The sequence below is a fragment of the Vanessa atalanta genome, chromosome 1 (genome assembly GCF_905147765.1).
Source record: "Vanessa atalanta chromosome 1, ilVanAtal1.2, whole genome shotgun sequence".
NCBI lineage: Eukaryota > Metazoa > Arthropoda > Insecta > Lepidoptera > Nymphalidae > Vanessa > Vanessa atalanta.
Window position 1 is genome coordinate 12362298 of NC_061871.1, and position 72089 is coordinate 12434386.

Here is a 72089-nt window from a genome sequence, read left to right on the forward strand (position 1 = left end):
AGCGCTCGCTGATAGAGCAAACGAGTTGTTAAGTAAAGACCGCGAACAGCCAAACGCAATCGGCGTGCTCAACATGATAGACTGACGAATCAAAATCTAAGGGGATACACATATGTACATATAAAATCGTTGCGTTGCGAAGCGTATTTCATATGCGTTGCTGGATATAGTAATGACATATCTGATTTGGATTGTGATTTTTATTGCTCATTCATTATTATTAATAAGACGTTATGATATTAAGTATAATAAGACAAGGATGTGGTTGCATGAAATCAGTAAGATTTCAAACCCTGACGACAACTTACTTTCGCGAAAATAAAAGTCATATAAATACAATATATATTTATTAAGATATTTTTTTTAAATATTTAAATATGATAATACCTTACGTAGAGTATAAATTATCATTTCCTTTATGATAATTTATACTCTACGTATATATAAGATATACGTTAGCTATCTAAAAATGCTCGTGATTATACGTTTATGTCTGCCATTTCAAACAGTTACTTATTGCGTTCATAATTAAAAACTAAGATAATGGACAGCAAGTGTGACGTTACATTTCTGGAGTGAGCGGTGCAGTGTACGAAGCAAGGTTCTGGGCTGCGACTGTCGGCGTGACGCTTCAACAAAATTCCCACAAAGCGACTGTCGGCGTGGCGTTGTCATGCCGCATCACGTTAATGTGTATAAGCCCTAAATATAATGGTTGCTGTTTGAATAGTGTGAAAGGCTGCGTACAGACCGTCATTATAACAATTGAGACATAATAATGCACAAGCTTATATTTACTTAAATTTGGAAAATAGGCTGTCCTAAATTCTAGCTAACATATTTTCCAAAATTCCAACTAGTCATTTAAACGCAAAATTAAGACTCATTATACGTAAATCAATTACTATGTTTATTTTTATTTTTGTTTATAGACAGTATATAAAATGTTGATGTTATAATATTTAAGTATTTTTATATTGTAAAAAAAATATATAACAAAAAAGAAAAATAGATTTAGTACGTACTACGCACCGTTGGCTTTCAAATAAAAAATAAGTTATTTAACTCAGCTACATAGAGCTAGCTCCTTTTTGCTTCGCAGCATTATACGTGAACTTTTAAATTGACCATATTTGTTTAGTAGTTTATGTGGCAGTAAAAAAGTTTATTTATTTCAAAATAAATCTTTCACCTATCTTATCAGACAATATCCGAAAAAATATACACAGTGAAAATTATATGTTTAAAATAAATAGCAAGAAGAATAAACACAATTAATTTCATTGAAGGAACTATTGAATCAATAATCAACTAAAATCTATTAAAAAATCAATCGATAAATCAACAAAACTTTCACAAACATTTTCATATAATAAACAATTTACTAATGTATTTTTGTTAATATACCTTATTGTACACCAAAAATAGAAATAATACTAACAATATAAACAAATATTTGATGCGTTGTTCAACGGGTGGCTCATTAGCCATCTCTTTCAGATAAACCAATTTTTACAATAGAAAATAGAAAATAAAAAGAGACAGAGATAGAAGGACTTTTCCCTGGCTTGGCTTTATGTTTGCGTAACGACGATTCACTCTAAAATAACTTAATTCCAAATATATATATATAACCAGAGTGTTCCCTAAACATGTTCAAAACATAACATTTGTGAATACCTCCTCATCAAAATTATACAGAATAAATTTTAATTAAAATACACTGCTTCATTTAAACTCCTGCAAGTACCTTTGTTTCGTTATTTTGACTTGACGTATATTTTAGACAATTAAATATTACCGAGAAGAAGCGAGAATCTTAACAGTAATTAGATCCTATTTAGTCTATATTATTTTTTACGATTTGCTCTTGTTCTTTAGTACTTACCATAAAAAAGTTAAACCAATTTCTTAGAGTGTATTATTGTTGATTATTATGTATTGTATTAAAAACTGTATTGGATTTATATTGAAAGGATTATAATTTGAATATTGATGATTAATACCGATGCTATAAATAACATAACTATCTAAACTCAGTATCTGAGCTAAACCTACTTGATTTCATTATGTATTAAGATCAAATAAACAATTCAATTAATTAGAACGTAATAAATACACATTATATATTTTTTAATTTTAAATGATTGATAAACTCTGCTTATAGAAATTCACACCGTAAGAAATATTAACCATCCTAAGGACGTTCGTCATATACATTTGAGCGCGATCGAGGATGATGACCAATTACTAAACCAATAGCCAATAGCAAGTCTGCCTGCCTACAATAAAAAAAAGAACTGTGTTTTTTCAACCAATCATATTATCTAAAGATAAGTACTAACAATTTTACAATCCAATTTCAATCTTCAGTTGCAATCCCGTGCTCGTACCGAACCATATCTGTAATATAAATAATTGTAAGACACAACTTCCTCTATCTAAAATAACATTTTTATAAAAGTTAAAACAAAAAAAAACGTGACTATTATGGGAAGATATCTCTATATATCAATTTAACTCGGAACAAACAAACAAAATTTTGTTAGTGTTTATTTATCTACGCTATTTCGTTGCCGTTCAACAAGTGGGTAAAATAAACAAACGTCCGAAATAGGGTCGGCGCATACTTGATTTCTGATATTTTTATTTTATTTTAATTCGTCAAGAACCGCGATACGTTTTGTATTTATATTTAATAAAACTATTTGTCATAGAAACTTTTTCTTTATTTTAAAGAATATTATAAATTTAATTATTTAATTTTCTGTTTTTTTTTTTTTTAATGCTAAACGTTATTAATATCATATTAGTTGTCGCCCGTGGCTTTGCTCGCGATTCAGGTTTTAAGGTATCAGGCATAAAAAGAACCCTATGTCCTTATTTGGAGTTCAATCTTGTTTCAAATCAAATTTCATCAAATTTGGTTCAGCCGTGAAAGGGCAACAGACGGACTGACAAAATTCCTTTCGCATTTATAATATCAGAGTAGATTTGATTCCAAAATATAATATGTAAAACTCTAAAAGTAATCTCTACCAGTCTAACTATGGATGTACAGAAACGTAATAGTTATTGTTGTTCTCAATTTTATTTTTGCTTTTTAACTTGATGTTAGAGCTTAATGCAACGCCGTCTACCCTACCCAGGTACCACTCACTCATCATATATTCTACCGACAAACAGCAATACTTAGTATTATTGTAGTTAGAAGGTTGATTTAGCCAGTGTAACTACAGGCAGTTCCCAAGGTTAGTAGCCGTCTGGGTAAGTACCACCCACTCATCAGATATTCTACCGCCAAATAGCAGTACTCAGTATTGTTGTGTTTTGGTTGAAGGGTGAGTGAACCACCGTAACTACGGGCGCAACGGACATAACATCTTAGTTCCCCAAGGTTGGTGGCGCATTGGTGTTGTTAGGAGTGTTTAATATTTCTCACAGCACCATTGTCTGTCGGCGCTGGTGACCACTTACCATCGGGCCCATATAGTCATTCTGCATAACTATATCAAAAAAGAATAATAATAGAGGAATAAAGAGGAAAGTAATTAAATAATAAGATATATAAAGGTACCACAGTTTCTGAAAGTGGATTCTAAGAAGAAAGCGGCATGCAGACTATTATAATATATTAAGACTTTTAGTTATATTTTTGTACATATGATTTAAATATAAAGCTAAGTAATTAAAAAAATATATTCTATGGATATAAAACAGATGTCTGTTGTCTGTGTGTGAATACAAACTGTTTGTATTAATAATAATTAAGGAATGTTTATGTAAACAAATTATTCGAACACATTTTGCTCTGATTGTATAAGCGATGACAGATTATGGGAACACCTCGCAACCGTCAATTCCACGAAAAAAATAATTTTATAAATATGATGATATTTTATATGCTTATTTTTAATTTAATATAAATGTTCTTATTTAATAGTTATTACCTCCTCTCTTATATTTTAATCCACTTACCTATTCTCTTACAGAAAATTCTTGTTTAAATACTGATTGTTGCGCACCAGTTGTTTATTGTTTCTTGTTACTCTTATATTATCTGTATCGGGCAATAAAGTATTTAAATCGAAATAAATGTTATTATTTTTTTTTATTACAGTTTTCAAATTTAATTTTCTTTAAATATTTTCTTTAAAACATTATTAATAGTTAAGCTATTTATGTATAAAAAGTAACTATTAATAATGTTTTAAATAAAACATAAATTAAAACGTAAATTACCCAATTCGAAGAAGCAATAAAACTTAATAAAAAAAATTAAAATTGCTTAAAATGAATACCATGAACAGATAACACATCTTGTAAGTTAATATTAAAGTTACAGTAACAAAAACGAAAGAAACATTTTCTTTAAAAGCCCTTCATGTCTTTTAGAGTCCTTATCGTAAAAGGGGTACTAAACAAGTCCCGTCGTGAACATTATTTTAAAAAAGGAAACCACGGAAACTTGACTTGTTTCAAAAAGGCGGGTCCTTGTGGAATCAGATAACGGTAGATTTGCGGCCACTCCATTAACAAATTACCTCCTTTATTTCTAACGAAAATGTATATTTATTGAGTGTGTCAATTTTACACATTTTCATAATAAATTATTTGTTATTATTTTCGTATTCTAATTTCACGATTGTATATTGTTTAAATTTCGAATGCCAGTAGCGACATCTGTCGAAAAAGCAGAGCATTAAGTTAAAGCAGGGTTCGAATTTGAAGCCGGGTTAGCAAAAAGTTTATATATAATATTATGTTGAGAATATATTGTGAAACTGCTTTTTTACATTTAAGAATACTAGTACGATATTTATACGTTATTTGTTTAGTATTAGTTAATAAAAAACGAAATGATTTATTTATCTAATAAAATAAAATTTATTATTTCTGTAGAATTATATATTATTTTTATAAAATAATATATGATTAATAAAAAAATCTTAACCTCAATTACTATATCAATGTACTGAAATACTACAAATCAACATACAAAATGTTACAGTTACATAAAAAAAGGAATCAAACATTGTTAGGTCTCTAAAATTTCAACAGAAAATATCGTGATTACTTTTGTCATATCTACATCAAAAATTAATCGACAAATTTAGTTTACTATAACTGCCATATAATTTGAAATCCTGTCTCAATAAATAAAATATTACTTTTTGTATTTTCTGTATAAGCATATTTATTTCATTTCGCAACTTAGATGATATTGCGAAATATTTGAAAGTAACTTTAAGGAAATAAATAGCACAGCACGGGGGCTGATCTGAGTGTTTGTTTTATTTTTTAAAAAATATATAAAAGGCTTAAATAATATTATCCGCTCGAAGCTAATATATGATTAATAAAAAAATATTAAAAAATTCAAAATTATTAAAAACCTCTATACGAAGTATTAATGTGTTAAAGTATATAATAACAAAAAGAAAAGCATTTATATGTATAGTATGATTCCAGTATATCTAACAATTCGTACAATATATCTACACCTAGGTAGGTGTTCTTACCCATTCAAGTCAAACTTATTATGAGAAAAAACAGACCATGCTTTTACTGGCTTAAAAACATTAATAGTTAATTACCAATTAATATATTTATAAAAAAATAATATGTTGAACTAATTATGCAATGAAAGAAAGCTACATTACTCCTAAGTGATATAGCGTATGAATCATATCATATATATTTTTTTATTAATAAGTTACGCCCGTGCGCAGCCGGGATGGGTCGCTGATATATTATATTTAAACAGTATTATGTATATAATTGTATGTATATAAGGTATGGTAAATATCTAACTGTTGGGCTAGGCCCTCTTATCCTTTTTAGAACACGCGCGACTCCAATTCGTGTTCGGATACTCATGTGGCACACGCAAGCTTCCTCAAGATGTTTCCCACCAATACAGTTTCATTCAGCAAGATATGAATAATTATTATAAGCCCAAATTAAACACATTAAATTTATTTCATTAAAATTAATTCAGTGGTGCATACCGGGCTTAATCCTTTAATGCGCTTAATTTATGCTTACAATGAATTGCGTGTTTGAAGGTCAAACATAATATCTTATGATGCCTCATATGTCCACAAACCAGCAATGTAATAGCACAGCGGAATAAGTTTGACTATTTTTGTTTCGTGTATTTTATTATACGACACTGGCGTATATGCAGTCGAATGCAGTTACACAATTATGTATATGTAACGTATGTTTCGCTTTATTTATCACAAGCAAAGCGTTCCGACTTTCGTATTTTATCTAAAACGATTCAAATGTTTTTAAGTAAACAACTTAAAAATTATCGAAAGTCAATCGTTCTTGAATAGTAGTTAAATAAATATTTTGATACCAGAAATATTATGAGTGAGATCAGTTTTTGGTAACTGCTCATTAATAGACAATCAAATCAAATTCCTTTATTCAATATAAAAGCGGCGAAACAAATCACGGCGACTCTTTGACATTGACAGGTTCCAAAGAGACAAAACCACGGCGAAAGAAACTTGGCGGTGATATGAATTTTGTTTTTAGTTTTACGAGGAGGAAATGCATTTATGCATGCCGCCCGGTCGGGAGACCGGGTGTGGAACTCAATCGGGGCCTAATGCCCCGTGCCAGGACCTAATTCCTGGCCTACCCACTAAAACATCCTGAAGTTTCCACCATGCCGCCGCTTGGTGAGGCTACGGGAACACTCGTGGCTTGCAATCGCTGAGTGATAAGACGGCTGAATACATGAAAGCGCTCCTAGGGTGCACCTGCCTCTTCTGCCTGTCACATGTCAAAATGTGACGAACTCCCCCGAGTCCGCCTCTGGAGGCCGGGCTTCAACGGCTAACGCCCTGCAGCGGATAAGATGATTGGCTCCGCCGCTGACCACCGATATTAAACATCTGGGAGGCTCGAATAGCGAGCCCTCTCCTCTTCTAGCCAACAAGGCCACTCACACGGTCTACTCTTCTCCTCAGTGACATACCAGGAGCGGCCCCGTGGCATCCCTCTGCACCAGTATTAGCCTTGGCCGACGAGCAAGCTCAAGCCGGCCCCGTAGCCCAGGGTGCCCCACGAGGAGGTGACTGACATGCACCCCATCATATCACCTAACCTTACTCTCCCTGCAAATCGGAACACAACAATACAAAGTATTGCTTATTTGCGGTAGAAAATAGTAAGTTGGTCGTATCAAGACCCACCACATTATTTAATATATTAAGCGTTACTTTTAGTAAACAAACGGTTTGAGATAATAGAAAAAACTTTAATATAATAAAACAGACAAATATAAATTTTCTTACAGAGAAGTTTTTTATATTATTTATATCAATTCATTCATTTTCATTTCTGTTTAATTTGTTCCTAGAAGGTATAAGATAGTAACGAGTATATGAGATTATTTGTGAGTAACCTTCAAAGAACATAATTTACCATCGAATAAAGTAAACGCCGTTAAAACTAACGAGTTTGCAATTAACGGAAATCCGTAAACAGAGCGTTGAATTTTAAATATAACAGACCAATTCCAGTGAAATATAAACTAAACTTATGTAACTACACAATACAATATTGAAATTTTATGAGTTTTATTGTAAATTACACAGACTACGGAATAATTCACTACCTTTTTATCTCAACTTAAAATATTCCAGTGATATATAATTTTTTTAAGCTTACACGTTAACATTTTAATTATTCTAATTTTAAATAAAGTGTTGTTAAGTCGAGCGTGACGCAACATGACGTCACATCCGCACGCGGGGCGCAGGCGCAGCGAAGCCGGAAGCCGGACGTTGCGGTGTAGCACAATCTGGAGTTGGACGGCGGGAAACAGTGAATCAAGTGCAGGCTGAGCTTTCTCTGTTTTATGTATGGCACTGTAAAAGATAAATGGGTACGTTTTCGTTTAGCATCCTTTGCCGTTGTGGTTGCCAGGGCTAATCCTTAATGTACGTGTTAGTGGGATGTTGTCTACGGTCTGGGAGATCTCGCTCGCATTACGCTCTTTAATATTGATACTAGGAGTCATGCCGTTCCGGAACAGGGATTGTGAAATGTTTCAAACAATTATTTTAGATGTAAACTTTTCGAAATGAAATGGTTCATAGTATTCTAATTTTGAACACCGTACAGTTTAATTAAATATATACTAATTGAAACGGAAAATGGAAATTCAAAAAAAATATATAAAATAAATATATATAAAATGCTTACATTTTATAAATTCCAGCGTTAATCAATTAATTTAAAAAAAATAGCAGTATAATTTAATTTGTTAAACAGGGGTTAAAACTTGTAAACGTGCACACCCCGAGATTCTTGGCTCCTAATAAAAAAAGACTTGGAAATAAATCGGAAAGAATATATTATTAAATTAATATTTAATTTTGAATATAATAATCAACTATGTGTCTGAGACATCTCTCTACATCAGACCTTATCCATCTTATTGTACCTCATTACACAAACGTCTTCTAATAGGCATTTCTTAAGCGCAACAATTCATCGAGGTCCTAATTACTAAGCTCAGATTTGGTGTCACTTGTGTAACAGCCCGATATCGAGCGACAAATCTACCATATGTCTATTATTTATTTGGAGAAGATCCAAATCTTCTCCAAAAGAGAAGAAGCCTTTGCCAAGAATTTTACAAAATCTTTACTTTGCTCTATTTTGAAATAAAATTCAAAATTATCTGTGTACAAAAATGGTCACTATCTCTTTTGACTTTTTGTTCGGCATTAAAATAATAACTCATAATTCATAAAATGTCTTTGTCATGTGATAATCATTTAAAATCCAATGATCTTATCACTTAAAATATTAATAAAGTAATAATGTATCACGTGTTTTATATTATATTAGTAATATTTTAAAACACTATTGTGAATTACGCATACTTTCAAAATAGAATATAACAAAATAAAAATGTACCGAAACTATACAATTTATATGTGGAGCACTAGTCTTGTGAGACATGTGTCGAAACTTCCTCTTGAAAACTCCATCCGAACGAAGAGTAAAGCCTTGTTCCTTGTAACCTGCTCTAGGTTTATACCCAACTGTTACGAACTGGAAGTAATGAGATTGGTTTGGGTAACTGTTCTACACAACTAAATATGCAAGCAACTTAAGGAGTTCTCGGTATAGATTCTGTGTATTTAATTTGTACGTTTTATAATTTATTGAATTCAAGTTCTTATTATGCGAGACCGAATTATTCCTAGAATATGACTTTTAGGTATTCGTCGATCAATTATCTAATACCATTGAATTTTATATAATTTATACTTAAGAAACCTGTTAAAGCAAGGTAACTTTAATTGATTTCTTAGAATGCAAAGCGCCTTAATGAAAATATATATATGAAAACGTAATAGATCGATCCATCGGTTAGATTCATTTGCAATGTACAAACTTTTATTCATTTTTAATTTTTATTAACATTGCTAGTTGCTGTTTTGGTCAAATATTTCAACTTATTTTTACACCAGTTTCATTACAAAAATTCAAACCCTTTTGATACTGGTAGCTTTACCCAGTACAAAATTTAATCCTTAATTACAATAATAATAAATAAATATTAAATTTACATTACATTAGCAGCCTGTACTGCTGGGCTAAGGCCTCCTTTCCCTTTGAGGAGAAGGTTTGCATGCATGAATGCGGGTTGGTGGAATACACATAAGGCAGAATTTAGTTGAAATTAGACACATGCAGGTTTGCTCACGATGTTTTCCTTCACCGCCGAACACGAGATGAATTATAAACACAAATTAAGCACATGAAAATTCAGTGGTTATCATTATTTAAGATGCACGCGTTCTAACCACTAGGCCATCTCGGCTCATGATGACATTATTGATTATTATATATTATATATAAATAGTATATAATAGTATATAAATTCAATAATATATAAATGTTCGTAATAAAAAAGAGTGGAACCAAAGTTACCTCACGATGTTTTGCGGATAATTTCTAAAAAATAATTAATTATATTAAAATTCAGTGGTAGGTTATAGTCAGATAACAATCATGTAGTTACAGTGGTTCACTCACACTTCAAATCAGAACACAACAATACTGGGTACTGCTTTTTAGCGGTAGAATTGGTCGTAAGGGTTTGTGGAAGGCCGTCTGGGTAGGTTATATTAAAAAAAGGAATATCTGATGAGTGGGTGGTACCTACTCAGATGGTCTAGCACAAAGCCCTACCACCAAGTACGTACGTCTGACGGCGATAATTAAAACGAATCGTCTCTTGAATAAAATTACTACACATTTAAAAATCACATTCATTGTCTAAAGATGTTTGTAAAGTGCTCAGTTTATATTTAATGCAATAACATAAACGACTTAATAACAAATTTATTTTATGGATTTCAATTTACGTTCATTAAACTTTTGCACAAACAAAATCGCTTGCTTAAACATTTTGCTTGCGCAAACACAAAGTTGTATTTTGTTTTTGGTTTAACCTAAAGTACGCGTATTTACAATACTGTTAATACCCCGATGTTTAAGAGTTTAAATGCTTCGTATGTTCTTGTTGTTGTAAAATTTTATGTTTTTTTTAATTATTATCGAATATGTAAAGTATAATATATCAATACATAAATATTTTATTTTTGTAATGATTAATTTTTATGTGTTTGATCGATTGCGCTCGCTCGGGGTAATATCAACTTGCCGTGACGGTTAACGGGATACGCTCTCTTATCCCGTCATCCTTCGTTTCTGCTTTCTACTCCCATATGTTCGTGTGTGTGTATATTTATAGTATATTAATATTATACGATTATAATAATATGAAAAATAAAAATATTGAAGTTTGTTAATATAAAAATGTCATGGAGAATACTCAAAAATAAAAAATCCAGCGGTAGTTACTCAGTCTCTTTGGGGTGTCCTTCTCAACCCTAAGAATGGACATAAACTTCTTTTTTACGCCTAACGTGATAAGGTACCACCAACGTGTATAAAGCCGTGATTTACAAATAGTACATAGAAAATATTTTAGACTCAGAATTCTGCGGCAACAGGCTTACTCTGTTTAATAAGAAAAAAATAAACAACAATTAAATTATCTTATGTCATTACATCAAATCAAATTAATTTAAAAATGTTTTCATACAAATATTAAATAATATTAGTTTCGAGATGATACGGATATACTATTTTTGAAAGCATTGAATTAAAAAAAAAATAATTTTCTAAAAAAATAAATTATGTTAATTATAAGTAGGGATACATTTAAAAGTAGATTAGATTTTTTGGTGGAAGGGTTTTGTGCAAGCAAATCTGGTTGGGTATCACCCACTCATCGGATATTGAGTGACCCATCATCTTAGCTCCGAAGGTTGGTTGCGATGTTATGTCCCTTTTGCCTGTAGTTACACTGTTTCACTCACCCTTCAAATACAACAATGTTAAGTATTGCTGCATGGCGGTAAATTATATAATGAGCGGGTGGTACCTACCCAGATGACCTTGCACAAATCCCTACCATCAATAAATTTCTATTGATAGTAATTAAACAATTAGTCATTTAATTGAATTTTACTGCTTAACTAGGAATAAAATACGACATTACAACAATGGACTAAAATCTTTTGTTAGTCGTATTACACATACAATTAGATAACCTCCATTTTCAACATGGCTGACCAGATGACGCTCCTTTCAAACGTCTCTCAATTAATAACTTTGGAAATTAGCGGGAAGTGCTAATTATTCTATCTTCATTTCGAGATAGAAAGCTTTAAAGTAAATCGGATTCGGGTTAAAAGTAAAAAGGAATTGATTTTTTAAAACGTATCAAGATTTTATATTTTTTTTGTTTATATCTTCTTTCTCTAAATTAATTTAATTAAAATTATATAATATTTTTATGATTTGCGACAATCTAAACTAAATATTTAATAACATAGCAATAAATAAAGTATAATATTGAATTAGTGTGAATCTTTTTTAAGGCTTATATTATTAATATATATTTTTTCCCGAAAATATTACGATAGGACAATTTATTCATTTTTTTAAAAAAAAATTTTTTCATTTTTTTGCCGAAAAACTAAAACTGATTTTGTTTATGGATTATTTTGAAACCGCAAGACGATTTGTATAATAAATGTAACACAAAATAAATAAGCAACAATAACATTAAATGTACTCGGAAAATCATTTGGTATTGACGATCAGCTTAAGCACCGCGCGCGCTCATTGGTCAATTCCAATAACGAGCGCGTCGCCGACTTCCCGTTACAAACTTCCGTCCCTTTTTACGAAATCACTCCCATAGATTACGGGAAACCTAGAGGAAAGATGTTTCAAATCAAAAAATCTAAATTATTTTGGTTCAATTATTTATATTTTTAATATATTACGTAGTAGATACTTAAGCTGGCATTCTAATAGACCATACCATGTATGTTAATTTTGTTAATAATAAGAATCTACCGGAGTTCTAAATTATCAATATTTTATGTATAAAGAAATAAATGTACAAAAAACTTGTCTGTTATTTATTCTGTTATTCATTGTGTTTCAATTTTGGGGTAAATGAGCCAGCGTAGATAAAAGAGATTTAACCTCTTCGGCGGCGCTTTTAACGTTTAATGTATTTTATTTCTTACAATTATTATTTTAGGCGGAAATGAGTACTGATCATCCTGTGACTTATTTGCCAATTAAACATATGACAATCATTGTTTTCTAGTACTTAACACTTCTGTCATGTTTAGTGATATTTTCAATATATTTTATTTTTTATTTCGTACATAATATATTTTTTTATCTGATTATATTATTTTTATTAGTCAGCTAGCCACTAGCTACAAATAATTAACTTTATACTTAAACATTCAAGGCATTGTATTCTCAAGTATCAGTATCACAAAGTACTTATTTATAAAAATTTAGGATGTTCCACCCCAAACTAATTAACTTCATTGACATATCTACTGTTATATAAAATACCACCGTCTTTCACTTCACCGTGACCCATGTAAAGGCCGGTGTATTTAAAAGATACAGCCCGTAGACGTAGCAAGAGCTTCCATCACGTTCCAGAATCACTGAATGAACGAAAAGGAACGATTGTGAATATGTCTTCTATCACTCGACCAGAAGTCTTGCATTTTATAAGTGACTGTAAAATAATAAAAAAAAAAACAAAAGGACATATTTTACTCTTTCTTTAATCTCTACCTCCGAACATACAATTAGTCGCGCATCTTGAATAATACACCCCTTTCAAAGTCTATGAAACGATTTATCATTTTGAATGATTTGTTTTAATGTTAAGATAACACAATTTGGGTAAGTATTCTACTTAGAAAAATATATAAGAAACTCAATTGTCGCTCTTTTTCTCAAATTAATTTAAAAAATATATATATATAATAAAATTTTTGTATACTGTAACGAACTCTTCGTTTTTATCATCTATATATATTTTTGTATTGTGTAATAATTATTTCCAATGAATGTCAGTAAACATAGCATACTAAGTGGCTATGTTATATATTATAGGTTTTTTTTTTATAAAAAACCTATATATTTTACATGCTATAAGATACTTAACTCCTCATGTTTGTACAAAGATTGTCAAACTAATAAAATATTTTATTTAAGTCAATTAATTAAGTATAAAAATAAGTCGTCTTATCTGCTCCATTATGTCAGCTATATTTTTAGGTTTAATGTCTCTGTAATATAAATAAATAAAATAAATTGATTTAACAAACAAAACACAAACATAAAGTTTAAACAATATTTACCTTAACTGCAACAACAGTAACTGCAATTTAATTTTTAGTCTCCGAATTTAATAACTTACATTAGTTTTTATATATTTCCAAACACAGTAAAATAATAACGACAGCAGTTTTAAATAAAACGATCGCTAAAAACATACGAATAGATCGTACATTATTACAAGCTGTTGGGGATGTGAAAAATGTCGACACATTTTCATTTGCCAAGCAAAGTGGCCAATGTAACGTTAAAGGCAAGTCGAAATCTATCGGTTCATATCTTACATCACGCGGACATCTGCGTAAGAATAACGGGAGAGCCGAGATTTCAATGAGCAAACCGCCAGTGTGTGGCGCGCACTCGTCTGTACCGATCGCACGCCACCCGGACCGGTTACGCCACGTGATAAACTTTATACGCAACCGAGTGTTAAGATTGAAATAAAATAGTAACAATAAACATATCTGAAGTTTCTAGTCTTATTTAGGTAAGTTTCTGACCGGTTCTTAAGCGCTTTCGTGTGTTTCGTTTCGAGTAATGTGTTCGTTTATTTTTCATGCTGTAAAAGTTTTTAAGTTATGAATTTGTGTTCAGCTGTCTTCGGTTTCCTCTTTTGGGATTTTGTTTATTCTTTTTTCTTTTTTCAAAGTTATTCGTGGATTGTATTTTACTAATAATATTTTATATTTATACAACATTGATATACATTTAATTTGCTCTGAATATTTAAAATAAAATATTATTAACGATTTCAATACTTGCTTTATTAATAATGAATAAAGAATTTCAGTCTAGATTTATAACTTCCTAATTTAAAATATAATAATAAAACAGTTTAGAAAATTAAAAATATATTAACTATTTTTAAATAATTATAAATTATTATAATGATATAATTTTAATAAACTTAATTTATTAAATATATATATTTTAAATAATTTATTAATATAATTGTTCAAAATCATATATATATATGATTTTGAACAATTATATTAATAAATTATTTGCGCTTAAACATTTGTTCTTGTTTAAGTAAATAATGGGCAAGGATTATTCGATACAAAATTAAATATAACGTAAATAAGGGCATGTAATTCTTTTTCGTTAATTTAAATACAGTATATATTAAAATTTCGTATATCTACAGAACTAACTGCTTAGTTTTTTGGCAATCCGTCTCAGTAAATTTCACATTCCAGTAGGAATTTGATATTAAATAATCACGAAATACTTTTAAAACAAATTATCATTATTTTGCGTGCGATATGGGTATTTAACTTGGTAGTACGACTTTGTGCAAAACCATCTGAGTACGCTACGCACTCATCAGATATTCTATCGCCAAGCAGCAGTACTTTGCATTGTTGTTTACTGGCTTAAAGTGTGAGTTAGCCAGTGTAACCATAGCCATAAGGGACATAACTTAGTCAAGGCACATTGGATATGAAAAAATTGTTTAATTTTTTTTTACAAAGACAATAATAAAATAGACAAAGGCACTGTAAGAAATATTAACCATTCCTTACATCACCTATGCGCCACCAACCTTGGGAACTAAGATGTTATGTCCCTTGTGCCTGTGATTACACTGGCTCACTCACCATTCTAACCGGAACACAACAATACAGTGTACTGTTATTTGGCGGTAGAATATCTGATGAGTGGGTGGTACCTACCCAGACGGGCTTGCACAAAGCCCTACCAACCAACAAACTTCTTTAAAAAGAAAGACAAATATAATTGATATTTTAATGTAACGAATATTAATAAAAATAAAATATGTAACAAATAGTTTTTCTTAATAATTATAGTAATAATATATTATTCCATATATTTGAATTAAAAAAATAATATAGAACTTACATAAATAACTTGTTCTAATTCGTTGCTTCGCTTGCGTTTTAGGAGTTTATCGTTAGGTATCAGGTAAAAAAGTAGCCTTTGTCCTTCCTTTGAATTCAAGCTCATAACAAATTTCATCTTATTCAGTTCAGTGGTTTGGTTGGGCAACAGACAGACGAACAAACAGAGCAATTTTCGCATCTATAATATTCGTAAAGATTAAAATCTATCACAATCACCCATGTGTTCGAAATGTGCATAAATGCAATTCAAATTTTTCAATATGTTTTTATTTTGGAGTGAACCGAAATGGTCGAGCGGTCAGAACAAGTGAGCCTTTACCTAAGCTCGTAGGTTTAAAGCCGTGTGAGGACCACTGAGTTTTTATTTGCTTAATTTGTTTTTTTAATTCATTTCTTATCCGCTACGCAGTGCGGCGCTTTGGTGAAGGAAAATTTTACAATGAAACTTCCATGTGTCGAATGAATTCTGTTTCATTGAATCCATTCGCTTCAAAAGGACAGAAAGAATAAGTTCAATAATGAATAATTTTCTTGCTAACACTTCAGTCAGTTTTAATTTGTATATTGATTTAAAAACTGCCGTGGTCGACTTCATATTATAGTTTTCATTTTCCCATTATCTAATCCATTTTTATTTTACTGTCAAACAACAATACTCATCAGTTTTATAATTTGGTTTGAACGCTGGCGTCGTTAATCTTAGCCGATGTTTCTGAATTCAAACACGTCTGAATTTTCTTGCACGGTGGCGAAAGAAAACATGGTGGGAAAAACCGGGTATGACAATCAACCCGCGTTGGAAGGACCCGCAAGGAAAGAGAGGAGGCATTAGCCCAACAGTGGAACATTTACAGGCTTTTTCTTTAATTCATAGTTAATAGCGGGACGTGTAAGAAATGAATCCATTTCCTTCATTAATTCATTCGTTCATAAAGGCTAGTGATGTTACCCATAAATAAATACCCATATTATTTGAAAGTTCAGTCGAAAAAATGTAAATGAAATAGTAATAAACATCTAAAATCTTTGTTATTTTTCAAAATAAAATATTTAAAAAAATGACAGTACTATTTAAACTTAAATTTTTTATCGTTGTTTTTTTCGAAAAAACAAAAACCACCTAAAAAGTTCAATATTACATTTAACCTGGCTTAGACAGTTATAAAAGAACAAACCCATTGATTCAGGTTAAATACTGTACAATCATTAGGATTGTTTGAGGGACTAATTTTCGATTTAAGCCGAAACAATACGTACAGACGAAATAGACCGCTAGGCGCGTCTTAAGTAATTAGCATCGAACGTGTTGAATTCCATTTAACTTTCTTATTCAAATATCCTCTGGCTTCAGTTGAGTCGAAAACTGGTTTTTAAGTACATTATACAAAATAAAACAAACGCGAAAAGCATTACGTTCCGATTTGTTGATTTTCGTATAGGACATAAAAATTTATTATATATCGTTAACTGAGATTATTTATTTCACCTGAGAAAAGTAAGCACTGAGCCAGTTTGTTGCAGTATAATCTTCACTTCGAATTTTAAATAACTTTACTGGTAGTAAATATAAAAGAAATGATATCTTTTAAAATGATGATTCAATGAAGTAATTCTTCGAGCCTATAATAATAAAGTTCTTTTTCATTTGATTAGGTTTGAAAAATGTGGCTTTTTTTATTGTTTTACGAGTACCTATTCAATTATCAAAACTGATTGAATATAATAACGCATATCCTAAGTCAGTTATTCAAGAAGCTTTAAAGCTTATACAGGGGCTTTTTTGTTTTACATATGAGTGATCACTATAGAAATTAAAATTTTAGAAACCAAAGATAATAATAATAATAAAAGGGTTATATTAAAGATTAATATGAACATTGTTATTTAGGCTCCATGAAAATAATTTTGTTCAGTTTTTTGGAATTGGGAAGCAAATTAAGATTTTATAGACCATTATTTTTTTATAGAAAGTAAACGTTTTAATATTATTTAATGTATTAATATATTCGGTAGTACGATGCTCATTTCAGCCTTTTTTTGTTTATGCCGAACTAAAACGTGGTCGCTCCCGAAAGATTTAGAATTTAGAAGATAAAGACAGAGACAGACCAGATAACCAAAAATTCTAACATTTTAGAAAAGTTGGATCGTTACGAGATGTTGCCGATTCAACTCCCATTGGACGTACGAATAACGACGAGCATAAAAATAGTCGAAATGAAATTTACAACATGGCTTCCTCGACAAAAGTCCAAAATAATATAATTAAAAAATACATTACAAAAATTATTCACAGTTGCGACCTAAATTTTGCTCTCAAATATTGGATAATTAATATTCGCCCATATATATCATTGATTTTAACATTTCGCGTTCATTTGCGGTTATGAACCGATGCAATAACATAACATGAGCCTTTCGCACGTGTAATGTCATTATCACGATGGAATAATGGCAATTATGAAATATATTTCGTGTAAACAATGAAACTTGCTTCATTGGAATTCGGCAGTTGTAAAATATGAATTAAATTATGTTTTTGTTTTTTATCCCACAACTAAACGGCACATCTTTTGGTGAGTGCTACGTCTATACGTATTAGAATTTTCACGTTCACTCAAGATAAAACACAAGTTTTATACGCAAAGGCGTAGTATCTTCTACGCATGTAATTATTTATTTCGAGCTTTGAACTAAAACAAATTAAAGATTTTTTCTATACTTCATGGAACTCTGCCATATATGTTCCCATAGCACGAACTACGTTTCGTAGTCGATAAGCTCCAAATTTTCTTATTAAGAGGAGAATTATGCCCATTGGTAAGATACTAACAGGCTGTCAACTCTACTTTGCTTGAGAGATATTGAAAGAAATATAAACACGTTAGTGCAGTCAATGCGTCAATTATGAGAGTTCAATTTTTGCTTTATATACATAGGTAGGCGTATGAGCAAATGGATCATAACCCAACAATAGCACTGTAAGAAATATTAATGATTTTTTACATTGCCAATGCGCCACCAACCTTGGGAACTAAGATGTTATGTCCTTGTGCCTGTAGTTACACTGGCTCACACCGTTCAAACCGGAACACAATAATTCTGAGTACTACTGTTTGGCGGTAAAGTATGACAATTCGGTGGTACCTATCCTGACGAGTGCAAACAAAGCCCTATCACTAAGTCATTAAATTTCAAATATACTCAATCCAAAAATTCTGATTTTGATGTTGGCTGAATAAATTGAGTACTGCTGTTTGGCGGTAGAATATCTGATGAGTAGGTAGTGTCCCCAAATGGGCTTGCACAAAAATCTACCATCAATTATTATTTTACTCGTGTCTGTAACTTTTAATCTGTAAATCGGAACAATCCAAATAATACAGCGTAGCGATGTTTAACAGGTACAATAACTGAGTAGCCTACCCAGACGCGACAGACAAAATTTTGCTATCGGTAAATATCGTAAATTATTAAAGTCTTGAGATAATAATTTAAAAATTGGTAGATGATTAGCACCGACTCACTCACCCTTCAAACCGGAACACAATACTGTTGTTTGACGGTAAAATATCTGACGATTGGGTGTTACCTACCCAGACTAGCTTACAAAGCCCTACTACCAAGAAAATTGTATTTATAAGATTTCATTAATATTTAGTGAACTGAAACTATACTTATACGAAATGAATATATATCTCCCAAAACTTGTATATACTACTTATCTGTATTAGATAACATATAAGGTGCCTCGAAAAATTCTATACAAGGCTAAGCGGTCGAAAAACCTGTTTAGCAGTTTCAATATGTAGACGTTCTATTGATAACTAAAGCGACTCTCGAATTTTTCACCAACATTATCGTTCTTTCGCGGAAATGTAGTTACCGGTCTTTGATCGTATCCTGCCACAGCTTGAATCGACAATCGTGTTCGCTTCTGTTATGTTATGTGTAGGTTCTCATAACAGTGAATCATTATGGGCTGATAAAATCGCAAGTGTCGTGAGATAGTAGCATAAATAGCTTGTCTATTCAACGTATCATGTTATCGTAAGCGCTGTAATTGCTGTTTGTTGTTAAATAACCTTAATTCTATCAGGATGTATACTGTATATACAACACAGATGCAAACAGAAGTTATGTATTATCCACTTCGCATCACTTATGTTCTTCAGTTGGTATTAACGCTATTGCCAAATTAAGAATATTAAATCGAATATTTAGACATTTTGTGTTTTTTGGCGTTCTATTTTTGAATTATACCTAAATAATTCTCATATGTATTAAAATTTATATAGCTTAAATTTTACGAAATTTTACTTCTTATACTAAAAAAGAGGGAATTAATTCAATCTTAACAATTAAACATTCCTCGTAAATTCAATTATTACAAAGTAACCTTATAATACTAATAACTGTTGATTTATTTTGATATAATAATAATAATAATTTCTTCATTGAATTTAATTGATAACGAGATTTTAGGTTTACGTGCCAATTTTAACACCTGACAAATGCTACTTACATATGTTTATTAAATGACAATGTCATGAATTCTGGAATTGATTTGATTTCTTCGGTTAATTCACACCCAGGAAGGATCTTGGGGTATGCAGGAGTTGGCTGCTAAATATCTTTAGGTAGCAATCGGCTTCAACTTTAAAAATAGATATGAAAAATCCTAAGCCCTTTCGAAAATAATAATTTAGTTATTCTACAAATTACAACTGTTGTAACTTGTTTATTAATAAATAACATACATTATATTAAACTATTGCCCGTCTGAAGGGGTACGACCCACACATCAATTATTCTATCGCCAAACATCAATAGTTTCGTATACTTTTTAGGGGTCCGTTTACAAAGGGTAAAATGGACCCTATTACTAAGACTCCAATGTCCGTCCCTCTGTTCGTCTATCCGTCTATCGCCAGGCTTTATCTCATGATTGTTATACACTCACTTGGACGGTTTTTTTTATTTAATCTCCACAAACTTGATGTAGGTGCTATTGTTTAACTCAATAACTAGACTAGTTCCAGTAGTATCTACATTGATTTCACATAACTATTATATACATGTACATTTCTGACATAAACTATGCTATAACTACGAATATATAGTTTTAATACTATACTTTGATTTATATGAAATATTAATTACATTAATAATGATAATTTCTTTTTTTAAATATTACATATAAGGATGCAAGTCAGTTTAACAAAGATTTTCACTGTTTAAATTCGCTCATGAATGCTCCAACGCAAGCGCTTCTATAACGGTCGAATCTCTGCCAAATATATTACCTTTCTGATAGTGGTATCTTATCTTACTTGATGTAAAGTTTGTCAGTCTAAGAAGTAGAATTATTACATTGTTAGTGAATACGACGAATGACCATCCAGTGGTATATTTACTCATAACCTTTCGAAAATAAAAATGAAACAATGCTACATCAAAAAGATTTCTAATAAAAATTGATTCGACCAATGAAATAAATTCGAGTGTAATTTCGTAAGTGTAAAATGATAATCGTTTTCAGTGACACATGGATATCGCCGGCTTAGTACCTGACGGTGGTTCAGAGTGACAGAAATTATGCAGGAGCCGCGCTGGACATTGTATTTAATCGGAATTTTTATGTTAGGCCTCGATTCGAAGCTTGTCGGTAAGTCATTAATCCCAAAAACGTACTAATAAATGTATCGTGAATGTTATTTAATGAAAAAGGTCGTATGTAAAATAAAGTAGATGGTTTTTTGTTTTATTAATACCCTTCCCACGTAAAATCTAAGCATTACTTTAAAATCTTTTCATGTGTAAAAATACATAAATAACAGTAATATTTTTTACAGTTTTAAATATCAACTAAATGATTATACATTAACAATATCGACGTACAAATGACACACAGGAAACATCACACATTATCTAATAACATACATCCTTCGTTCGCAAATAATCGATTTAATTGTAATATATGTATCATTGAAAAGACTATATCACGATTTAATTATTTATTGAATCGATTCGATTTTTTAATACATAATAATTTTATTATTTTAACAATTAACTAATATAGTCGAGTGATTGAAATATTTGAATCTCAGTCGGACTAGAGTTACCGTTAAGTTTCTATTGCTTTGTGTTTATATTTTCTTACTGGACTTTAAAAGAAAACACTATAAAGAAAACCTTCATCGATCTGTCGATTAAAATACCACATGGTTATCTACCAACTATAATTTAAGAATTATTCTCGAGACGAGCATGATTATCCCAGCAGTGGGACAATTACTACATCTTTAATTTTTGTTTAATATTATCTATTGCATAGTGTATACAAAACAAAATGTTATTGTTTTATTTAAATATTGATTTGATATTATTAATTTTAATAATTCCACTTTAGACAATTAACTTTAACGTTAATCGCAGGTCAAGCGTTCCAGCCCGAGTTCGCTGAGCCCATAAGCAATCTGACCGTCTCGATAGGCCGAGATGCCACATTCAGATGCCTAGTACATAACCTTGGTGGATATAGGGTGAGCTTATTACAAACACTGTGCCAACTATTTTAAATAGAAATTGTTACAACGCAATAGACGGTATACGGGGCAATCGGGGAAGAATGTAAACTGGTTAGAATATAGAGGTATAAACTTTGGTACGTTCTATAGCCTAATGAGTCTAATTTGATTATTTTTAATTGTGGGAGATGAAGTATCGATATATCGGCGAATATAAGCCACCATAATGGATTTACAAAGGATTTTTTTTTTTTGTAATTTACAAAAAAATTAAACCTCGAATCGATTCCGGCTTTAAAATAAATGTACCTAATTTTTTGTTTGTGCCTTTTAAACGTCTTTAATTTAAAATCAATCTAGTGTTGATGAATGTAAGATTATGTTTTATCGAAATCTAGGTGCTTAAATATAAAATTATAGAGAATCGATTTATTGAGTGTAAGGTTTGGCTATAGTGGCTCTCGTTTTTAGTTAAGCTGATTCTATTGAACGAGAAAAAAAATCATGATGATTTTTCTTTGCGTCTTTTAATTTATCATTACAGCTTATTTTTGATAATAACTTATTATTTAAATGAAGGTAAGCATTGAATGTTAAACGTTTTATTTGTTACTATACAACGTAATGTATTTATTTTAGTAACACTTAATAATAACTTTTATTAAAATTATATGCTTTTTATTAAATATGTCGACGGACGATCTGTCGACATACTCAACAAAAAAACAGTTGGAAACACGATATTATATTTAAAAAATATTTTTTATATTCGTAAATATTACAGCATATGAACCTAAGCATTAATTTAATCATGTTCTAAACTTGAACAACTAAAGTTTTTATTATCTGTATAAATGAATATCGACAATTTTGCAGGTCGGGTGGGTTAAAGCGGACACTAAGGCTATCCAAGCGATACACGTCCATGTTATAACTAATAATCACAGAGTGGGAGTATCCCATAATGGTCAGACCGTTTGGAATCTGCACATTAAGAACGTGCGAGAGGAGGATCGGGGACAATATATGTGTCAAATCAATACGGACCCAATGAAAAGTCAGGTATTTACGAATTCATTTAATTTTACTCGATAATATTTACAGTTGGCGATAATTGAAAGTATTGATTATGATATTTATTTGATTTAATATATGATATCGATATTACCATTTTACAACATTTATTTTAATATTATTGCGCAGATCGACACCACATACAAAGGTACAAACTAATTATAATATATAATAGTACATATTCAAAAATAAGAAAAATATATTATGTAAAAAATCAACTAATCGAAACAAATGAATCTTGAAATGTCTTTAGAGATAAATTTGTATATTGGAGGCAATTGCAAGGATTGTTTCGATTTGGTTGTAATATTATATTTATTCGTCTACAATAGCTTTCAAAATATATTAAACGTGAGACCTGCCCTGCCTTCGCACAGGTGCAGTTTGTTAATAATAATAATTAAAAAAAAAAAACATAAATATAATTTATACCACTCGGAAATAATGTAGCTGATGAAAGAATGTACCAGTGATTTTTTTTAAACGTGTCATTAGCCGTTTTATACACATAAGCACTTTACCTCTTTTTATTATTAGTATTGATTGTGTTTTAAGGCTCTGTTAGGTTATTTGACCTAAGCCTAAAAAATCAGCATTTGGTTAAGTTCATAATATATTAATCAAGCATATTATATAATTTGCAAATTTAAAATCATCAATACTTCCATAAGCTAGCCATAGTTAAATTTGGATCTTGTAATCTTTTTTTCCCATTTTTGAAAGTAACCAAAAATAGAACCGTGCATACACACTAATTAGAAGTCAAAGCACTCCATTCAGTGTTTTCAGGTGACAATTCGTGGTCCATTTTTAAATTAGAAATGCTCTTCTTGTTTATGACATTCCTTCTCTGACTGTATCCGTGAATTCTTACTTGTCTATACAAAAATTCACGAGTCATAATTTCCGGGACGAACATATTCCTGCTTCTAAATAATATATCATCCCTAGGTCCCCAATTAGGCAAAGGCGAAAACACGTTACTTATTTTATCGTGCTTGTGGAAAAATCTCACTTCTAGGAACATCCCAACCAACACAATGAAAAAGTAAAAACCAACGAAGAGGTATACTAATAATTCATCCAAGTTTATCGATAATGATGCAATAAAGTACGAGTTATTATGTTCCTTCACTAGAAGCCGAGTCCATCGCATATAAACAAGAAACATTGTCCAAATAGGATTCGTGATCCAAGCAATTTTCCAAAAGTAGCTTGCTTTCACTCCAATCATAAATATAATGTCCACATTGTGCTTCTGATAACCGTATACCCAATATATTGCCGCGGAAAAGAAGAAACTAGTCGTGAGTTGAATAATTTCAGTAACATCTGCGAGAACAACCGTAAGATCGGAACAGTAAAATGGACAAGATAAAACACATAATAAAGATAACATTCCAATACAGCATATATTCTTATATTTCCTTGCGATTTTTGAATTAATCGTCAACGATTCGAACAGAAATAAACACAGTATCACAATATTAACTAATAGACAAATGAATATTGTCGAAAACCAAATGAAAGCCCATAGAGGCAAACCGTTGAAATAACTCAGGACCTCCGCTATAGAAGCGAATGAATTAAAAAATATACTGTTACCGATTTCTAGAATATTTTGCTCTTCCCCGTGATAGTATGATACACTTTTGATACCACTGAATATGATCAGGGCGAACATAAGAGTAGTGAATAGGGAAAAAAGTGGGGTGGTCACCGCGGTCATTGTAGCTGGACTGCGGAACGGAACGTCGCGAGATAGAAAGCCAATTATGCCGCAGCCAATACCGCAAGCGTGAGCGCTCTGTGTTGAAATATAAATAGAATATTTAAAATCCAAATCTTCCCACTTGATACCAATTTTCGTTGCATACCAAGTACCGCTCGTGGACAGTGCGACGCAAAACAGTGTGACCAAAACTATTACAACATAAACTGCCAAAATTCTAACAATTACTTTAACGACTTTCTCCTTCTTGATCAATATTACAAACAATGTCGAGGTGAAAATTAAACTAATTAGAATTGTTTTCCATATGTGTATACAATTCGTTAACTTTGTATTATTATTGCCGATTTTCTTTTCAAAATAACAACTGCTCGCTGTTTTCATGCCGCAGTCTTCATTAAATAAGATTTGAGCTTCAATGCAGTGCTGAAATATTGATACATTCACACGCTTAACCATACACTTTGGGTCGCCATATTCTGCGCACGAGAACCATGGCGGTGGATCAAATGCGGCCGCGAATGTATATTCCAAGTACCACGACGATAGCACTAACAAATAAGCTATTTTCAATATTATCAGAAAAAATGTACCGAATCCAACGCCGCGTAAAATCGGACAGAAATTCCACGTAGATACCATGTCACAGTTCGTGTATTGCGCTATGCAGATCTCTGAATAAACTAACGGTATTCCAACAAAAATTGCAACGATAACATATATAACCGAATGCGTATAAAATCCAGTATGCGATATGTCCACGGGAGCAGACACAATTGCTATTTCATTCATCATCCAAGCCCACAGCATGAATCGATAGGTGTTATAATTGTTCCATCGACTTTTATTTTCCGGGCAATATTTCGTGTTTTTCTTCATTGTTAAATTTATTTTATATTCACATTTATTTTATTCCAAGACCTACTTGAATATTATTACTAACGTCATTTATTTACAAATACAATTAGCCAAAGCAATCTCGGTACAAACATATTGTGATTCCATGTTTAATGATAATAATTTACTGATGAATAAAACATATCACATGCGTATTACTTAAACGAAAAAAGTTTAATTGTCCGTTAAATTACTCGAACGTATTCGAAAATTAAATTCCGATTACAATAAACGTTGAAGAGATAAAGTGAATTAAACTACACGCTGGCGGGAAGCGAGCGAGCGACGCAGCGGGTAATGATTCGTGTATGGTTCCCCTAAATTATTACTCGGCGCTGTAATTTATACCCGGGTCTGATAACGGCATAAATCCCCGGCGGCGACAGTGCAGCTGCAGGCTTCGACGGCGACGTCGACGCGGCATGACGCCCTTCACATAATGTGTATCAAAAATTATTTCACGGTACACTGCCAGCCTTTACCAATTAACGCTTTCTCTCTTTTATCAGTTCTCGTTATTCTTTCAGGAACATAAATGAACGAAATAATAAAAATACGTTGTTTTCATGTTGCAACGAATATTTGTGGTAAAATTTTGTTTTTTTTTTTTATTTCTCAGATATAAATTAAACTGATACTTCTCGTTCTTAATTAAAAGAATATTTTCTGTATACATTTCTTAGTTCCATTTAACAAAGATTAAATTTCATCCGTGTTTTTAATTTATAAAATTTACAATGTAGGATTCATACATAATAAAGTAATGTACCTCGTAAATATAACTAGGATCAAACTGAATTGATGACTTTTTTTTAATGATATTTTATTCAATCCTATTCAGTGAATTTCAAATTAAGGTAACATTAAATAAACTGCAATCTTGTAGATGGGTTACTTAGACGTAGTAATCCCACCGGACTTCGTAGCTGAGGAGACATCGGGTGACGTAATGGTACATGAAGGTGGAACAGTCCGCTTGTCTTGTCGGGCGCGGGGACAGCCACCGCCGAGAGTCATGTGGAAGAGAGAAGATGGCTCGGATATTGTAATAAGGGACGCAAATGGGTCCAAAAATAAAGGTACATCAAAGTTAAGCGATGTAATTATAACAATTTTATTTATCTACTTATGGCTCAGTGGATGGAACACGTGACTTTTTATCCAAGATCGTGGCTCCAAATCCATTTAAGCTGCATTGAGTTAATATTCTGTCGAGATTCGCACGAAAACTTCTAATGTATATTAATCGACTATATGGAATTTTGATATTATGATAAATTATTAATGTACCTAAGATATAAAGGTCAAATTGTATATTTATATGTTTTTTTTTTGTTTTGTCAAAACCTTGGCAGATTCTTTAAATAGGTCACAGTAGTAAAAAAAGTTTTGTTATTTTTTATTTATTTTTAAATATTCAGCTTAAAGATAATAATAGGTATTCAGAGCCTACGATTAAAAAAAAGGCTAAAAATATTATAATATAAAAAGTCCAAGCCAAAATTTGTTATTATGGAAACACGACAAACAAAAAACTTATTCGTATAGCATTAGTATATTAAATGTTATTATTTTCTAGAACTGTAATGATATTTTAGATTTATCAGTTGAATATAATTATAAATAAGGAATATGATGATAAAATTTATAAATAATATTTTATTTAAAAGTGAGCGTTCTTGAAGAGGAGATTTTGACGCTAAGCAAGATTTCACGCTCTGATATGGGTGCGTATTTGTGCATCGCGAGTAACGGAGTCCCGCCCACAATAAGCAAGAGGATTATCATCAAAGTTCATTGTAAGTATTAACTTATAATGAAGTAAAAAAAAATAATAATAATATAACAGACTGCAAGTGTCCCTTTGAGAAGTGAAGATAGGCGAAAATTAGGAGCTAATTTTATTACGATACCCCAATGCGGCTTGGCAGATATACATATATGCGTGAATTTCCTTGAAAATCAAACATATTCCGGTTTCCTCACGATGTTTTCCTTCAACGTCGAGCACGAAATGAGTTATAAAGACAAATATGAGCTGAGATGACCCAGAGGTTAGTTCGCGATCAATGACTGCCGTTTCAACCTTGGACTAGTATCACTGAGTTTTCATTGCTTAATTTTTGTATTAGCGTTCATAATTTGTAAATTTAATAAATAAATATATATAAATAAGTTTTAGTCAACAAAAAAAACATGAACAGTGTACATTTTAAAACAGTGCGACGTATCCAGAACGTATTTAATTCATGAATTATTTTAATTTTCAAAACTAAAATTATCTTAAAAAAATAATACTGACTCCGATCTTTCTTTATTCGAGTTTCACATTTTTGACGCGCGCAGTCAAGATATTTTTACATAGTACATTATAATATAAGTTCATATTACTGCCATTAGCATATAGATGTTGAAAATAGTTTCAAAAACAATTTTATCGCAAATATTTATTTAATTTATTTAAAGACTTTATTGACCATCACAAAGTAAATAGAACAACAGGCGGACTTAATGCCTGAAGGTATTCTCTGCCAGTCAACCAAATATCGGAGTAATAACAGATTTTTTAGATTGTTCATTCTATCGCTAAACTATTGATTTTGTAAAGTCATAAAAATTATTGACTTTATACTACAACCGGTTCGAACATTGACTTCACATGCAATAATAGTATAAGGTGAACTACCTTACTACTAGTCTATAAATAGTCTTAATCGGTCGTGATTATGTCTTAATCGTATGTGATTTAACGTGATTATGAAATAAAGTTATGTCTAAAATTGAAAAAGCTTTTGAGCCTAATATAAAACCTTTTTTATTCTTTCCTTTTTCTAATATTTAATTCAAACAAAATGTTCTTCTAACAATGACTTAATTAATTGTATTTAAAATGTATGAAAATCTGTAGAAGTACTTCCAAAGAAACTCATTTAGTGTACTGAAATGGTCGTCGGAAATTCGTTGTATAATTGTTGTTTATCTCGACAAGTTTCAGAGGATTCTTGTTATTAATGGTGTTATTTAATGTCAGCCTGTGTAGTACCTTTTAATTATTTTTCGCAATTGGACTGTTTCTGAATTTTCGACGCCTACGAGGCTAAGGGAGTAACTTATACTAAACAATTATGTAAGGGGACAAGAAAAACTATGCTTTTAAGTGATCTCCTTACATGTGACTATTTAATCTTGACGATTACATTTTCAAGGTCATAATTATAAACGCATTAGACGCAAAAAAATAGCTTCTGTCACGTGATTTAAGTTTTTTTCTCCATAGATGTTTAATTATCACATATCTTTTGTGCAGTTTATCCGGAAATTCAAGTTCCTAACCAACTAGTGGGAGCTCCTTTAGGAACTGACGTCACACTCGAGTGCTACGTGGAATCTTCGCCAAAATCCATCAACTACTGGGTTAGAGACTCCAGTGAGTATAAAAAATATTTTCATAATTTTGAAAGGTTACTAAATTTATTCAACTGAAGTAGAAGTGAAAATAGTTGAACATGTCAACATTTAGCTTGAATATTATAGGTATTTAGGCACTAAAGCTTTGGCTATTTAATAAGTGTAGTTTAAAAAAAAACAAGAAAAAATAATATAATATATTTAATTCCGTATTAACTAGTAACTCCAACAAAGCATTAAGATGGTACAATATACAAATTATTATTTTTTAATATTTTATTAGATACTTATTTACATAACGAATAGCATTATCTACACTTGAGAATCGATTGTAGATCTTGGAAAGAAATATCTTGGACCGAATCAGAAACAGAAAAAAAATTTTAGTATTCTCTTAAATATAGCAATGATGCTTTACTTTAATGAAATTATAATTTTATTTGAAGAGGTCGATGTGCATGTATATTATATTACATACCCCGTTTGAGTAGGGTACCCCTGATCATATATTCTATCACTAAGCAGCAATACTTGTATTGTTGTATTACGGTTTGAAGGGTGACTGAGCCAATGGTGCCACAGGCACAAGAGACTTGAAGTCTTAGTGCCTAAGAACGATGGCTCATTGAAGATATAAGGATTGGTTACATTTTCTACGGCACCAATGACTATGGGTTGTCGTAACCACTTACCATCAGGTGGCCCATTTGCCTGTACGGCATTTTAAATAAAACCAGCGTTAACATTCCGAAGACCTATTAAAGTATATTTACGCTTATACTTAACTTATATTAAGGCTAAATTCACATTTTATTAACTTCCCTATCTAACTCGAGTTTATTACGAAATAAGTGATAAGACGTTTTCGGACTCGAGTCTTCTAAGAAGCTCATCCACTCCCGTTAAGTTAAGAATATATTCCCTTAGGACCCTCACGCTCGGTTACCATGACAACGAGCCCATTACCACCATTCTAGGTGACATTTTTAAGAGAATAATTAAGGTTACTAAGTGCTGAAGTAACATTAAAATGAAAAATAAATGTTAGTTTTACATTTAAAAAACCGATTTATTTTCAAAGATGAGAATAATAAACTAGTCTTCTGCTGTTTATTTATGAAGAAATAATATTATTTTGATATCATTTAATGCTCAAATAATAGTCGTGTAGCACGATGTACTAAGAAAAACATTTAATACAATTACACAAGCGATTCTTGAAATTTAAACTTAAAACCATAAGAAATTCTTTTGGAAATTTATCATAAAATAATTTCATAGTCACCAATCGAAAATATAATGTCATAATATTAACCAATTATAAGATTGAAAATAGTCGAAACCATACAAAAGCAAGTAAAAAATCCGTGTCTTTAATTAATTGTTAATTGAGCCTGCTTAATATTGGTGCAGTTTTTTGGCAAGAATAAAACGGTAGGCGGAATTCTTGCAAGTAATGAGATATTAAGATTGAATTTACGAGTACGTTCGGGTTTAATTCTTAAGAAAAGTGACCCATTGTGGTAAAATAAGACAATGCTCATTAGTTCCACTTGAGTGGACAAGGCGTTTACGACTTACCAACAATGCTTTTGTAATTTATATCTGGGGAATGTACTCTATTATGAAAACCCGCCACTATAATTGAATTGATTTAAAAAAATATATATTTACGTAAATCTGTTAGGTATAAATCTAACGCATTTTTTGCAAGTAGGTATAAGACAAGACTGGCGACGTTACTATTTTTGGTATTTAATAAATTTCACAAATAACAAATTATCATTTAGAGTTTTCAATGATTGATTAATTTTAATAATTTGTATAGGCTCACATGATACGAGGGGAAAAATACTCTGTCTATAATTTGTTTATACGTTGCTTTTTGGTTTTTCACTTGATAAACATCTAAATGCGACTAGCACTGTGGGTTCGAGTGAGAGAAGAGGAGCCTGCATACCGCTACCGTATGCGTAAGAGAAAAGGAAGGCAGACAGACTTATTCTGTAACGCGTTACGTAACGAAGAGGTTTATTCTCCCAAAAGAAGTTATCATTTCAAAAATTGGTAGTGCTTTGACGTTGCAGTGGTTGATTGTTACAACGAAAGATCATGAAATTATTTTACCAACAAAAGAGTTTTTTTAATAATATAGTTAAGCGGACGAGCAAATGCACCACCTGTTGGTAAGTGGTCACCACCGCCCATAGACTATAGCGCTGTAAGAAATATTAACCATTTCTTACATCACTTATGCTTCACCAATCTTGGGAATTAAGATGTTATGTCCCTTGTGCCTTTTGTTACACTGGCTTACTCATCCCTCAAACCGGAACACAACAATACTGAATACTGCTTTTTGGCGGTACAATATCTGATGAGTGGGTGGTATCTACCCAGGCGGGTTTAGACAAAGCCCACCACCAAGTAAACTTCATTAAAGAATATTTTTAAATAAGCATAGACTAGATAAACTGCCTTCTAAAAAAATTAAAATAGGTAATTCTCCGTCTATTCCTATACCAAGTTATAATCACCTAGAGTAAATATAGTCTGATTCACTCGGATAATCTACTATTCAAACATATCAAGTCCGTTAAATGACACAGTCGGAGAGCAAGCAAGTTTAGTTGGCAGATCAAACATTCAACCAGACTTGAGAACTTGAGTCAGGCTTTTGATTTGCGAAGTTTCCGCCTAAGTAACCGGACCGACCAACACGCTATCGCGACTCTATCGAGAACGTTTATATAGTTTACTGTTTGTTCCCGTCACTTGTTTGCGCTTAAAGCATTTGTTTAAAACAATGTTTAGTTAATTATTTTAACGATTCACAGTTTAAACTATAAGCCCTTAGTGGTTCAGTGGCTAGATTATATTTGACTTCGAAGTCCTGTAGTTGAACCTCGGGAAATTCAATATAAATTTATTGAATTTTTGCGCCGATAAATTCTAATTAGTATCCTGTATTTTGAACTTTGACACTGTTTATAATCCCGTGCCCAGGAAACAATTAAAAACCGTTGTTTCTGTGATTTATCTCTCTTTGGTATTGTCTGGATATCCATTCCATCGGATTTGTAAAGGATTTTAGAAAACGCCTGTGTTTGTGTACACGCTTGTTCAGTATAATATTTTCCGTGAAAATGACTACGAGTAGCCTTTCTGACCATAAACAATCTGGGAAACATCATTTATAGAGTTAAAAATATAACACACATCAGAATACATTTTTTCATTCCTAGATCTTCATTCAACTAGACGTTTCGAATCAATTACTCTTCAGAAAATAAGTTATATTTTTTTAATTATTTGAAATAAGTAAAATAAATGGTAAATATAAACGTAAAAAATGCTTAATTTAAGGCACTTATTATCAAATAATTTTATTAAAAACTTGAAAAATTTATAATTTAGACCATGGCGTTAAGTCATTGCAAAACTATAATAATAGTAACAAAACTAAGATTTACATTTAATATTAATATTTTTGTCGATATAATTATATAACTAACACGTATATGTATTTATATTTCATATATGCTGCTCTGAAGATGCACTCTAATATACTTTTTTAAGTTCTCATGGATGATGACGATGTAGTTAGTATTGGAGTAAATATAGTATACATATGTAAAGAAAAAAATGTATTTTTCTTTAATTTGAATTCCGCGCATCAACCGTCATCGAACGCGCAGTGACATGACAACTAAATTTTATTAGCCATGAAAAATATTATCAATCTCGTGATTGTGAAAAGTAAAGTATAAAGTATCTTGTGATTTAGGAACAGACATTGTTAATAAATTAACATTAAATGTCGTTTTGTAAGATTTTTTATAGTACTCTTTTTACAGAGAAACTCAATTGTGTTTCATTAACTGTGTCGTCCTAATAAAAAGAATACTAGAAAAAAGAATTACGACGTTTACATAAATTTTACTATGATTAACATTACGTGCTCTTGTTTACATATTATAATAAAAATCAAATTTAAAGATTAACGAATTCGTATAAAATACAATATGTTACGGAGCATTGTAACAAAGATCTTTCATGCGACACTTAGACACTTAGAATATTGTTTACACATTTAGAGACGTATTTCTTGCTATGACCAATATGCGTTATCAATTTTAAGTGTTCAGTGATATTTTAATGGCAATCCTATCTAAATAAATAAAACAATCAATGTGCTACTTTGCAGGCGATTTTTGCAGATTTAATTATAACTATAAACATACATTGCTTAATCTGCGTGATTTTTCTTCTGTCTTGCTTTAATATACGTTTATATCGGGCTAGTCTTATTATTACTGAAATAAAATGTAACCAATTTTACTTCTAATCGCGAAAGAATTAGTAAATTGGATTCAGTAATCAGTATCAGAAATCGATTATAAATACATTAATCTTTATTGGCAACTAATAGTATTGTATATATGAAGGTAAATGGGCAACTTGATAGAAAGTAGACACAGCCACTCATAGCTATAGTGTAAAATATATATTTACTTACACGGTCGACCATGGTTTACATGTTATGCCCTTTATGTTTAAACTACTTTAACTTTGACGACCTCCGTGGTCGAGTAGTGTGTACACCGGTTTTCATGGGTACGCCACTCCGAGGTCCCGGGTTCGATTCCCGGCCGAGTCGATGTAGAAAAAGTTCAATAGTTTTCTATATTGTCTTGGGTCTGGGTGTTTGTGGTATCGTCGTTACATCTGATTTTCCATAACACAAGTGCTTTAGCTAATTACATTGGGATCAGAGTAATGTATGTGATGTTGTCCAATATTTTATTTATTTAAAACTGGTTTACTAGTAATGAAAGAAGACATTTCGGCGTCGATGTCTATGGACAGTGGTGCTCACTTACCATATACCAAAAACAAAATGTACGAAAGATAGCTCTTTTTTACATCAATGAAAAAAAGAAAACCGAAATTACCTCTAATTAATTCTTATTGGTTCCAAAACTCATACATTAATAGTTATCACATTTAGTCACATTAACTTCATATCAGTTACTTTAATAATACTGTCACGAAAACTTAAGCTCATATCCCAGGACATATAAAAGCAAATATCTTCGAATAACATTGAAAAATGGAAAAATTTACTACTGAGGAATCATAATAAAACCGCTCGTGATATCCAGTGAAACATCCATTAGCACCTATTCGAGCGTAAAATAAACCAGCTAAAGTTACGTAATAAAATAATACATTTTGCTCTCGTTCCCTGGTCTCGTATCAACGAATATGTCAAAAAAATAACGTAACGTAGCCGTCCTAAATCACATCATTACGTATTCACGATAGCAACGACGACGATTGTACATATTGCATTTGGGAAAGAAATATACTATATATTTGTTACGGTATCAGGATCGGATTTTGAAGTCTGAAGACTATGGGGTAACGAATTACATTAAGATCTGACACTCTGATTTTTTTTCTAAATAAACATTGATCAACATCCGTGGGCGAGTAGTGTGTACACCGGATATCATGGGTACGCCGCTCTGAGGTCCCGGGTTCGATTCGAGTCGATTAAGAAAAAGTTCATCAGTTTTCTATGCTGTCTTGGGTGTGGGTGTATGCGGTACCGTCGTTACTTCTGATTCTCCATAACACAAGTGCTTTAGCTACTTTTATATTAGGATAATGTATGTGATGTTGTCCAATATTTATTTATTTATTATTTATCATTAATAGACTTAAAATTATAACACACATCAGAATATCAATATTTTCATTTATATATCTTCATTCGTCTAAACGTTTCGAGTCTAACTGAATGACTCATCAGATAATAAATAATATTTTTATAATTATTTTGAAATTAAAAAATATATTAATTTAATTAATATAAATACTATAGATAGTCATTAGAGATTCTAAAATATAATTAACGTGGAACGAATTATCGTAACAAACGTATGTCGATATAATAAATTACAAGATATAGTCTATTTAGAAACTTCTCATGAAGAGGAACAATGTGGTCCCGTATAGTAATAAGTTCAGACATCGTGGTCTTCAATGACTTATCAACAATAGGTACGCCAAAGGTAGACGAATTCACTTCTATAATAAATTACGTGGAAACTGTTCAATTCACTTAGTGAGGAAAGCAGCTGTAATGAGCTAGTGGGGAGCTGCTACTTCGTATTTCTTCCCCCTTATAGCCGTCGGCGGTTTTGGAAAGTTCTCAACAGTTGTCGCCTGAAATTTACGGGTTAATTTTCAATGTAGACCGCGCTTAGAGCTCCTAGTGTTTTTAAGTTTTCATGATGTATAACTCTTATCTTCGTCTTTAGCGTTTTTAAGGATATTTTAAACTTTGCTTTGAATAAAAATGATGGTACTTTAATTTTAAATGTTAAAGTCGAATCGATGTCTCTGGGGGTGAGTTTGGCGGTCAAGTGTAACGCATTTTTTAAGAGCGAATAATTAGATATGGCTGGTTAGGGAATAAGTTTGTTTGGTTTATGTGCAAATTAACTTCTAAAATATCTCTCAGGTATTCTATTTGACACTTAAAAGAGTAATTCTAATGTCAAGGAAGATTGAATTATATTCATAAAATGTATATCTATTATATGTGTAGGTCTTTATTGTTCTTAATAAAATATGACTAAATTATGGTCTTGAATGCATTAGTTAATCGAAGCAGACTTGTAAATATTATTTTTAAATAAGTGATTATTGATGACTCAGTTGATAAGCAAGAAGAACACGAAAATTTTTATTTTATTTTAATTTAGAATTGTTTCGAATACATTACTTATTATTTATTTAAATATCTACCAAACATTAAACCATAATTATATATTTATTTAATTATATCGGTAATGATACTTACTGTATTTCATACAGGCAACACTCATAATGAAAATGCCGTCATTATCAAAGTTTTGCATATATGTACGAAAATTTCAATAAGCAATTTTTAAATAAATGAAATGATATTAACAGTAGAAAAGTTATTATATATTTTTTATGATATAGGTGGACCGGCAAATGAGCCACCTGATGGTAAGTGGCATCACCACCCACCACCACCCCTCAAAATTGGCAATGTAAGAAATGTTAACCATTCTTTACATCACAACAACACACCACCGAAATCGTGAGAATATCGATGAGTGGATGTTACCTACCTAGACGGGCTTGCACAAAGCGCTTTCTATAACGGGATGAATTTTTAATTTCCTGTTATTTTTGCCGCCCATTAAATTTTGCCGCCCTGGGCACAATGTCTAAGTACTTCAAGCATAAATAATTCCCTGGCAACACTTTTAAATATATCTAAATGACATATTTAAAATTTGTTTCATTTGATGCAAATATTATACGTGTTACGTTTCATAGTACCGCGAAACATCGTACGTTACATCCGTAGGAACCTCAATGACCGGTACTTACCTCACCTATAATATCATTTCACTGCCTGATGTCGTTCTCACTTATGGAACGTATTTTCTTATATTTAGTAGCGGGAATATTTTTTTTATGTTCAGTAGATAATTACTAATTATTTTTTAATAATCAACCACAAAAAAAAGAAAAGAAAGCTAATGGTTCCATAGCTGCCCTAAAGACCCGTTTACTCCAATTAGCGGCCCGCCCAAGGATGGCATTGCACGTGTGCAATTATGTAACAAATATATTAATTTTATTTAAATGTAATTTATACCCTAAAGCACTTTGGAGTGATGTAGCGTTCTCTAAGTAAACATTTTTTTTAGAAGTAGATTATTAGTACTACAGGTATTTAGAACGGGATATTTACCATACCATTTGAAAATAAAAAGCATGGTAAATATCACCTGATGTAATAAAAATAACCATGATAATTTAAAATCTTATACAAATTATTAGTTCCGGAGATTACCCCCTACATAAAAATTAGAAAATATTACTTCTTTATCATATTAGTGTAGATGAAGTGGGGTTAGAGATTATTTCACCAAGTTGATCTAATGATGTAGAAATAATTACCTAGTCTTCTTAGTCGTAGCCCGTCTAGGTAGGTACAACCTACCCATCATATTTGCTTTTGATTTTGAATAAATCAATGGTGGTGCATTTATGTTCTTCTGACTATTTTTCACGAGACTACAAACCTGTGACGCTGATATGACGTTTTTTGTGAAAGAAAGAAATGTTTATTAAGACACGATACAATTATAAAAAGTATAAAAAAAGAAAAACAACAAATATAAAAAAAACATATTCACTAATTATAACTACTAACTTAATCTACAAAAAAAAAACAACATCAACAAAACAAAACACTGGTGTACCATCAATTCCAAAATCCTTTAGGGGGAAATCCGACTAAAGGTTCAGGTGTGGGATCAAAGGCTCTATGTACTTACTAACACGCATCGTATTAATCACTAAATATCGTAACCACAACGAATATTATGATAAATAAATAAAGATACTAAATATAATTGGAACCGATGATAAATTAAAATTCCTTAAAATAATAATGTAGTTTAAACATTCGACTTTAAATGAAAACAGATTTTATTTTTTAATTAAAAAAGCATAATTTGTTGTGTATTTAAAACTACTAATTAACAACTAAAATGTACTTATTACTTAGCTGTCATTATAAATATGTGAACAAGCTAAATCCAGTTCCGACCGGTCCTATACAAACTAACTTCTGTTAATTAATAAAACACATTAAAGCATTACCCTGTTTCCGAGTTGCGAACGTAATATTACACGGTTATAATAGTAGCACGTCGATCAAAACCTTTGTTGACTCGAAAGCTCGTGCAGTGACTGGCGCTTTTACACGACTCCGAAACCAAGCGCAGAGCGAGCTACAGGGGTTGTCATTTTTGTTTGTCATCAATCTATGTTAGGACCGCTGACATGTAAGTGTTAATTAAGCAGACCTCACTCGAGCGTAATTAAGAGTGTTACAATGTTATTTCGAACATTAATTGAGATGAAATTTCTTGTTATAATGAAACGGGTGCGAGGCAACGGGTTTGTTAAGTAATTTTGTGCGAAGGCCATCTTTTGCCGCACGTCGTAAAGCCGAACGCCGAGAGTAAACAAACCAAAGTTTCGATCGAAATTAAGATTATACAAGACATTCCTGTCCTTATCGGTCCCTATAAAGTTCCTTTTCAGATACGTTTTCTGTTCGAATATTATAGCATTATGTAGATTACCTACTTAAATTATTGGAGATAATGAGTTTCTTGTATTACGAAATTAAAATAATAAATTCATAGTAAAACAAGACCAAAAGGGAAATGAAAAAAATATTATAATTATTTTAAATCCATATGGCTGTTTATACGATATTATCACTGCTAGAACGTATAATAGTACGTAATTAACATGAAACCCAAAAATAAAAAAATCTAATAAAATATAATGAAAATAAGACGTTACAAATTAATCTCAAATTATAAACGCGTTTACTAATTATTTACTTTAAAGAGACGCTTTGAGTTTATTCTACCGCGCTTCCTATGTGTCGTCACGAGTTTGAACCCGTAACCATTGGCTAAAATTCACGTGATCTTACCCTCGACTGATAATAACCTATTACGAGGTATTCAACCTATAACATCTTCATAGTCAAGCCACCAACGTACCTTCAAGCCTTTCTGTATAGCAGTTAACCAAAGTCAATGTTCGGTGGGCACGTGGACAAACTCTTTTTTGGGGCAATGTATACGTTTTTACAACAGGATTCCAGAAAACGTTCAAAATTATTCAATTATAAAATTCAAAAGAATCGTTAAAGAGCGTTTGTGTGCTAAAGGATATTACAACACTAATGACTTTTTAGTTGACTGCACACCTTGGGAATGAAATGGTCGCCTCCAAGTTGTTTCAAATAACTAAAATATAATTATTATTGTACATGCAAAATGGAAAAAAAAACACAAAAAAAAATGCGTTTCTTTCGCCGGTTCTTCTAAGGTCCGAGGTGTTAAATTCCGAACCGGTCTTAGATTTTTGACAATCAATAAGCAAGTGTAAACATTTCTATATTGAATAAAGATTTTTGACTTTGACTTTGGTGGTAGTTACTTTCTCAGTAAGAGACGAGACAAGAAAGTCAAACTAATTACAATAATCAAATCAACAACCCAACGTACTTCCGTTTCAGAAATATAAGAGAAAATCAACGATGACAATTTATCATTGTTTTAAAATAAACAAAATGTAGTTTTAATATAATAACAGTAAGAAGTTTAATAAAAAGAGAGTTTTTACATTGCTCAGCGAGACTTGTGTGAAGACGGCAGCTCGCTTTATCACTAGCGGACAACAGGCGAGGCTTACGTCTACCTGAGCTGGTCTATAAACTGTTGTTTAAAAGTTAGGAAATTGTAACAATTTGTAGCTTTATGAAATATTTCCTTTATAACTGAAAATTTTGGCTAATAATTCTGGCTTAACGAGAAATAATGTTCAAATATAATCTATGAAAAATATGGTTATTTTATCTGTACGAATAATTATAATTTAACATTATATTTATACAAATAATTATTCTATATGTATTTGTATCATTGGACTTCTCCTTAACAATAGGGGCGATTTGATAATTTTTGTGTGTGTTGAGTGAATACGGATGCCTAATATTCTTAATAAATGCGAGCAAAAAAAACAAGGCAAAGTATAAACTGTTTCGTACAATTTAATAAAAGCTTCACAATGTTTAATCACTTCACAATTATTATTTCCCAGTTACTAATATAAAGAATCAATCAAACAGCTACAATTGAGCAGCGGGTTCGCGACACCGATCTAACTCCACTCAACAACATTTTTTTTAAATATTAATTTCCAATAATAAACCTCGATCCAGCTTCCCGCCATTCTTATTTCGTATAACTCAAATTCCCGTCACAGACTACATAACCTACGCATTTCCCGCCAAAATGTTAAGATGGTGCTTCGACCCCGCTCAAGGAATATCCTGGACTCTGATTGGTCATGACGTATATCGAAATATTATAACAGTAACTGTGAATGTATTAGTAAAATTTAACACGAAACGTAACAATACCCATACAATTCAAGAAACTATTTAAAATGTAAACAATACCTTCACTTCCTCGGATACAATTATAAATTTGCTAAAACTAATATAATATAATATATCGTAAAAATTTCAGTTGCGCTTATTCCGTTAACCCATCTATGCATAGTTTTTTAAAAGTTACCCTCTGTTTGGCAATTGTTTTACTTGACAATTTGCAATGTACTATATATGTAATCTTTTAGGAAATAAATTATCCTTATCTGTGGCTGTGTTGTAAATGACAGCAGATGTATTATTCCCAGGTGAAATGGTGATTTCTTCAAGCAAGTACGAAGTAATAAATACTATGGTCAGCTCGTTCGAAAGTCGTATGGCGTTGACAGTGCGCAAGCTGGCGGTCGCTGACGTTGGAGGATACAGATGCGTTGCAAAAAACTCACTCGGTGGAGTTGACAGCGTTATTAGACTTTACGGTTTGTTAATAACAATATTATCATATTTTATTCGTAGCTTTGGCGAAATAATCTGTGTTCTCTCGCTACTACTAAAATTTGAGCATTTATATATTGTTGCTGGTAGTGTCATATTCATATTATAAATAAGACAGATTTTTATATTCCATTCTATATTTAAAATATATTTGTTTTTTTTTTATTATTTTTAAGCAAAGAAACTGATAGCAATGCATTTTTTGTTAACATAATATTGTGTTGAACGTTATGAATGACCATTATTATTATTAAAATTAAAAAAACAAGCTGTAAGCAGATTTGGATTATTAGTTTTAGATATTTAAGGTAAACAAAATATTTCAATAAGAGGACGTGGGTTATATGGTAAGACGTGTGAGCATAGTTCAGGAGAAGAGGATACTTGGTTTAACGGTAATTGTATCCGAATATATGACTAAATTAAAAAAAAGTTAAATTATTTTTTTTTAATAATATATACATTTTTTTTAATTTTAAATAATAAAAAAACAAGGATAAAAATCTCCTTGGTTTAACCCGTCAAACATAAAGCTTAGTAAGTTGTTATTAAAGAGTGGAAATGAAAGTTAAATCAATCAATAGATGTAAGATGTAGAAAATGGCGAATATCGACAGTCAACATGTGTACTTAAATATCTTAATAGCTTATTTCACGTGTTTACCTTATTTAATTCACACACAACGTGTTTAATTCACATTGCAATGATATCCTCAAAATACCTTTACACACCTTTTAACGTTCAAATTAATGTTATTTTATTAAAATTTATTATAATAATATGCAATACTATTAATAAATCCAGCACTAATATAATTTAATGCTTATTTACATTCGCAGAGAATTAGTAGACTCAAAGCTGAACACTAATGGATATACCTACATTAACTGACCCAAATGTGCAACAGAGCATAAGCGAGCTTAGCTTAAGATGTAGTAGTGATCAAGAACATGAATTACCATTGCAACAATTTATGCAAATTCGATATTTATTTAATGATTACCTCGCTGGCTTATAGACTAGCTTGTTTGGATGTAGATAATGATATTCTAATCGATCCAAAAATAACAATTTTCCGTTGAAATCGGGACAGCACAACGATGTAGGCTGTGTTACAATCTCGTGCTTAAAAAATCATGTCAAGTCATTGCTCCTGTCCTTGATCTTGCACTAAAAATATGGTCACAGTGACAGGAACTGGTCATGAAAACATCTTAATGAGCGACAGATTTGACATAAAAGTTTAGACTTCAATCTTAATCACATTCGCCTTAACAATTTGTATGGTGGCAGAGAACTAACACGTCTGTATTTTCAAAGAGGGTTAGCGTCAAACAGCTTAGGTGTCAAGCCGTAAGATCTGCCAAATCAGTTACATGTAGTTTACAATAAGCAACTCCAAAAAAATCTCTAAAAGTCGTGGTTCAGATTAAAAATATATTTAAATTTTCATATATTGTAATAAGATGCTTTTATCAGCTTGATCTGTACGTATCTATCATATATGTAACGGAATCTTTCAAAGTGACTTCCACCACTTTCGAGACGACTGGTGAAACTAAAAATGACTGATTACAATACAATAATTTAATTTACTTGGTGGTAGGGCTTTGTGCAAACCCGTCTGGGTAGGTACCACCCACTCATCAGATATTCTACCGCCAAATAACAGTACACTGTATTGTTGTGTTCCGGTTAGAAGGGTGAGTGAGCCAGTGTAATCACAGGCACAAGGGACATAACATCTTAGTTCCCAAGGTTGGTGGCGCATAGGTAATGTAAGGAATGGTTAATATTTCTTACAGCGCCTATGTCTATGGGCGGTGGTGAGCACTTACCATCAGGGGGCCGCCAAACAATGCCATAAAAAAAAAACCTATAAAAGTACCTATCCTATAGTGTTGTGAAATGTTCTCGCTTGAATTTTCGTTTTTATTTTAAACTATTATTACTATATTAATCTTTAAAGAACATTTTATTAACATAAATTGATTTTGATAAAAGTTTAATAAAAACTTTTCCGTAGACATTTTTGTTGTTTAACCATGCAGTTTTAGTTATATGTGATAGATTTACCGGCCTCTTAATCTTTAATATTATATTTATAATTTTCTGTATAAATTGTAATATTTTATATGCATAAATTATCCGTTTTAAATAAATATAAAAATAACTTACTATTATTAATTATTATATTCATTAAATTATTTATTATATTTAACAGAAATCCCAGGCCCATCCGATGAAATAGCAATTGCGTCAACCAGAAAAGAAGATTATAAATATTCAACGCCTCTTGAAGGTCCCGACAACCAGTTCGGATCAGCCGAAAGATCCGACGACGAAGACGACAGAGAACCAATCACAGATGTGTTAAGAATCCAAAACAATTCCCTTGACAATGAGAGTAAAAACAAAACGTTTTCAAACACGACAAATTCGATTGCAAAACAAAATATAAGTAATAAAATACGTAAAATTATTGACAAGCTCGAAATCGAAGCTAGAGATATCGTTTCCAATACAAGTTTTCTCAATTCGACATCGAATTTCAAAATTATTTTCATATTTTTTACCTTAATTTTTTATCTCAATTAGTAGCAATATAAATAATCTTACCATTATGTAACCTGCTTAAATCTTTATTTATATATATATATAATTTCAGCAACATACATACATATAGCAATTATAATATTGTTACATAGTTGTAATCTATATTAATAATCCCTAACAATATACTGATATGATTAAACTATATTTTAATTTTAAGTAAAATATATTACGGGCTTAATTTGATTACATATAACACGTAAAATGAATTATAACAAGGCACATCATATAATGGATGAGTAGCGCTATGACTTGCAGTATTTTTTTTTAATTTATGAAATATACAGGAAGGTATTTTGTACTTTTATTTTAAATAATCTTTTAATGTATCATAAAAAAATCTAGAGTTCAAAAATTGTATTTTTAAAAAATATATTTTATTCATTGTAATCGTTTTTTACAAACAAAGACATATCTCCTCGCACTAACTTGAATAAAATTGAGAGGTTTACTAATAGCTAATAATAATATTTATAATATATAATGATCATCAATAAAAACATTTCAACGATATCATCTACTACTTTTAATATACAAAATTTGTTTAACACGTTTAAGCTCTACGATTCGCATAACATAGCGCTATATCTCCACTGGACGTACAGCGCGGATATTATTAATTGAATGTTTTTGAAGTGGCTCGAAAATTGATATTGATGCGAATATTCCGCTGTTTTAATATCCTCTCGAGCTATCCGTGCTATTTGTAAAATAACAAACGCAAAAGCCTTATTTAAGTACATAAATACCGCTGTACGTTGGCCCTTAAAATAATTAAATGCTAATATTTACTGTTTATTTTAAACATTCGAATAAACTTAAAGGTAATAATTACGCTTTAAAAATATGCAGATATAAGTACAAATATTGTAGCTGTAGATAGATTTTCATGTAGGTGTGTATGTTTAGTAATCTCCGATGTAAAACATCTATTACGAGTAAGGCTGACTCGTTTGCCGTGACGCATGACGTTCTATTTAAGCCATTGTAGCCAATCCGGTGCCTCTCTGTACGCTGTGCTGTTGCGAATAGCTTATATAATACTCTGAGATTATGTATACATCTAAATAGAGTGTCATACAAAGAACTAAAACAAATGAGCCAACTTCATCTTGGTGTGCGTAACACCTGCGCTTGACACTCGCCAAACTACTCGATAGCGTGGCATAGTCCAGTCATTATATGCATTTAAAAAAAATGTAAATGAGCTGACAAGGCTGATTTTTGGATATATTGTTGGGAGGGCTCAGAAAAGCTTACCTAGAAATTGTCGACCTCGATTCCCTGATAATGTGTGTTCGCTGACATCTTGATAAAAGTGTTGTATGTATTTCGTTTCCTTGTGATACGATAACGATACTAGTATGTGCGGTGTGATACAAAACAATTATGATACGACACTTTTTGTTACTTCATTTACGGTTCACAATTTAGTTCCTATACATTTTACAAAATGTACAAAAATCAGTCCATTCTCGATCTATTTGCATATTCTCGAAAGTTCTTTTGTATATAATAACTGGACTATCAAGAGCTAGCCACTATTGTTTTTTATATATTTTCTATCTCTACATATGAATCATCAAAGATTATACTATATACTTCATCGCTATATATAATAATAGTAATAATAACATATTTATTTAATTAAAGAAACTATGTTTTTATTTATTTTACTACATAATTTTATTTGTACATTTTAATTATAATACATAATCAAACTAATCAAAGGATATATGTATCACACTTTGTCTAAGGTTTAGTTTCCTTTAACTTTTTCAGTATTATTTATTCATATATTAATGTTTATTTTTATTCTGTTTCACGTAAAGTTACATTTTTCATTATGTTTTTATAATGTTTTAGTGTAAATAGATTTTTATACGTCATTTAATTTTAAAATAAAAGTTAAATTAATTATTTAATTAGGCACTTATTTATTTTTTTAATGACTTCCTCGTCGATCTAGAAGTCAGCTAATAAGGGTGTAAAATCCGAGGTTCTTGGTTCAAATCCGCAGCCTTCAGTTTTGAAGTTGGTGCTTGGCAGTGCTTACATTCCTTTGCCTCCGAAAGCGCGTGAATCCGATAGTCTTGCGACTGAATTCTTACTCCTCGTGTCGGATTTGTTAACCCGTCTAAGTATGAAAGTAAGAAGATAGAGAATGCACTTGTATTTGCACAAATACTTGTGCAGTTTGCAATATAATATTACCCTTGCAGCTGACAAGTCTCCTTTGTAAAATGCTAGCGTGGTTTACATCGGTCAAGATCAGCTATGCAGATTAAACTATGACATGACAACGAAATTTCAGATCGAATTATTGTAACTGTATCTAATTTGATGCTTAAGAGTGTAAATATTTTAGATCTGTGCACAATTATTTACTAGTTTTTTGTTACAAGTGTTATTATTTATACCTTATTTTTGGAACGAAATTCTTTTAAGCGACTTAAAATATCTGTTATACCCCTTCACGCGTACTTTCCCTTTCTCCTTTTTTATTCTCTTTCTCTTTCTATCATATACGTAATATATTAAATTACTTTCAAATTTATTTCTTATCATTTAATTCTGCGTAAATGTTTTTAATTAATTCCGTTTTGTATTTAATACACAATACATAGCAAAATCAACTTCGTTCTAACCTGATGCACCACGAAGCCTCTCATAATTTTTTTCTCTAATTTGAATATTTGAAGTACAAATTTGATTCACATAGAACTCAATGAAAGTTTCTTTCGAAGTGTGTTGTCTACATAATTACTTAATTTTTTTTTATCGATAATAAGACAATATATAAATGTAGGTGTATCTTTTAAGTATGTTACTGTTATAAAAACGAAGAATTGTTATATTTTAAAATATATCTCATATCAAAATCGCTTCTAATCGTTTTATTTTACGCGCTTTAAAAAAAAAAAGTCACATTTGTTGATGGTTATATCAATAAATGTGGCAGCAATGACAATTGTGTTATACGTTAGCCCTGAATCCCAAACTAGCGCTACCTTTATGTCGGGAGTCAATTCCCAAAACACGTAGTCACCAACGTAGTTTAGATAAGAAAAAACAATATAAATATATAATAAATACGAAATTGTATATATATATACTAATAAATAAAAACCTTTATAGGTATGTAAGTTATTAATATATAATTTAACAAAGAATAATAATATAAATAGTGATATATAATAATTTTACTATTGTAAGTAATCAGTAGGATATTACAAAAATAGAATATACAACAGTATGTAATTATTATTACAATTTTATATTAAATAACCCCTCATTCGTCATAATTAAAGTCTTAGCCAATTATGTATTCTGAACTTGAAAGTTAGATATTTTTTTAGTAATGTACAGTAAGTTTATCGTAAAGTCGTGGTGCTATTTACGTTGTTATAATTTACTATTAACTTTAGAAATTTGACAGTTTGGAGTAAAGAAACATAAGTATTGATATTTTTTAAAACGTATCAAATAGTAACTCATTTATTATATGGACAAGATTCGGAGAGTATTCCACCACGCCGTTCCAATGCGGTTAGATGTAAACGATGGAGAGTATTAAATAATAGCTTAGTAGCCGGCAACGTCTTTCCTACGTGTCCATTCCATAATATTCAGAATCTCGGCCTTTTCGAAATGAGTCAACTCATAAATTAAGTGCAATCCGAATAGGTTATTAATTTATTTTTATGAAAAATATCTACGGACGAGCTAATGGCCCACCTGAGGGTCTGTGGTCACCACCGCCTATAGACAGTAGTGCTGTAAGAAATATTAACCATTACTTACAACGCCAATGCGCCACCAACCTTGGGAAAGATGTGTTATCCCGTGTGCCTCTATTTACACTGGCTCGCTGACCCTTTAAATTGAAACACAACAAACACTGAGCACTGTTATTTGGTAGAATATCTGATGAGCGTGTGGTACCTACCCAGACAGACTTGCACAAAGCTCTACTACCAAGTGAAGTAATACATTTTTGTTGTATTATAAATGTGAATGAATATGTGCTAATCATTTCAACAAGGTCATGAAGTGCGCTCTTGAATAGCCTTTATTTAACGCGGGTGAAACGGCGAAGTGACTTAATTTTATAATATTTATTTATTAACATATATAAAAATAACATATTTATTAATAGTTGTTCTGTTAGGTATTACACAAATAAATATTTGCTCATTTATTAATAAAGATATACATATATAACAAACTAGATTATTTCTCATCCTCATCGATATAAACCACATTTCAAAATGTTTCTCATTTTTAATCATGTAAAATGTTTGCGAGAATCAATTTGAATAAAATATATTTTGATAAAGTAAACAGTCAAGTTCGAGAAGCTAAGTCCCGGCTGCGGCGTGTTTAAGTTTACCGAATGTGGCGGATCAAGTGACATTACTCCGCCTTCATTATACGAACAACTTCGCCGTTTCACACAAGCCTACATTTGCACGTGTTTGTAAATTTACACATAACTTTCGTTTTCACTCATATTGTTTGTTTGTTTAATTGACAATTATTTTATGTATTGCGAACGTCCTCAATTTATATGTTGCTAACGACGCGTACTAGCTTCGCAGGGATACATTTTGTCAGTAATTAATTATTATTCGCGTACGTCGGAATGTTGTAACTATCCGACGATACGTTTAGCAGTGGATTTTTTCATTCCATATAATTTGGAAACGGTGCTATGATTCAAAGTATTTATTCGAATGTTATAGCGTAATAGACAATTTTAATATATTAAATGTTTTAGGTAACGAACGTATTTATCTGAATGAGGAGGTTTCGTAGACAATCATTTTTTTTTTTTTTTTGTAAAAGATAATAATATCTATGAATTGAACTTATCCTACACAAATAATTACTTAATTATTTGTGTAGGATATTTCTAGACCTATGTTTGTTTAGTACATCGTTTGCCATGAAATAAAAACCACTTTTTTTTTAAAACACAGTCATAGCTCCATCGTTTAATACATATATATACCACAGCTCAGACCTTTTGTACAATTTTTTTACAAATTATATATAAAAATCATCCTAATTTATCACTCCTTCTATTAGTGATATCCATATCAAATACCGTTGAGTGATTTAGAGGAAGATAGCGGAGATATGAAAGAAACTGATTTTGTCTTATACTATTTATATATACATAGGTTGATTATACATTGTATTAAGTTTAATAAAGCAAATATTATATTATATATGTTCTTTTTTGTAATTAAATAAACAATATCAAAATCTGGATACTATTACTAGTATATAATTTCTCCCAAGAATACCATGATAAGGAACTCTTTTTCGTCAATCATAGTGTAATGAATGAATACTTTACTTATTACTATTATGATATATGATTAAATATAAAAGGGCATCTCTGGAGCAAGACAACGAGCACCGCTGTCTTGCTCCTATATATAGGTGGCAAGAATGCTAGCAGAATTTCCCCGTTGAATCGCAATTCCGATCCTCTGGGCTAAAAACCAGCCCTCCTGATACCAATGGAGGCAATAAGGCGAGATGGTATACTTTTAATGAAGCTTTATGCACTATTACTCCAAAGATATTTTAGAACTATTTTATTTTATACCATAAAAGAGTTTTCATGAATTCTGCTCTGGGCATTTATACCCATTTTCACGACGATAAATTAATTCCACGATAGTTTAAACCAGATATTTCTATACAAAAATATATTTCTATTGCTGAATATATTTATTGCTGAATATATTTATTGCTGAATCTATTTAATTTTCGTATTTCTAGCTTTTTCTAGCCATTTTTTTACTTAAACCTTTCATCTTAACTTAACACTGATTTAAATATTTTGGAATCCTAAGCAATCGGGTATATTTTACTAAAAACTCACTTTGTTCGATAGCTTTTAGAACGCAAAGCCCAATAATAAGGAATTCCTTATTAAACATAATTATGTTTTACCGTGAAGAAATTCTCAACCAGAGAATTATGACAAATATTATGAGTGCTGAATAGAGAGTGTACTCGAAAATGGTCAGGAGGACATTATATGGAAACAAAAGCCGTTCTTGCGCCTGTACTTTCTCCGGTCTAATCGAATTCTCCATCCAAGGAATAGAAAATCCACCTACGTTTGATGTTTTTTTATATATTAACTGGTAGTTAAGTGGTCATCACTGCCCATAGACATTGACGTCGTAAGAAATATTAAACATCACAAGAAATATTGTCCTTGTGTTTGCAGTTATACTGACTCACTTAATCTTGAAACTGGTACACAACAATGAACTATTGCTGTTTGACTCATCATATTTGAAAATATGATGAGTCGGTGGTAACCTATTTAGATAAGTTTACACAAGACCCTATTACCAAGTAAACAAAGTTTGTATTCTTTCTTGACGAAAAAATTATTAATTTACTACAATGATTGTTATAATTTTATTTGCATAAGTATAAGTTTTAAACAATGCGACATATACGAATATATTAAAATCAGTATCATGCTAAGGGATTACTTCGCAATTGTTTGGGACAATACTTCTTTATAAGGAGTATTTTAGTTCAATCATATTTTAACATCTTAAGAGTATTAGTCTAAATTGCAAAACTTACCTCCAGTTTCTGAAACACTGACAAATGACAGATTAACTAATCTGACTCAATGCTGAACGCTCATTGGTCCGTTTCGTGTCATCAGCTGCCGTTGACCATTTGCAATTCAGATTTAAGTTTGATTAGTTATTGTTTTTAGAAACTATTATCACTCCCCTTTTATATTTAACTCATTAAGTTATTTATTTCATTGATACACTTAAGATAAACATATTTCATATCATTAAGTGTGACAAGCATAAATAAATATACATAAAAAAAAAAAACAAAAATAATACACATGTCTATGATTCCGTTTGATAAAGTTTAATACTGCTTAAACTTAAGTTAATGTTACTGTTACTTATTCGTATATTTTAATTATGGAAGTATTTTTTGTTACCTGAAAAAGATGGGTGCATTTTCGTGTACATTTTTTATAGAGCTACAAATCTCTCCCATAAAGTTCTGCTGCATTCGTTATATTCGCCAGGATTCATCTGAAAAGTGTCCGCTTTGACGATTTTCTTTCAGACTTCGTTCCTAGAAACTATATTATATAATATAAAGCCGAGATGGCCCAGTGGTTAGAACGCGTGCATCTTAGCCGATGATTTCGCGTTCAAACCCAGGCAGGCACCACTGAATTTTCATGTGGTTAATTTGTGTTTATAATTCATCTCGTGCTCGGCGGTGAAGGAAAACATCGTGAGGAAACCTGCATGAGTCTAATTTCAACGAAATTCTGCCACATGTGTATTCCACCAACCCAAACCAAGAGGAGGCCTTAGCCTAGCAGTGGGAAATTTACAGGCTGCTAATGTCGCCGTATGTATACTTAGATCCTTTAAAAACAGATTTAAATACGGTCTTTCGGAATCAATAAATAGAGTGATTCGACATGAGAGTTTAAATGTATAATACGTGCTTTTCGAAAAGTCGAGAATTTTATCTTTTCTAGCCAGAAAAAAACTAGAAGTGTTCTTCTTACATTTGTTTCTCCAATATAAAAGTTGTATATAGAGCCTTACTGTACCCGGGTAGGTTTGTTATAAAATTAATAAACAATAATCATTATTTTTCCACGTCATACTAGTAATCTTAGTGTAAATATTTGTACATACATTTTACATCTGAGTTCATTTCATACACATTTATCTTTAAAATATTCATAAAAAATATATATCATATGGCCATTAGAAAGTTCCGAGTCACAATCACCTAAGTGAAAAGTAAACTACCAAACCAGGGGAAAAATGTCTGTAGACAATGCATTGGACAAAACAGCGCTATGTACTCAACAAAATTCCTTTGTATAAACTTTCTCAGGCAATGAAAATTTTAGCTTTTATTTTTAAATAATCACTTGTCATATCATTATCAATACATTATTTATTAAATTTTATTTATAATCGTGAATCTTGGGAGTTTAAATTTGAGGTATTTATATAGGTAGGGGGTAAATCAAATTATCTTTTTCATATTAAGCACATATCCTAAGCATATTATTTGCAATCCTCAGTCAAGACTTATATCGTTTACAAAAACACGTTTCTCCTAAAGCGTACGAAATATAAATAAAAAGTTACATTAAAATTCATAATAAAATAAAAAGTATTAAAAATATTGGAAAAAGCCTTACTTAATCATAGTAACGCAATTATACCCGGTACATTTCACAACGCTATCGGTCCACGTTTCGGTTAATTAAAACACGTCTGAATTCAGAGCTGTAAATTTAACGTTCGCGAGTTTTTTTACGAAACTTTTCGACAGAGCAACCAGTTTTCTGTTTATTTACGAGCTTTTGCTAGCGGCGGACGGACGGTCCGCTTAACCGACAATATTTCCACATTAATGTTTGCTTTTTTTGCAATAACGCTTTTGAGGCATAGAATAAATATGTAAATACGCGTCCTTTGCTTATCTTGTTTTAAATTTTATTTATGTAAAATGAACGTTTCAACACTTCACGATAAACAGATTCAGAATTTAAATATTACGCCTTGCTTGATGTGAAATTATTACAATTGTATCAGTGAATATGAAATTACTTAAATTTTGTTCTAAATGTATCAACTCAAATATATATTTGAAACATATTAATAAATAGAATGAGCGACAATGTATAAGAAAACAATGCTCCCAGACATAGAGACAGTAACGAGAAAATAATCAATCTCCCAAGTCCACTTGGAAGCAATCAACGTTCTGTTATTGCGTCCGTTCAATCCGATAAAAGAGCCGATATATCAAAGACGTCCGCGGTTCAATTACTACGAATGTGCTATCTCTTAGACACAGTAATCGAAAATGAACATAGCGTGTGCAGGCCCACGACACAAGTGATGTTCATGTCAACAACATTCCGGCGACAACGGGATATGATCGAGACTACACGTTATCGAGTCAAGTTAAAAATCACATGGTTTATTTCTATCTGTATTAAATTATTAAATTTATACTTCTTTTGGTACGTAATGAAAAGAAAAAAACTAAATATGCATCTCGGTACGTCCGACAGAAGTGATAACTGAAACTAATCCAAGTTGATCTATTTTAAATTTTATGTATATTAATATATCAAATCATTGATTATTGAATATATTTTATTCTTAGTTACAATTCTTGAATATGTAGATTAGAATTTTGTTTATGTTCATTATTAGTATTATTGTTTTTTTTTATGTCAAAAGGTGGCAAACGAGCAGGAGATTCACCTGATGGAAAGTGACTACCACCGCCCATGGACATCTGCAACACCGGGGGGCTTGCAGGTGCGTTGCCGGCCTTTCAGGAAAGAGTACGCTCTTTGTCTACCTACCGATGCCGTATACGTAAGAGAAAGGGAAGACAGGCAGACTGGTGCCGTAACGCGTTACGTAACGAAGCGGCTTACCCTCCCATAAGAAGTTATCATTTACGATGCGCGCAAAATAACTAATTGCATAATCATTATTTTATTATTAATAAGCATATTATTATTAAATTTTAATTAATTATTTGCATGGATTTAAAACGTATTTTAATTACGCTAATTAAGTTAACTTAAATAAATCTAAGCACGATACCTTAAATTGCCATACAATTATGACAACTGGATGCGAACATTGTATGCGTATTAGCTATATATGTAAATAACTCTTTAAGAATTACTAACTTTAGCGTAACAAATCTAACAAAATCAATACATAATTAATAAAACATCCTACCTTATCCACTGAATCTCGCTTATTTTATAAAACTACCTATACCAAACAATCCGTCATCCACATTCTACCCACTCATGATTTGAATTAAAAATGTAGCCTACGTCTTTCCCCGGGACTTAAACTCTCTCCACACAAAATTTCATCTGACCAGCAGTTTAAGCGTGAAGAGGTAACAGATATACTTTCAAATTTATTATATTAGTATATATATAGATTTAAAGATTTGAAGCCTAGATGGCTCAGTGGTTAGAAAGCGTGCATCTTAACCGATGATTTCGGGTTCAAACCCAGGCAAGCACCACTGAATTTTGATGTGCTTAATTTGTCTTTATAATTCATCTCGTGCTCGGTGGTGAAGGAAAAGATCGTGAGGAAACCTGCATGTGTCTAATTCCAATGAAATTCTGCCGCATGTGTATTCCACCGACCCACATTGGAGAAGCGTGGTGGAATATGATCCAAACCTTCTCCTCAAAGGGAGAGGAGGCCTTCGTCCAGCAGTGGGAAATTTACAGGCTGCTAATGTAATGTATGCTAATGTAAAGATTTAAGTGCACAAAGCTATAATATACAAAAAAAAAAAAAAACATAACAAAGTAATGGCGTATGAAGGCATAACTAAGCTAACTTTAATCATTTTAATCAAGCGAATACTAATAAAATTGGTAAAACTAATAGATTCTTTGGTAAGAAATCCTAAGAACATGCTTTCTAGTTAAATTGGTAAATTCAACAGGCCTAGCTAATCGTATTGCCTCCACTGGACTTGTACGTCAATGAAAATTTTGATACAACAGGAAAATGCTGCTAATATTTCTCCACAATTTCATAATTTGTTTATTTTAACTTTGTTATAATTAGCTTCCCCTAGTAATCAATTTCGATTTTATTTTGAGACAATTTAACATAAACAAAAAATTAAGATACGATATGACTAACGAATATATCAATGTTCTGAATTTAAAATGTATACAGTATTTTTTTTAATTATTTTTGTATTTCTTTTTATATTTTTTACTATAGGTAGGTAAATTACAAGGTATATCAAGTTTTTAATTACACCAAAATCGTACTTTTGAAAGACGCATTTTGCCGCTTTATCGTCTTTGCCTTTTCACTAACGATACGTACTTTATGGTAGTATTATTATTATTATTTATGACATGCTATGAGGTTGACTGGCAAATAGGAAATGGTGGGCCTGATAGATATTTTGCCCTGAAAATATATTGACAATCCCTCACAACATGAATGCGCCACCGACCTTGGAAATACCCGTAGGCTCATTCACCCTTTAGATCAGAACAATAATACATATTCTATTTGAACGTAGTATATACGATGGGCAGATAGTACCTACATAGAAGGGATTGCACAAAGCCCTGCCTAACAATTAAATTTCAGTTATATTATATCACTACGAATCTCACCGGTTGCTATTTCTCGTTTCGGTTCGCTTTAACCTTAGCAACAACCATTCTTAGAAATCTATAAAGCATTCAAATTCATTCGAGGATAATGTTCTATCTTGATGAATCTCCCCTTTATATTATCGCATACCGTAATTCATATAAGACGGGTAAACGTTACGCGATAGTACCTACATACGTACATAATAACCGCTTTCAATGTCGAGAAAATTGGAAAGTTAATAAGATTTATTCAAAAATTAAACGTCGTAAGTACCTATTTTCTCCCTTTCCCGACTAACCTTTTAATACGGTTCACGCTTTAATAAATTGTTTTAGTACGTAACGGACGACATGAATAGGTTGTACCCAATTCACGTGTATTACAAGAAATTAGGTAATTTGTTTCACACGATTTTTATGAGTCTTTGTGTAAGAATATTAACTGAACATTAGCGATAATTTATTATCATAATGTAGGATGGATCGGTACGATTCTCATCTTACATTGTGTTACTAATTTATCTCATTCGCCCTTCATCCTTATCAAATTGGTGCTATTACGAATCTTCTATGTATTACGTTATTGTAAATATTAATCTTTCCTGAATTACTTTAGTATTTATCTTTACTAGTACTGAAAATAGTTGTTCTGCGCTAATATGAACTACAGTCTCATTTGAAATAATGTTTTAACGATAAATTATTGATAGAAAGTCCAGTAGCTGAAACACGTAAATGTATTCGAAGAATCTCGATCGAGTAAACACTGAATGATCATTCATGTGCTATATTTTTATGTAATACTTATTGCAAAATAATCTAAAAAGATTGTCTTAATGTCTCCACGTGGCTGTTTCGTGTATCGGCAAGATAATCCAAATAAGGATTAAAAATTAGAAATATCCTAATATTTCAAATCAAATCAAAACAAAATATTCTTTACTAGCTCAACCTGCAGCTTTACGCGCGTGAAATTTATAATCCTTTACCTATACCGTACACAAATCGTTGCCTTCATTTTACCCCCTAGAGGGGTGAATTAAAAAAAGTAACCAATGTCTTTCCTCGGCACTCAAACTATATTCATACAAAATGGGGTCAGTTTAATCGTGAAGAAGTAACATTAGGGTTTCACATTTGTATTAAAAATCGAATTAAATGGAAACCGGTTCTGATAGCATATTCTCAAAGGAAAGTAACTGCTTTAACTACAAATCCACGCTTTCTCAAACATTTTTCAATCACCAGTCCTTCTATCACCAGGGGAAGACATGATGTGTTTCTAACCAATCCATTGATGACCTTCTCAAGTTAGTCTAACCAACATGCTATATTATAGTAGGGTAGTGTAGACATATTATAGCACACATGTATGTGTATAAACACATGTGTCCAACCTATAAAAATAGAAGTCATTTTGTATGTATATATGTCTTTAATGTTTGTCAAAACAGAACTACGTCATTTATAAAACAAAATGGAAAATTATTTTCTACTGCTGAGCTAAGACCTTCTCTTTCTGAGGAGAATTTTTGGGGCCAGTACGCTTATGCACGATGGAAGCGATACATGCCATTCGACTGGAAATAATTCAGGTACAGGTCCAACCAAAGATTCCGAGAAACACTTTAAACTTCTAGACTCCGGGTTGCAACTGAGAGCATATCACCAGAAAAACTCCAATAACTGTTTATTGGTTCGACTCAAAGTTTGAACTCAGAACCTCGGATCTGCGGCTTTATAAACTAGCCAGTAGACTAACGAGACAAATACTTAAGGACATATTACGTTTAGTATCTGCTAATAAGACACCTACTTATATTACAAACAGCACTCAGAATACTAGAGGTAAATTATCTTATTAGTTTATCTCATGTAAACTATATAATATATTAATAAAATATAGTCTAGAATCTATTGAGATATTTTGAGAAACGACAACAACATCTTTGCAACCATTTATGTTACTCAAGTATAATTAATATTGCCTTATACTTAATTAAGATTATCAAAATATTAACATTATTATTAGTATATTATTAGGAACATATTGTAATATATTCAAATTTATTCATTAATTGCAAAAGGGATACGGTTACCTATTGAGAATAAAAACAAAAGCTACCACCAATATAATTGTTTAAAATAACTAATATTTTCATCCAGTAACCAGCATTAAAGAAGCGTGCTGAGATAAGTTCTAAGCCTTAAATGTAAGTAACCTCAAATGTGAGAGGAAGCCTGAGCTGAAAAATGTTTTTTTTTTTTTTTATTCATATTATCATCTTAAATCAATATGAATTTGAAAAAACATTAGCATAATATCCAAATAACAATTATTCAAGCGTTTAAATTTTCGAAATTGATCCAGCATGTTGGTAACAACGACGTAGTTAGTGCAATACAATCCAGTGTAACGAAATTCAACCGTTCTCAAGGCGAATGCACCAATTCATCGGATTTGAACTAATGTGAGAAACACAGCGGTTCTAGTTCCGTCCCAAACGAGCGCCACGACTGTTTGCCTAAATCTGACAGCTGTACCTAATTCGAAACGATCTAAATACTCCGGTTCAATCCTACGAATAGGCATTAACGCTCGGCATACCAAATGCAACTAAATCTAGTACTTCGGCTCCTACGTTTAAGTAGTTTTGCTTGAAATAATACAATTCGAATAGTTTCGAATTAACATTGATTTGATGCTGTTCGAATTAACGTACATTTTAAATTTCCGCAAGTAAATTGAATTTTGAAAATGGAATACGTTCTTACTTTGTGAATAATTTCAATTGAAAATTTCTAAAAGAACTTTCAGTAATTTTGGCTTAAAATAAGTCTATTAAAAAAATACTTTATGGACCATCTTATATGTAACTTCACCCCCATAATAAGCTATGCGATAAGGTATATGCGTAGAATATTAAATAAAATCTATTATAGAATCAACAAGAGACAGATTGTACACATATCGACGATATTCAACTTGTACCTGTATTGTTGTACTAAAACAAATATACGATATAGAAATATTAAGCTATTGAAGCATTAAAGCTCTTCAATATAACCTTTCATTCAAGTAACACGGACGATATTCCAAAGTAAAAGCAATACTGAACACAATCGGCGTCTGCCATGTCGGAACGTGACAAAAAGCCAAACTGAGCGCATCCATCGCTGCGCCCTAAGTCTGCGCTGACAATATTTTATACAGCTGCGAAAATTGCAACCGCATTTCGAACTTTACCAATTTACGCCGTCTCGCCGAATCGTCGCCTACTTTTGCAGCCATTATTCACACAATCTCCTATGGACGAACCGTTTCATAAGATTAAGGGATATATTTTTTGGTTGCTTAGAGATCTACGTAATTTTATCTTAAGTTTATGTATATGTGTGTTTTGAAATGTGAACATTGAGATTAAAACTGAATCTCACAAATTTTTTTTCCAATTAGTTGAATCTATAGCGTGATATTATTATTTGTAGCCGTTACCTCTTGTGTGTTTTCTGTAAAAACTACTGGCAAAGGGCTAACTGATTGATGTGATCCAATCGAAATAGGTAAAGATTTTGTTTGAATAAAAAAATATATAATACTATGTATGGAAGTTTAAAGTGCTCCGCAAATGAGTGAAGATGAAGGTAAGTATGTGATCGTCCTGGTTTTGTATTACTAGTGATACAAAAACATGACAATCACATACTGATAGTTCTAAAAGACCTAGGTCTTTTAGAGCTGGTTTATTGTCGTTTGATATGATCGTTATTACTTTAATAATATTATTTTCAATCACTTTTCTTTGATGGCCCGATAATAATCTCAAAACATTAAGTATTTTTTCATCTATAGGATGAACGAAGTGTATAGAATATCGGTCTAATTCCTAAACTATACTATGAAATGAGCTTGATAGCAATTTACATTTACAGATACAGAACAAACAATCGGGAATTCATGTGGTGCCAATGGACTGTCAAGTCAAGCTACAAATTATATCTCTTTTAAAGGAAGAAAGTATGAAATTATATTAAATGGGTGTTTTTTTTAACTGTTTGTATTTCAGTAGTTTATAAGTGATTAATAATAAATGTGCCCATAAGAGCAACCAAATGCTCGTGTAATAATTTCATTAAATCTAAAATTGAAGATGATGGAGGTTGAGTATGTCATAAAGCTTCAAATAATATCTTCGAATTAGTATGTTCTTACTAGTAATAATAAAATTATTTTTTTTTTTTTTTATTGCCCGGGAGGGCAAATGACTCTGCTCCACCTGATGGTAAGTGGTAGTAGAGTCCAAACGCGACGACGGCTAGTGCAGTTGGGAAAGGTGATCTGCTCTAGCCGCCCCCGCCTTGCCGGCCCGCAAGATGCCTCTTCACGCCTCGCTTGAAGGAACCCAGGTCATAAGAGGAGGGGAATACGTGCGCTGGTAAAGAATTCCATGTTTTGGAAGTGAAATGAAATAATAAAATGTTGAAGTACAATCAAAACAAATTTTATTTTGATTCCCTTGTCGTCCATTTTATTGAGTTTACTGTCCACAAAAAAATGGCTTATCTTTTAAAGAGTTGGCCCAAACTCGATGTCTATATGATAAATGATATTATGATAACGTCAAATTTCGAATCCAAAATGTACCAAGGGTATCACGCGAATACGCCTATTTACAAGATTCACCCATTATTTTTATTTTTACCCAACCAAAAATCATATTGATCAAATCTCGGAGCCTTTATTCATTAAACAGATTTTTAGATTTATTATGTATGTATGTTTATTGTGCGCGCGTGTGGATGTATGCACATATGAAATACCTACCCACGCGGTCCTTGACAAATTCCTACTATCGGTAGAATTGATCCAAATTTCTAAACAACATATATATTTTTAACATTGTTTCTTTATATTATGAACATAAATAAGTAGAATTTATTGTACGCACAGACAACATTAATCGTTGGCTTTTATCAAAAAATATATGCCTTAAAACAAAGTCAAATAAATTTTTACTTGTCGTCCATTCGCATACAAACAGGAGGCCATTTTTCTCTTATACCACTAATCCTGCGGCATCACAGCCACACGTATCTACGTTATTAGCATGCGGGGAACAAATTCAATCTGCCAAACATGCTATGGTAACAAGACACGAAAACTTTACGAGAGTTGTCACGTACATATATACGAAATTCGAAAGTGTATGATATAAATAGCAAACATTTCAATACGACCCCTTAAACCTTATTCCTCATTAATAGATGTCATTATTGCTTACTTTTTTTGCAAAACATAGCTGGTTTCACACGAGACAGTACGACGCTTAACTATTTCTATTCTGTGCAAACATGAATCACTTACGCGAAGCAATGCAACGTCGATGCAGTTGTTGTCTAATCAATTTATTTGTTCGTGCTTCAAATATCACTGAGCATAGTCGTTTATGAAGTGCTTTAAGTTAGATTAATTTAAGTCACGATTTATTTAATACATACTAGTATTACCGACTGCCTCGATGGTCTAGTGGCTGGATTTAATGCCACTTATGCAGAGGTTTTGATTCAGGGCAAACCTGTGAAAATTTGTTGCAATTTCCTTTAAAAAAAATCCGTATCAGCCTGAAGTCCTGAATTTGGAAGTATGTGCACTCTCATGTCTCGCAAAGCACGTGAAGCCGTTGGCGGTATTGCTTGAAATATTTCCATCAGCCTGTGTTTGCGCACACACTTGTGCATAATGGTATAATATATGTATAATATGTCCTTTTTTCCGCTGGAAAAACGCGTTACGCGTTTCCCCCACGTAGAAGTAGGGGGGTATGTGAAACTCCCGGTGCATAAAATGTTGGCGGTACACCGAAATACCCACTAAAAAACCAGCGGTACCCTCTCCGTCTCATCGGCGGGCGCCACGGGATCGCTTTCGCTGCGTACCTATGCAGAACATATTATATATCATATAAGTGTCTCCCTTGTGTGTGTGTGTGTGAATTGAAAATGTGTAAAACATTTTGCACACACACTATTACAATATATTTCCTGCGTGGATTGATAATCTTAGTAGTCTCAAGACAGAATGGGCTTCACTGAACTGACACACTAAGCCCCAGTAAGCAGCATTGTGAAATAAAAACACTAAAACCTTTTAAAGTGTAGAGGCGTTACTTTTACTAATCTCTCCGCAGGTAGTTTTTTGACCCCTATTTTATTAGTTAATTCTGTCTTTAGTAAATAGTTCAATACAATATTTATAGTTGTTTTTTTTCACGACGTAGTCTCAATTGTCATTAAAATGTATTATTATTCTTTAATTTTAATTCAGAATATCTGTACCTATCTTCCCGGTTCTCCTCTATAAAATACTAATTCGCACCGATAACAAAATTGAAATGTCTTTATTAGACTTTTTTATTTATTTTATTTGATATAAAAAAAAGAAGTTAGTTAATACACAAAAGCTATAGATTCTAAAGAAGCTTGACATATAAATGTATAAGATACTGCAAATATATGTTTATTGATAGCGTAAGCTGATTTTCATCCCAGTGATTATGGGACGATAGCTGGACATAAAAAATCGGTTGTGGTCTCATTTTGAAGACCTCCAGCCCTAGATGTGCAGAAAAATAAAGAGTATTCTTGATATAATTTACTAAGTTGTTACAATTTAAGAATGAATTAATTTTAGAGAGCGGAAATAAGTTACTGGTTAAAGTATAAGGGAAAAAATTAAAAACGTAAACAAAATTGAAGCAAATTGTTATCGACAGACGCCAATTCTAACTTAAATGATGTAATATTTGACATTAAAAAAATATTTTGAATAAGGTTTTATGAAGGTGCATATGTAGATGAGTGACCTGCAATTTACAATGAAATGAAATCATAATAAAACCTGCCATAGGTTTCGAAATTCCTGAAAATCTTTTGAATAAACATGAAGATACGCGGCCGATCCAGTAGTTTATACATTAAATTTATAGAAAATGATAAAAAATATTTTAATAGAATACTGCCATCTTTGAGACACGACTATGATTACCTTGTATATTGTTCAGTTCACATTAGTTCCATCGAGTAGTCATTGTCCGCACCGTACCATCAACGCCATCTAGTGTATATTTTCCGAACTTCAAAGTATAAGGCTTTCCTAACTTGTCAGTTTTCTTCGTATTCATTCTTGTGCATAACTGTTTCATTTAATCCAGTAAGATGGTGCTTCTTTTGTTTTCAAGGCATTTTGTTATATATTGCCTTCTTTATATATAAAAAAGTTGAGTATTTATTACTAGCGCGGCTGCAATTTTATTGGCTTACAATCCCTATAAAGCCTCTGCAATGTTCTAATACGGCATACAATCTCAAAATGTATAAAAGCTAAAACATTGCCATATAAAATTAAAAAAAAAAAAAATTGACGTCGTTGAGCAAGCTAAGGCGTGACAGTGTAGTGTATGGATTAATTTACATTATATGTATATATATATAATATATATGTATATTTATCGTATTTCACACATCACAAAAACCGTTAACCACCTGTTTAAATTAACTATAGATAACTTAATTCATATGTTCGTCCGTCAATTGAACCCTTGTTCTATGGATAGCTTTATTAATTAATTATATATACCTGTTCCTAAAGTATTTCAATACAATCACATTTTAGTGCAACGTGTCGAATTGTAGCTTTTCTTCGCCGTTGGACTTCATTGTTCAATGTTTTACTTCTTTTTTTTTTAAATACAAACAACGATTTAAATATTGAAAATAAAGTATTCAAAGCACTTCGTTACACACGCCTCTAATCGTCACATAATTACACGCGCGGCGCAAGAGCGTGGCCTGAAGTAATTGGATTTATTTATAGTGTGACTGTAAAAAATTAAATAAACATTTTTTTCTTTAATTGTCCTTTATTGTAGCTTACAACTGAAAATAAATGGAATTTTCTTTAATAAAAAGAAAAAATAACTCTCTTTATAATTTAAGCAAATTATAAAAAGCACGATAGGGACTTTGGTCGGCTTATTATATATATGTCGGAGAAGCAGGATGCCGAATAGTTGGGTTCGGGGATTGATCCGACATTTGTAAGACTATGTGGGCGTGCAATGGAGATATTCATAGAATAAAAGGTATTTAATATCGTCTAATCACTGTATTCATTGATTCAATAATCGTACACCACAATAATATCAAAGGATTACAATAATTCATCTCGATTAAGAGCAAAATGGGTTTGCAAGCAACCATCGCATTCGAGAAGCTTGTCAAAACATAACGACTCGCGTTGCCATGACACTTACAACTCCATTCGGGGTGACCCGCTCTTATAAGTAAATCAGCCATCAAACATTATTGCCAACTATTCGATTCATTAATTATCCAAATCAACAACTAAAGTAACCACGCTCCGATACGGCCATCCTGCACTATCACACGTCCTCGTGTGTCTCGTTGCTGTAAACCTCCTCGTCTGTAAACAATGAAACAACAAATGTACACATCAAAACCCGCTTGGCCATTCTGACCACCACACGATGAATATTATAACCGTCCATGCTATCTCAATAGCATAATATTCTCTAGCAGCATAACTTTACAAGGTAAGCGACCAGCAAGACCACCAAGGTCTATTTACGCCACTAAGTCAATCTCTTGCCACCAAGGCTGTCATTTGCCACCAAGGCTGTCATTTGCCACCAAGGCTGTCATTTGCCACCAAGGCTGTCATTTGCCACCAAGGCCAATTTTGTCACCAAGTTAATCACTTGTCACCAAGGCCATCATTTGCCACCAAGGCCAACTTTGTCACCAAGTCAATCTCTAGTAGGGTCACTATGCTACGCTTTCTCTTACCAAGTAATTTGTTAACACCGAAATCAAAACAAAATGAAAACTGCCCACCGTTTTTAATAGAAAATAGACCTAGAGCTGGCTTCATGGTGCAGATATCCACTCGACATTTCATAACCGGCTCGCTTGTTTTGTTTTCCCTTCTTCGCACAACGCGTCGATATGTGGCTTCGCTCGCCGCAGGAAAAACACGTCAGCGGGGATGTTTTCTTCGAGACGTCCATTGTATTTCTTGCTTGCTTGAGCTTTGGCGTTGTTAACTTGCTGAGTGAGCCTGCGTGGTCTGATATGTGTTCTGATCCCACTTCTGATGTCGGAGAAGCAGGATGCCGAATAGTTGGGTTCGGGGATTGATCCGACATTTGTAAGACTATATGGGCGTGCAATGGAGATATTCATAGAATAAAAGGTATTTAATATCGTCTAATCACTGTATTCATTGATTCAATAATCATACACCACAATAATATCAAAGGATTACAATAATTCATCTCGATTAAGAGCAAAATGGGTTTGCAAGCAACCATCGCATTCGAGAAGCTTGTCAAAACATAACGACTCGCGTTGCCATGACACTTACAACTCCATTCGGGGTGACCCGCTCTTATAAGTAAATCAGCCATCAAACATTATTGCCAACTATTCGATTCATTAATTATCCAAATCAACAACTAAAGTAACCACGCTCCGATATATATATGTATATTATTCATAGTCTTCACAAATATTCTAATGATATTTGGTCGACTGACCTAACTCTCATTGAATTCACTATCCCGGAATGCTTTTTAGATGTGTTCAATTGTTTATTATTTTTCATTTATGTATATTTAAAATTAGAATGATTTGTTCCTTCTAAATACACGTCATAAAAAGACTAAAGCAAAGTTGAAATTTTACGAACTATGTTTTATCTAGTATTGAAAAAGTTACCACTTTCCATGGAAAAGTAAGTATAATTATCATTATTTCTACATAATCTGACCCTACCAACGAGACGATAAGAGTAACTAGGTTTATTGTATGTAAAGACGTAAGAGTTTTATGGTATTGAAAAACTTCGGTTCGGTGACGATACTTAGATTATGTTTTCATTTGTTTTAAATGAGATATTCCGTTACTGAATTGATAAATAACGTAGTACATCTTACTATTCCGATCTAGTCTTCTAGTTACCTTCGTCATCATCGTCGATGGGTCGTTGCCAAATTATGAAATATTGAAGCAGGTTGTGGAAGGAACTTTTTTCGCGGCTTACAGTAGAGTGAACTGGTAGAAATCGTCACGTCAACGAATAAACATTACGCCCCTCTCTTTTTCTGTGTTTGTTATTACATTACATTTAAATTAGCAGCCTGTAAATTTCCCACTGCTGGGCTAAAGGCCTCCTCTCCATTTGAGGAGAAGATTTGGAGCATGTTCCACCAAGCTGCTCCAATGAGGGTGAGGGTGAATACACATGTGGCAGAATTTCGTTGAAATTAGACACATGCAGGTTTCATCGCGATGTTTTCCTTCACCGCCGAACACGAGATGAAATATAAACACAAATTAAACACATGAAATTTCAGTGGTGCCTGTCTGGGTTTGAACCCGAAATCATCGATTAAGATGCACGCGTTCTAACCACTGGGCCATCTCGGTCCGTGATTTTGAGTTTTTTTGTTATACACGGTTTAATATAACATCATTTTATTATTGTTTTTATTTACACAGGATTAATAATAACAATTTTATTTCTCATTATCATGTCATTTAATATTCTCAAGCGTTGTTAATTTATTTTATTATGTTTTTTATTCAATACACAATACATAATGAAAGCAAGTTCGCTCCACCCGTTATCCCATGACACATATTTTTTACGACATTATACTTTTATTATCCTAACCCGTTTTTTAGCGTCATTGTTCTCTATTTTATAGCACTGTCTGCCTTTAGCTGTTAACAAAAATAGCTCCAATTATTTTTGGTAGCTGATTTCTCTCCAGTAGAAGAGTTGCAGAGGCGCAAATCAAATCAAATCAAATCAAAATATATTTTATTCAAGTAGGCTATTACAAGCACTTTTGAATCGTCATTTAACAAACTATTTAAAGTAAAGCTACCACCGGTTCGGAATGCAGATTCTCCCGAGAAGAACTCGCAAGAAACTCAGTAGTTACTCTTTTTCAACATCTAAAAAAACAGTCACGTTAGTTAAATATAATTATATATGTATGTCTCCTGCCTAGAAGTCAACGCTTTTTTATCATCAATATAATCTTGTATCGAATAATATCTTTACCAATGTACTTTTTACAGTTAACTTGAATCTATGAAACGGCAAAGTTAAAAATGTCTGCGGAATTTTATTATAGAAGCGGATACCTTGCCAATGATCTCTCTAACCACGGCTATGGTTTTTAAGTCACAGAGAGAACCCGGTACGTGGTAAGCCATCGGTTATTCGACAGCAAAACATTAAAAAATCTGTGTTCCATTTTAAAGACGAAATATAATAAAGATCTTAGATCTTAAAATTGGTGACACATTCCATTTCAATTCCCATGCTACAAATAAAATATCATTTAAATATAATTTTTAATTTAATAAAAGCAATATATGAATGCAAATAATTTGTACTTCTCAATTGAAACTGATTTAAAAACAAGACTTACTTTATAAAGAATGATATTGTAAAAATATTACCACGGTATGCCGGACGAATCTCAATAAGATTCACGCTGAGACACAGTACTATAATGTAATAAAACTCACAAATTTAATAATGCAATCATGAGCCGGATTTATAGCTGCGACTCGAATGGACTATCCAGATATGTTTTGGTTCAAACCACGAAAATATATTATTTGTTAAAACTATAATTGTAAAATATGAAATTAAAAAAATAACCACTGCATTCTTTTGTCAGTTTTAAATTCCGAACCGGCAGTAGATTTCCTACTATCAACAAGTAAGTGTAACGCTTTTATATTCAATAAAAAAAAATGAGATTATGTTCGGCTGTGTAATAATTAACTAATTTTTTTTTTTTTTTTTTAACGTTTCAAACAATATCAAACAGATTAGTAGTTTTCAAAGCGTCAGTTTAAGCTCATAAAAATACCCATTAATAATAAAAGTAACTACTGAGTTTTTTGCCGGTTCGTCTCGGTTGAGTCAACATTCTGAACGGGTGGTTGAAGTTTGAAGCGATAATTGCGGGAAACCACAAAAACAAGCACCATTGGCATTCTTAACCGGTGATTTCGGGTTCAAACCCAGGCAAGCACCACTGAATTTTCATGTGCTTAATTTGTGTTTATAATTCATCTCGTGCTCGGCGGTGAAGGAAAACATCGTGAGGAAACCTGCATGTGTCTAATTTCAACAAAATTCTGCCACATGTATATTCCGCCAAGCCGCCTTGGAGCAGCGTGGTGGAATATGCTCCAAACCTTCTCCTCAAAGGGAGAGGAGGCCTTTAGCCCAGCAATGGGAAAATTTACAGGCTGCTAATGCATGCTAATGCTAAGCACCATTGAATTTCCATGTGCTTATTTTGTGTTGTTAATTCACTCCCACATTTAAGGGGAGGGTATTTAAGACTCGCCGGTGTGAAGATCGCCAATCGATGCACCCAAGGAGACTGGAATACCAACTAAAATAACAGCGGTACCCACTCCGTCTACCGTACCGTGTTGCCTCGACGGTTTACCGTTTTAGCCCCTTTGCCTTTGAAATCCTAGCTAGAGGTGTCCCGGGTACAGCGGATATATTTATTCCTGGAATTACTTACACCTGCATGTGTAACGGTCTACTCCCTTGGGCAAACATGGCATTTACGATATACTTACTTCATTACTTCTCTGTATATGTTTGACAGCAAATGACATAATTTACATAATTTATTTGGTGGTAGGGCTTTGTGCTAGCCCGTCTGGGTAGGTACCACCCGCTCATCAGATATTCTACCGCCAAATAACAGTATTCTGTATTGTTGTGTTCCGGTTAGAAGGGTGAGTGAGCCAGTGTAATCACAGGCACAAGGGACATAACATCTTAGTTCCCAAGGTTGGTGGCGCATATATGTAAGGAATGGTTAATGTTTCTTACAGCGCCTTTGTCTATGGACGGTGGTGACCACTTACCATCCAGTGGCCCATATAATCGTCCTCCAACTAATGCATAAAAAAAAACATAAAAACGTATTTATTGTTATAGCGAAACTTTATGTTTGTATTTATATTACACCATGTTTATTTATTTATTGGTTTACTATAATTAAAAATAATATTTTAAAATGTTAACGTAACACAGATACAATATAATATTACACATTTTCTGTACCTGATAAAAAAATTACAACACATTGTATTTATTTAAATTTCATAATAAAAATGCTATGTCTATAAAGATTTAAATTTCGAAGGTCAAAAGCAAGACGTAATTCACGTACCACTTTAGCTACACACGACTTCTCGTGCCTTTTAAAACCTACACTTTTTTCTAAGAGCATTTGACAAGTCGAATACAAAATATGGTCTGAGAGCGAGACCTTTGATGTAAACCACTTTGTCTGCCTTTAAAACTCTGTCATTTAGATTGTTATATATTACTATTTTTATACGTAAGCCGAAATTACCAAATAGATAAAATAGTTTTACAGCGTTTATTGGGCATCGGCCTACAGGCCAGTGATGTAAAAGTCACAGGTTCGAGTCTGCCACTTGAAGCGATTTTCATCCTTACTCCCTAGCACCAGCTTAACCTTAATTAGGCTGTTATTTGAAGGTTCCCAAGTCGTATCGGTTTGGAAAAACCGCTTGCGAAAGCTGGTTCCATAGAGTGGTTGTGCGAGCCAGAGAATGTCTTAAAAATCGCGCTGTTGTGGATTTTCGGACATCTAGGTAAATGGATCTGGAAATGGATGGAATTAGGATCTCGAAGTCTTGGATTCAAACTCCAAGTCAAGCCGATAAAAAGTTCTCCGGTTTTTCTATCGAAAAAATCTCAGCACCAGCCCGGAGTTTGGAAAATGTAAGTTTGTACACTCTCGTGCCTTGTGAAGCACGTGAAGACGTTGTTCCCATCGGATTATGAGATTAAGAGAAGTCAGTCCACCTGTGTTTGCGGGTACTTTTGCATCATAGTATATCCCGCGTAGTTGATTAGTCTCCCTTGATATTTGCAATCATGGCTGAAATCGGTCATCATCAGGGTGTTAAACATTACATCAAAGAAAATAAATAGGAGGAGGAATAATATAAGTTAGGTCATGTATGTTTTTTTTTATGTTAGAGTTGGCAAACGAGCAGGAGGCTCACCTGATAGGTAAGTAACTACCACCGCCCATGGACATCTGCAACACCAGGGGGTTTGCAGGTGCGTTGCCGGCCTTTCAGGAAGGAGTACGCTCTTTTCTTGAAGGTATATTGTGTGTCTTTCTGTGCCTGTAATTTCAGTAACTAATTAAAAAAGTCCTTTCCAGCCAGCATACTATATCAGGTGCCATTAAGAATCAATAATCATTAATATACGAGAATTATTATTGTCTTTTATTTAAAATCGAAAAGAAATAATCAATAATTTTGTTTCAATTGATTTAAGCGTTTTTAATAAATTAAATATTAAACTCATGCTAGTACCACTTATTTTTAGAAATACTTCCGATCCGTGTTTGTTGAATAAAAACATAGCATAGCTGTCGTATATGTGTCGATAATAATTCATTCATTAGTTGAAATTCTATAAATAAAAATAGAAAATTTCTTATATAGATAGTGAAGCCATTGACCTGGAAATTAAAAAAGAAAACTTACACGTGGAACATTTATGAACCGCTATTTATATATTACTATACTTATTATGGATACACAACAATAATGCCTGAAATAAACGGAATACTTGAGTTATGAATATACTTAAAAACACGAGTAGGTATATAACATCAAAACGATTTAAACAAAATAAGAAATTAGAAAGCTACTCTCCAAACTTAACGATTATTTTAAAAGGCGCTTTATTTGCCTCTAAATCTTCAACTGCTCGGCTAAGACATCCTCTTCATTTTGACCTCGCTGCTCCAATGCGGGTGGTGGTTACACGTATGGCAGAATTTCATTGAAATACATCGGCTAAAATGCGAGCGTTCTTACTTTGAGCCATTTGCTTACTTTGACTTTATTTTGACTCAAATTGGCTCCCGTTGATATCTGAACAATAAATAAAATTAACTCTTCGAATACAAAGTAATATTATCTTCCAATAACTATAATTTACAATAATAACTCTTTTAACCGTTCAATGCTGGATTGCGATTGTACCTGACACAGTGCGCTGGTGACATCCGGTTTTTTTTTTAAACCTCTTGTTAAGACGGCGTGGACGTTCGTGATATTTTTAAAAGTATCTAACAATATTATTTATTTACAAGATAATCAATATTTTCTTATGAAACCGTGTTTAAATTTCTGTATGACGATTCTTGTTATTTAGTTTTATTTATTAATTAAAAATAATACTTAGTTATGGAATATTGATACTACTCGATAAAATACATCTACTCATTTTATAAACGACGAATAAATGTGCTTGTGGTATTTGAACAAGTTACCCACACACCTTAACATACAAACAAACTCACGCACAGACAGATCTACACACACGCACGTACACACGCAGGCGCGCACACACGAAGGCACGCATACACACACGTACATACAATAGCAATCTGAGAGAGAGAGAGAGATAGATATATATTACTGAAATATGTATTTAAATTGAGAATCTTAAAGTTCTTACTTAAAAATACATCATAAATTTGACCTCTGCTAAAATTATGTTAGTAAAACTTGCATTTCATACAATCCACCGATCGTTTCCAACATGTTGTATCGTAAAACATGCTTATATTGATAATTGAAACTGTCCACAACGTTTAGAACAAATAAATGGAGCCGATATATCAAAGGTTGTCTCGTATGTTGTAATAAATAACGCTAACAATTTGTACATGAATGACCATACCTATTTTAAATCAGGCTTTGTGTCGGATTTTAAATGCAATTTGATATTTTTGTATTCACACATACAATTTCAAACATACATCTGACACTTATAGACGTCTCTCTTTTTGATAAAGGTTAAAGTATTACCTTTCAAAGAATACGGAACTTTTTCCTTTAAATAGGCGGGTGAACTAGGAAATGGACGATGATAAGTGGTCGAAACCGCCAGTAGACATTGGCGTTGTAAGAAATATCCATCATCCACATCGTAAATGCGTCACAAACTTATTGAACTAAGACGATAAGTCCCTTGTGCCTATAATAACACCCTCAAAACCGAAACAAAACACTAAGTATTACTATTTAACAGTACACTTGGTGCCAAGATTTTATTTGTGCCATTTTTAGGCGGCCTGTTAAATGATGGTAAGTCACCACCGTCCCATAGATATTAGTACTGTTATAAATATAAATAATTCCTCATACCCTTGTGCCTGTCGTTCACTGACTCAATCACCCTTCAAACCGGAACACAAACTGAGTATTACAGGCTATCAGTAGAATTTAAACATAGAATTTGCGTCTTTCAAAAGTTTATTAACCTTTTTTTCTTTTTTTTATTAATAATATTAACGAGTTAACAAAAAATAAATAAGGTAAATAGGAGCAAATGGAACTGAACTAATTTTTCCTTACTTAATAATGACCAAAAAAAATATACGCAAATTTTATCCAGCATTCGAAATACTGAATGATACTTACACAGTTGCAGTCGTGATCTTCTCTAAAGAGTCACGTGATTACCATAAATTCTAGGCTTGTTTTAGAGTTTGTAAATGAAAATTACATTCTCGCATCCACACAGTGAGGATCTGTTGATGGATGAAACCGGCTCGTATACTCTTATTTCGTTTTATATCTAATTTGTTCTTCGAAAGTATTTATGAAGTATGTATTTTATATAAGAATCAAGTCCCATTCCGTGCTCATTCGTCTCGTAATTCTGTTTGCGAGTAAAATTGCGCTTTGTTACACATATTAAGTTCACCAAAGAAATACTCGTCGGATATGGAATATTTAAACATGATACGTTTACTAAATTCGTACACACATACTGAATATTAAGTAGATCTCACGTAGAAGTTGATAATTAGCTGATAGATATGTAACAGAGAAGACAGATCAATTAAATAGTATCTTTGTAAACTTAACTGTAAATTCATGGGTACGCCATTTCGAGGTCCTGGGCTCGATTCCCGGCCGAGTCGATGTAGAAAAAGTTAATTATTTTTCTATGTTTTCTTGGATCGGGGTGTATGTAGTACCGTCGTTACTTTTGATTTTCCATTACACAAGTGCTTTAGCTACTTACATTGAGATCAGAATAATGTATGTGATGTTGTCCAATATAATTTATTTATTTACTAATTAATATAATAATAACGTACTGTCACATATGTCGTTGATTTTTATTTTGCTTACAACTATTTATTTTTTTGTTATAGGTATTGGTTTTTTGTTTGGATTGGGAAAATATATAAGTAATATAATTTATAAATAATTGATTTTATATTCATTGTA

At 32.0% G+C, this 72089-nt stretch overlaps 1 protein-coding gene across 2 annotated transcripts; it reads left to right on the top strand.

The window, feature by feature from the left end:
* Positions 1–14132: 14132 nt before the first annotated feature.
* Positions 14133–46311, top strand: LOC125064289 (protein amalgam-like). Of its 2 annotated transcripts, none has more exons than XM_047671252.1 (9): positions 14133–14260; positions 21181–21306; positions 22077–22183; positions 23045–23230; positions 26758–26950; positions 27542–27670; positions 29179–29298; positions 40611–40796; positions 43038–46311. In XM_047671252.1, the coding sequence occupies exons 2-9, from the start codon at positions 21237–21239 to the stop codon at positions 43409–43411; spliced, it is 1365 nt and encodes a 454-aa protein (XP_047527208.1). In that variant the 5' UTR covers positions 14133–14260; positions 21181–21236; the 3' UTR covers positions 43412–46311. The 2 variants fall into 2 exon arrangements, with proteins under 2 accessions (XP_047527208.1, XP_047527216.1); XM_047671260.1 differs by having other exon boundaries at positions 40626–40796.
* The last annotated feature ends 25778 nt before the right edge of the window (positions 46312–72089 follow it).

Excerpts from the sequence above, each read along its gene's own strand:
- LOC125064289 (XM_047671252.1), top strand. The coding sequence starts at position 21,237 with ATGCAGGAGCCGCGCTGGACATTGTATTTAATCGGAATTTTTATGTTA. Across the intron at positions 22,184-23,044 it reads ATAACCTTGGTGGATATAGG|GTCGGGTGGGTTAAAGCGGA; the intron begins GTGAGCTTATTA and ends ACAATTTTGCAG. Across the intron at positions 26,951-27,541 it reads AAATGGGTCCAAAAATAAAG|TGAGCGTTCTTGAAGAGGAG; the intron begins GTACATCAAAGT and ends TTTATTTAAAAG.